The sequence below is a fragment of the Xenopus tropicalis genome, chromosome 8 (assembly GCF_000004195.4).
Source record: "Xenopus tropicalis strain Nigerian chromosome 8, UCB_Xtro_10.0, whole genome shotgun sequence".
In the NCBI taxonomy this organism is placed as follows: Eukaryota; Metazoa; Chordata; class Amphibia; order Anura; family Pipidae; genus Xenopus; species Xenopus tropicalis.
This window is the reverse complement of record NC_030684.2, coordinates 35,774,276-35,846,364: the sequence shown is the minus strand read 5'-3', so window position 1 is coordinate 35,846,364 and position 72,089 is coordinate 35,774,276. Positions and strand designations below refer to the sequence as shown.

At 40.2% G+C, this 72,089-nt stretch overlaps 1 protein-coding gene and 1 long non-coding RNA gene across 3 annotated transcripts; one reads left to right on the top strand and one right to left on the bottom strand.

Moving 5' to 3' along the window:
• The first annotated feature begins 22,380 nt into the window (after positions 1–22,380).
• On the top strand, positions 22,381–30,941 carry LOC116406685 (fructose-1,6-bisphosphatase 1-like). The gene is made up of 7 exons (XM_031891322.1): positions 22,381–22,651; positions 25,728–25,890; positions 26,433–26,525; positions 27,211–27,351; positions 28,527–28,664; positions 29,600–29,719; positions 30,512–30,941. Exons 1-7 carry the CDS (start codon positions 22,482–22,484, stop codon positions 30,701–30,703), a joined length of 1,017 nt encoding a protein of 338 aa, XP_031747182.1. The 5' UTR covers positions 22,381–22,481; the 3' UTR covers positions 30,704–30,941.
• A 1,238-nt stretch (positions 30,942–32,179) lies between these two features.
• LOC116406916 lies at positions 32,180–52,068 on the bottom strand. Of its 2 annotated transcripts, XR_004219878.1 has the most exons (3): positions 51,852–52,068; positions 50,532–50,590; positions 32,180–32,650 (listed from the first exon to the last, which is right to left on the bottom strand). It is a non-coding gene; the product is annotated as an uncharacterized LOC116406916 (long non-coding RNA). The 2 variants fall into 2 exon arrangements; XR_004219879.1 differs by lacking the exon at positions 50,532–50,590 and having other exon boundaries at positions 51,852–52,061.
• Positions 52,069–72,089: the final 20,021 nt, after the last annotated feature.

Below are 72,089 nucleotides of genomic sequence, written 5' to 3'. Positions count from 1 at the left end.
TTTAAAAATAATCTATTCCTTCACCCTTTAAATGGCCATGTCCACAGAAATCCATGGCTGGGTATTTTCTATTTACATAGCACCTGGAAACATATAATCAGGGGTTATGGCAACTCTTTTGTGCTGGTAGATTCTGCATCAATGGCAGTTAAGGGATGAATTTTTTGTTACAGGCACAAGCAGCAAGTCTTTCTAGACATATGGGATTAAGAGAGTTTGGTGAGTACATGTTGGCTCAGTAGGTAGCACTGCTGACCTTGCTACACGTGTGGATCTGGCCATTTATGGCCCCCCTTTACAGTTTTAATGCAAGGACTATAACATTCCAGTATACAATTTTCCTGTTTTTTAAACCTTATCTAATGAGCATGCCTTTTTAAAATATAATCATCAGAGGTCTGGCAATGCAGCTATAAAAACAAATGTTACCCTTATGATTGGCTTGTGGCCCATACTATACACTAGCATGGATAGCTTTTAATTGTTCTATATATTTGCACTCTCTGCAGGCAACAACCCCCCAAATTCCTTCATATACACTTACAATCACAGTACTAGTGGCAGAGACCACAGAAGAAAGCTTTTTTTATGAGTCAACTAGTTAAAATGCTGTACAGGTATGGGACCCATTATCCATAATGCTGGGGTTTTCCGGATAAGGGGTCTTTCCATAATTGGGATCTCCTACCTAAAGTCTGCTAAAAACATTATTTAAACAGTAATTGATAATTAAATATCTTAGTTTGGATCAAGTACAAGATACTGTTTTATTATTAGAGAGAAAAAGGAAATCATTTTTAAAAAATGTGAATTTTTTGATTAAAATGGAGTCTATATGAGATGGCCTTTCCGTAATTTGGAACTTTCTGGATAGTGGGGTGGATCAGGGCATGCCAGGGTATGTAAGAATAAATAACATTGCAGCGAAGTCTCATTGTGCAGGACATACACTATACATGTTTACCAAAAAAAAAAAGGATCCAAAGTGAGAAATATAAATGGGTTAATCTCAGAGGGTGCCAATTTGTCAGCACTACTCTCTGGCCTATATGACACATTCATTAAATTGCAGGTACACTTTCATATATTAATAACAAACCCCTACAGGTATTATGCTAAACTAAGATTTATGGGAACTCGAGATTTTTGTATACATGTACAGTTCTGAAATCTATTTAAATGCAATGACTGCAGAAGTGGGACATGGAAGGTTCTAAACCAAAGCTTAGGAACAAGGGTGTAGCAGCCATAGACACAGCAGAATTAGCAGAATGAGGCCTGGGTACCACTCTTAGGGGCTGATTTACTAATCCACAAATTCGAATCCGAATGGGAAAAATTTGGATTGGAAACGAACATTTTGCGACTTTTTCGTAGCCGTTACGAATTGCTTGTATATTGTCGCGACTTTTGCGTATTGAGCGCTCGTAAACGGCGGCCAAAACTTTCAGACTTTGCATGATTTTGGAAGCCTCCCATAGGACTCAATGGCACTCTGTAGCTCCAACCTGGCCCAAGGAAAGTCTCCCATAGGGCTCAATGGCACTCTGTAGCTCCAACCTGGCCCAAGAAAAGTCACGATACTGAAGCTTGAATGAATCCGAAACTTTCGTACTCGGCGCGAAGGCTACGAAAAAGTCGCGACAATTCGCGCAAGTCAAAACACTACGGAAAAGTCGCGACAATTTGCGAAAAAATCGCAAAATACCGATCATTATGAAAAAAACGCATTCGGACGCCTTCGGACCGTTCGTGGATTAGAAAATCAGCCCCATAGTCTTGCACAGTTTCAGTATATGAGTGTGGGACAGCTAATTCACAAATTGCTGATTTTTTGCTGCAAGATCCTTGGGTGGTTTTATTAGGACCTCTTTCCTATTCTATATTAATCAGATTAAATCAGTTATGGAACCAGAAACTTTACTGGTTCTATTGGCCATTAAAGGCTTTTTCACCCCAGCATGGGCACATACTAGTGCAGGGATCCCCAACCTTTCATATTTTAAATGTGTTGGGGAGACACAAGCATGGACAACGTTCCTGGGGGTGCAAATAAGAGCTAGAATTGGCTATATGGTAGCCCCTATGCGGACTGGCAGCCTATAGAAGGCTCTGTTTGGCTTTTATGCAATCAGCACCTACTTTAAGGCCACTGGGAGCAACATCCAAGGGGTTGGGGAGCAACATGTTACTCACGAAGCACTGGGTGGGGATCACTGTACTAGTGCAACAACTTATCAATTCCAGCTCCCTACAGCCCCCATATGTCAATCTGTTGGAGGATGTTGAGATTTCAAGGCCTGAAAATGCTTTTTCATTCATTTCTGTCTGTCACTCCTTTACAAATGTTGTAACACAGTGTTTCTTCTTTAAGAACCCTACAGCAGCCACAGGTTGCTGATAATCTGGTGGTTACTCCCTTGTCTCCTTACAAGTCTAAGAATTCTCTAATGGGCAAGAAATAGTTGGGGGACGGAGGACTAATTCTAAGCATCTTGATTTAAAAAAAAAAAAAAAACAAGTTAGATACTAAGGAGAAGCTCCTATTTTACTTTGCCTGCACTAATCCATGTATCAGATTCGAGCAGAGTAAGTGGACGAAGCCTGAAAGAAGCAGGTGATATGAAGGGATATTCATAGTTCAATATCAGTTATGGCTTCCAACATAGGATCCCCACTGAAATAAGTCAAGTCACACTAACTATATTGAAATGAAATTTTAAAAGTCTAACATATAAATTCATACATACGTATTAACTTTTTTTCCCTACATATTAAAAGATCAGATCGAGCTTTGTCATTGTGCCTTTATATGGTCCCCCAACTCCACTTTGACATCTATGTTTATATTGTACAGTGGGGAGTATGGGATTCCCCATAAACATTATTACTACTTGTACAAATACATTTCTGATGATGATATGGCTTGCAATCCATCAACAGCTAGAGGCAAAGGGGCGAGAAATCCCTGATACCTCTTATATATATTATATGTATCTGAACGCTGGAGAACAGTGGTTACAAACTTCTCTTTGCAAAGGCACATAAAGCCTTAATGTAATAATTACCTGAACATATTAGTAATTATATGGTTGCTATATCTACAAATCAGTACACAGTAGTACTTACTGGGTACAGGAATTTGGTGCATTTTCATTCCATGGAGTTGCTTTACAGGTGAACAAATAGATCTGTAAGACAAAACATAAAACAACTTAGTAAGCACTGAGCTGTTGTACCCGTGAATCAGTGCAAAACCCGTTTATTATTACTGAAACCTTCACACTATGTTTGATGAAGGCTTTAGCTACCCTTTTATATACTTATATTAGAACTTTGCAATCATTTTCCCAATAACCCCCATCAAATAAACTAGTAGAAAATGAAGAGATTCCAAGAGAAGGGATTATATCACCATTACTTATGTTTTTTCTTGGTTACTTGGGATGCACCAAATGCCGTATTGTGAGATGCGGCCGACTTCCAACTTCCGTGTTTATGTGACAAAAAGTCACGTGAATTTAAGGATTTGAATTCAGTTTGGCCAGGCACATGGATTGGACCAGATCCAAATCCTGCTGAAAAAGGACAAATCTTGGCCGAATCCCAAACCAAATTCTGGATTCAGTGCATCCGTATTTGTTACAAAAGCCTGCATGGCTTACTTGAGAAGATCGTTTGAAAATGTGCTTCTAAACCAAGAGACTCAGGATCCTGCAGAACTACAAATTATAGAAACACCAGACTAATGCAAGTGTAAGTCACTCACAGTCTCACTGTGTAATCGTAACCCACCTCCTCGTGCCTTTTCAATCATTTCTAAAGAAGACTCAATTCTGTTTAGTTAAAAGACATACTTGAATACACTTGAAATTCATAGGAAACTATTTTGCGCTGGAAGATTTAAGAAGTTTCTTTAAAAAGCCAGATCCCCGAAGAGATCAGACCATGATTTACCCATAACTTTCGACCATACCAAAACACAAGCTCCCAGGATGCCAATTCATTTTCATTGAGGATTGCGGAAAATAGTATATACTGTAAGTTTTATAGTTAATTACTCAAGGAAGAATACAATGACAACGACCCACTGATAAATGCCTGTCTTATTAACAGTGAAAGCTCCCTTAGGGCTCTGGCACACGCGGGCGACTAATCTCCCCGTGTGCCAGAGCCCTTACTCCAAAATCAAGACAATGTTATATTTCAATTGGCCCACTACATATAATAGGTTGGACAGTACTAGTATAGAGAGAATCAAACAGAAACCAGTGAAGCAAGGCTCACCATAAGATTGCTAAGTATGTAAGCATTCCAGAAGATTAGGAGACTAGAAGTTGTCACTACCATTGCAACCACTCTACCAAGTATTCAAACCAGTGCCAGTACCATGAGAACATGAATAGGAGGCAAAGCAATCAACCCCGTGTGCCACTAATGAAAACCCCATCAATTCTGGAAATAAACTGTCTGTGTAAAATAAAGAAGATCTGCAGTGCTATATGACTGTATTTGTATCACATTTATGTTTATATTAGTTTACATTTGCTAAATATGAAAATGACTTAGTTTTGTCAGTTGATAAGTGTAAAGAATAGCATAAGTTAAAATATAAGAGCCACCTCTGGGCCCAGGACAACACTTTGCCCAACAAGGGGAAATAAGCGTAGTTGTAAGGGGAGCATCAAAATGATGGTGCAGTTGTGTGAGCAGCTGCTGGCTAAACTTGATGGGCAATGTTAGGGAACAACAGCTGGTTAGCTGCAGGTTGTCTAACACTCTGCGTATGTTTTTGGCAGAGAACACATCATCATATTGCCTATGATGGAGTCTCTCACCAACTCATTTTTGGGTGCCGGTTTATTTCTCAGAGATGTTTCTGCCTCCCAGCTCTAGATGGCTCTCACTAGACCATGCAGACAGAATATACAACTTGACTCATTCTCAGCTCTGCCACACACCGAGTGGTACAAACATTAGAACTCGTAACATGGGCAAAGGGAAACTCACCATAACACTCCGCCCTGACAACCAACTTGCTTGCTGCATAAGCAACCTAGCTGATTCTACAGCTATATATATATATTTTTTTTATATTTTTTATTTTGAAAATAACGGTGTACAAAAGGGCGCCTTTTGGGTTATCCCAAGGTGCCAGGCAGGTATGTAACAAGATCATAAACATTGGGAAAAAGGAGGGGAGGGGTGGGGGGGAATGGAGAGGGAGGGAAAGATAGAGGATAAAAAGAATAGGTACAGTCAGTAATATGAGGTGGGGAGATAGTCAATCAAATTGGGGAGAAAGATCTCGTGGGTATATATTTGCCGGACATCAGTCTTGTAGGTAGGTAATCAGGTCTTGTCTTTTAGTGTTTCGGTACTCTTATGAGAGGTATCTTTTCCAGGTTGATGTGGTTGATCTTATAGGTGTATTGAGATATTTCTGTAAGTCATCCAGGGGGCCCAGATTTTGTTGTGGGTTTTTAATTGGCCTAATGAAATGCTGGTCAGCCTTTCCATAATTAGCATATTATCAAGTCTTGTTTTAACAAGGTTTATATCCAGTGTTGCAGATTTCCAGGCTTTAGCTATTGTTTGTTTCGCCGCTGAGAAAATGTGAGTGATTAATTTCCTCAGATATTTATTGCCGCCGGGGATATTTTTGTTAAGTAAGGCTTCTGCTGGGCTCTTTCTTAGCGAGAGGCCTGTTACTGCCGTTATTAAAGTATAAGTTCTGATCCAGTAGCGTACTGCGACTGGGCAATCCCACCAAGTATGCATAAATGTGCCTTGTTGGTTGCATGCTCGGAAGCATAGTGCGGATGCCGAGGGATACCACTTAGAGATTCTGGTTGGTACCAAGTACCATTGATGTAGAATCTTTTGTGAGGTTTCCTGAGTCAGCACATTTATAGAGCATGTTACTGTATTTTTAAAGATGTCCCGCCAGGTGGCCTCGTCAAAGCATAGGTGTAGTGTGCTTTCCCAGGTTTGTACAAATTTTAATTCCTTGATTGGAGTTAGGTGGGTTACTGTATCATATAGATAGGATAGTGCCCCTTTGAGTGTAGTGAGTTGCAAACATAATCTCTCAAAAGCTGTGGGTAGAGGGAATTGTTTGCCTTTATATTGAGCTCTAATGTAACTTACTATTTGATGGTAATGGAGCCATTCCTGTTGTGGGATTTTGTAATTTTCCCGGAGTCTTGGCCATGGCAGAAGTGTATTAGAGCTGGTTAATGAGTATATAGTGTCCAGGTTGAATTGTTTCCACCAGTGGAGAGCTTCTGGTGATTGGCCTGGATCAAAGTCAACATTATTGATGAAGCTTGTGACTGGCTTGTGTAGAGAGCAGAGTTTGTAGGGTTCCTTTGATCTGTCCCAGAGCCTGACGAGGTGAGTTACTATGGGGTTTGTTTGTATTTGAGATGTGGAGTGGGTTGTCCATAATATATTCCTTAGGGGTATATTTGGCAGAGAGTCTTGTTCGATTGTTACCCATAGTGGTTTATCCTCAGGTAGGTACCATGGTATCATTTGGGATAATTGTGCTGCGGTATAATATCCTTTCAGATTAGGGATGCCTAGGCCGCCCTTGTGTCGGTTACGGCAAGCTGTAGTGCGATTAATTCGTGGCCTTTTCCCGTTCCAGACAAATTTTGTAAAAGTCTTTTGCATTTTCTCTGTGTAATCTTTAGGGGGGGAGGTTGGTAGCGTACGGAACAGGTACAACAGCAGGGGAAGGGCGGACATTTTCAGTGCGGTTACTCTCCCGAGCCAAGACAGTTTAAGTCTTTCCCATATTTAAAATCTTATGTTCTATTTTGGGATAATTATCCTTGGCTAAGGATCTGTAATCGGCTGATATCAGTACTCCTAGGTATCTTATGGTTTTAGTTTGCCATTTAAGTTCAAAATTGATTTCTAGAAGTTTTTTTAGATGGGGCTGAAGGTTTATGCTTAAGGCTTCTGACTTAGAGGGATTGATTTTGAGTCCCGAAATTTTAGTAAAGTTGGAGAGAGTCTCGTATAAATATGGGAGGGAAGTCATGGGATTAGACATTGACATTATTATATCATCAGCATACATTGTTTTCGTTTGGATCCCAGAGAGTCTCGTCATATAATTTATCGGGAGGAATCATGGGATTAGACATTGACATTATTTATATCATCAGCCAGAGCATCAGGCCGGGGTGTACAAACAGAATAGTAGTCAAAATACAGGCAAGGGTCGGTTCAGGCAGCAGTACAGGAAGGTCAAGGACAGGCAGAGGTCAAAACAGAACAGAACAGATCAGCAGAACAGGAATAACACACCCAGGAACTCACAGGAGGAAAACCTACGTTGGGCAATGATTTTGCTCTGAGAACCGCTTTAAATATTCAAATCTCGCGCCAAAATGACGTCATCCGCAGCGCAACGAGGAAGAAGGAAAGTGCGCATGCGCGCGCAGCACAGGGGAGAAGGCGCATGCGCAGATGCGAGCGCACGTCAAAAGGTGATGGACGTGCGCGCGCCACTAAGAACCGGAGAGCGGGCGTCCCCGCACAGGCAGCGGCGGGCGTCCCCGCCGAGCCCCTAGACCACCAGGTAACCTCACATTACCCCCCCCTCCAGAGGGGGCCACCGGACCCCTAGGTTTATCAGGAAACTTGGTATGAAACAGTCGTACAAGACGATCTGCCCGAACATCAGGTGCTGGAATCCAAGACCTTTCCTCCGGGCCATACCCTTTCCAATGCACCAGATATTGAAGTTTACCCCTGGAGAGGCGAGAGTCCACTATCCTTTGCACTACATACTCGGACTGACCTTCCACAGATATTGGAGGAGGAGGAGTCCTCTGCCGAACTACTCTAGCGGGCTTTAACAAAGAAACATGAAAAGAGTTAGAAATTTTGAGTTCGGGAGGAAGCTCTAAACGGACAGTGTTGGGGTTTATAACTTCGGACACTGAAAAAGGACCAATAAATTTGGGCCCAAATTTAGTGGATGGAACTTTTAAGGGAACATTTTTAGAGGAAAGCCACACTCTATCACCGACCTGATATTCAGGTGATGCTTTATGATGCTTGTCAAAGGCTTTCTTTTGAGCAGCTATTGCGGTGGATAATGATTTTTGAACCTTTTGCCAAATGTTGGAGAACTGACCGGCTAAAGAATTAACCGCAGGCACATCCGAAGATGCGGTAGAAAAAGAGAATACCCTGGGATGATACCCAAAAACAATAAAAAATGGGGATTCCCCAGTGGAAGAGTGAGTGGAATTATTGAATGCAAACTCAGCCCATGGAAGGAAATCTGCCCAAAGGGATTGGTTACTGGAAACATAACATCTGAGATACTGTTCCAGAGACTGATTTGTCCTTTCTGTCTGCCCATTAGTCTGTGGATGATAGGCTGAGGAGAAGGACAATTCTGTACCCATCAAAGAGCAGAAGGCTCGCCAAAACCTGGAAACAAACTGAACCCCCCTATCAGAGACAATGTTCAGCGGGGCACCATGGAGCCTAAAAATATCGGACAAGAACCGTTCAGCAAGGGACTTGGCAGATGGGAGGGCTGGGAGGGGAATAAAATGCGACATTTTACTAAAGCGGTCCACTACCACCCATATGACCGTATTCCCATTGGAAGGAGGTAAATCTACAATAAAATCCATGGAGATGTGAGTCCATGGCTTTTCAGGAACAGGAAGTGGCTGTAGCAGACCCTGGGGCAAAGACCTGGATGGTTTGGAGCGTTGACAGACCGGACAGGAGTCAACGTAATTACCAACGTCTTGTTTCAAAGTAGGCCACCAGAGGATACGGGATAGGAGAGAACAGGTTTTGTTGCGCCCCGGGTGCCCGGCCACCCTAGAGTCATGGGTTTCCAACAAAACCGCCTCACGAAGGTTTTCAGGAACAAATAATTTTCCTGGAGGTAAATTAGGAGGTGGATTACCCTGGGCTTTGGACAAGGAGGAATGTAAATCCGGACTCAGGCCTGCAATAATCACAGTTTTAGAGATAATGGGACCAGGGTTCCCCTCTTCCCGTGGGTTGGAATCAAAACTCCTGGACAGGGCATCTGCTTTGACATTTTTGTCCCCTGGTCTATAAGTTATGATAAAATTAAAACGAGAAAAGAATAGAGCCCATCTGGCTTGTCTAGGATTTAGGCGCTTAGCAGACTCAATATACAAGAGATTCTTATGATCTGTAAACACCGTAACCACATGTTTAGCCCCCTCCAGAAGGTGTCTCCACTCTTCAAATGCCAACTTTATGGCCAATAACTCCCTATTACCAATGTCATAATTCATCTCAGTAGGAGAGAATTTTTTGGAAAAGTACCCGCAGGGGTGGACCTTATTGGTGACTGGATGACGCTGAGACAGAACTGCTCCTGCCCCAATCTCAGAAGCATCCACCTCTACCAAAAATGGGAGAGTAGTATCTGGATGCTGCAGTACAGGAGCAGAAACGAAAGCTTCCTTTAGTTTTTTGAAGGCAAGCAGGGCTTCCTCAGGCCACATAGTAGGATCAGCACCTCTCTTAGTAAGGGCAGTAATTGGAGCCATGAGGGAGGAATAGTTCTTAATAAATTGTCTGTAGTAATTAGCAAAACCCAAAAATCTTTGAATGGCACGCAAAGACAACGGTTGTACCCACTCTAGAATAGCCTGAACCTTGGCAGGATCCATTTCCAGACCCCTTTTGGAAATAATATACCCCAGAAAATGAACTGACGAGACCTCAAAAACACATTTTTCAATTTTAGCATACAGATGATTTTGTCTCAATCTTAATAAAACTTCCTGGACGTGGGCACGATGATCAGACAAATTGTTAGAATAAATCAGAATATCGTCCAAGTAAACTACCACAGTTCGGCCTAAGAGATCACGGAAAATGTCATTTACTAATTCCTGGAAAACTGCAGGAGCGTTACATAAACCAAAGGGCATTACAAGATATTCGTAGTGCCCATCACGGGTATTAAAGGCCGTTTTCCACTCGTCCCCCTCCCGAATTCGTATTAAGTTGTAAGCTCCTCTAAGATCAAGTTTAGAGAAGATAGTGGCTCCCTTCACCCTGTCAAAGAGTTCTGAAATCAAAGGAAGGGGATAACGATTTTTGACTGTGATTTTATTTAGACCCCTATAGTCGATGCATGGCCTGAGCCCCCCATCTTTCTTCTCCACGAAGAAGAAGCCTGCGCCAGCAGGAGAAGAGGAGGGTCTTATGAATCCTCTTTCTAAGTTTTCTCTAATGTACTCTTCCATAGCCTGCGTCTCGGGAAGAGATAAGGGGTAGGTTCTACCTCTAGGGGGAGTAGAACCAGGAACCAGATCTATGGCACAATCGTAAGGTCTATGAGGGGGAAGGGTTTCGGCTGCCTTTTTAGAGAAGACGTCCGAAAAAGGGGAGTAATGAGCAGGTAACCCCTCAATAGAGGTAGTAGCAAGCATTTGAGAAGGCTGGGTACAAAAATACTGGCATTTATCTCCCCATTGGAGTATCTTATTAGTGGGCCAATCGATTTGCGGATTATGCTTACGTAACCAGGGGAGACCTAAAATCACGGGGGTAATGGGACAATTAATGATGAAAAAAGAGATTGACTCTGCATGGCAAGGGTTCAAAGACATAGAACATTCTACTGATTTGGAGGAAATAAAACCGGAGCCTATGGAAGTTCCGTCAATAGCAAGCACCTTAACAGAAGGGAAAAAAGGAACCGTGGGTATACTGCACTTATGAGCAAAATCATCATCCAGAAAGTTCCCTTCTGCCCCAGAATCAATGAAAGCTAGGGTTTCCACAGAGCGCGTACCCCATCCCAAAAGGACCGGAACCATGACTTTAGAAGAACATTGTTGGGGAGTAGAAATGACATTGCCCAAGCAGAACTCCCCAGACCTGCTTAGGCTCTGTCGTTTCCCGGCCTTTTGGGACAGGTACCACGGAAGTGACCCCTATCCCCACAGTAAAGACACAACCCATTAGACCGCCTGCGAGCTTTTTCCTCAGAAGATAAACGGGTTGAACCCAACTGCATAGGTTCTTCAGAGGACCTAGAGAAAACCGCTTCAGGTTTGGGCATATACTCTGCAGGAATGGTGTGGGGAGTGACTACTGGGACCCTCTCTTGACGTCTCTCCCTATGTCTCCTATCGATCTGAATGACAAGATGCATCAGGGAGTCTAAAGAGGGTTGAGCAGGAAAATTTACCAGACTATCTTTTACAGCATCAGATAGCCCAATCCTAAACTGACTACGTAAGGCAGTATCGTTCCAGCCCGTTTCAACCGCCCAGCGGCGGAACTCAGAACAATAATCCTCAACCCGTCGTTTGCCTTGCCTGAGGTTACGAATAGCCGAATCAGCAGAGGCAGTACGATCGGGATCATCATAAATTATTGCCATGGCCTTAAAAAAGGAGTCTAGGGATGTACGGGCTGGATCAGAAGGGGATAAGGAGAATGCCCATAATTGAGGATCCCCAATAAGAAGAGTCATGACAAAGCTAACTTTAAGCTCCTCAGTGGGAAAAGAGCGAGGGAGGAACCCAAAATACAATTTACAAGCCTCCTGGAAGGCAAAAAATTTACTTCGCTCCCCGGAAAACTTTTCGGGGAACGGTACCTTTGGCTCCACTACTTGCATCCCTGGAGTGGGAGATGGGGATCGGCTTTCAGGAAGAGCAGGAGTAGCAGCGGACGGCTGTTGCTGGAGCTCATCTAACCTCGCAGAGAGTCTCTGAAGGCATTGGATGATTTGATCCTGTTGAATCTCTTGTTGCCCAATACGCTGAAGGAGGCTCGCCCGAAATGCCTTGGAGGAAGTAGGAGACCCAGCAGGCCCTTCAGCATCCATATCGGGCCCAACGTAATGTCACGGTCGGTATCCCAAAACTCAGAACAGTTTCCAAGGGCTTGGTCTCGGCTCACGCTTCTGCCTATAACCGCCGCCTTTCACGTCGGGAGGAGCCCTTCGCTACTCGGATGCCGCCAGGTCTTACAGTGAGAAGCCCAAGGAAAGAGTTCTGAGCAGGCAAGGGAACCCGAACCGTTCTAAAAGGGAAATGGGCACAAGAAAACACAGTCGGAGATCAGGCCAGGGTCAGCAACGTTCAGAGAGTAAAGTACCAAATCAGAGTCCAAAAGGGTAGTCAGAGGTCAGGCCGGGGTCAACAACGAAAAGGCAGCACGGTACCAAACAGAATCCGGAAGAGTAGTCAAAATACAGGCAAGGGTCGGTTCAGGCAGCAGTACAGGAAGGTCAAGGACAGGCAGAGGTCAAAACAGAACAGAACAGATCAGCAGAACAGGAATAACACACCCAGGAACTCACAGGAGGAAAACCTACGTTGGGCAATGATTTTGCTCTGAGAACCGCTTTAAATATTCAAATCTCGCGCCAAAATGACGTCATCCGCAGCGCAACGAGGAAGAAGGAAAGTGCGCATGCGCGCGCAGCACAGGGGAGAAGGCGCATGCGCAGATGCGAGCGCACGTCAAAAGGTGATGGACGTGCGCGCGCCACTAAGAACCGGAGAGCGGGCGTCCCCGCACAGGCAGCGGCGGGCGTCCCCGCCGAGCCCCTAGACCACCAGGTAACCTCACACCCCTACAGTTATACCCGAAATCTTTTTGTTTAGCCTTAGATGTTGGGCTAAGGGTTCGAGTGCTAAGGCAAAAAGTAGAGGGGACAGGGGGCATCCCTGCCTGGTCCCTCTACTTATGTTGAATGCGTCTGATTGAAACCCCATGTGGCTAACTTTAGCTATAGGGGAGTTGTAGAGGGCCTTAACCACGGAGAGGAAGGGGATAGGAAAATTATAGGCAGATAACACTTGATACAGATGCCAGGAAACAGAATCAAATGCTTTTTCTAGGTCTAGTGATAGGAGCATGGAGGGAACATCTTTTATTTTTGCTATGTGTATGAGATTTATGATCTTGCGGATATTGTCAGTGACCTGTCGTTTTGGGATAAATCCTGACTGGTCTTTGTGGATGAGTTGTCCTAGAAACTGGTTAAGTCTTGAGGCTATAATTTTGGCCAGCAATTTGATATCTAGGTTTAATATTGATATGGGGCGAAAATTTTTACAGTTAGTGTGATCCTTCTCTGGTTTAGGTATCACAGCTATTTGTGCTTGTAGATCATCTCTGCTGAAGTTGCCTTTATTAGTCATTATATCATTAAATAATAGGTGTAACCATGGGATCAGTTTAGGGGCAAACAGTTTATAGTATTTCCCTGTGAACCCATCAGGGCCTGGGGATTTGTTTACCTTTAGTTGCTTTATAGCTACCTTAATTTCTTCTATTGAGATTGGTTCTGACATTAATGTTTTCTGTTGGGGTGTTAGTGAAGGTAAGTTTGCTTGGTTTAGAAACTGCTGTAATAGGGTTGGGTTTGGGTCTTTGTGTTTTTGATATAATGGGCCCGATTCACTAAAGTCCGAAATAAGGAGTGCTATTTATAGCATGCGTTAAAAATCTTATCACTTCTTATTTTTCGCTCGATTCACTAAAAGGACACTTGTCATAATTAAGAAGCGATGTTCTTGGCGTTATTTATCTTGCTACGACATATTTTCAAGCAACGTGCTGCGTAATATGTTGTGCGCTGCGTAATATATTGCTTGAAAATATGTCATCGCAAGATAAATAACGCCAAGAACATCGCTTCTTAATTATGACAAGTGTCCTTTTAGTGAATCGAACGGAAAATAAGAAGTGATAAGATTTTTAACGCATGCTATAAATAGCACTCCTTATTTCGGACTTTAGTGAATCGGGCCCAATGTGTGGTAATACGTGGCAAATTCCTGGGTGATACGTTCCGGGTTTGCTGTCAGGGATCCATCTTTTAATCTGATTTGGGTGAAGGGGGACTTATTAAATTTATTTGATAACTGGCGTGCCATCATTGTGTCGGCCTTATTAGCCTTTCTATAGAATTTTTGTTTTGTCCACTGTAATTTTGTGATTTCTTTCTCTGTCAGGAGTAGATTAAGTTCTGTTTTAGTTTTTTCAAGCTCCTGTTTGGATTTAGTGTCATTAGGGTTGGTTTTAAGCTGATCTTCTAGTTGTTGCATTTTGATGCCTAACTGATTAGTAGCTTTGGTCCTTTCTTTTCTAGCTTTAGTTTTAAGTTGGATTAGGATCCCTCTAATATAGGCTTTATGTGCTGCCCATAAGGTTGGGCTAGCAATATCTGGGGTATTGTTGTGGGTGAAATATGATTCCAATTCAGATTGTATTGTTTGTTGATGTTGTGGGTTAGATAGAAGGGAGTCATCTAGTCGCCAAATATTATTTAAGGGCTTGTGTGCTAGACTAGTGAGTGTTAGAGTGATTATAGAATGGTCTGACCAAGGGCAGGAAAGTATTTTTGTCTGGGATATGTTGGGAGAAATTTGCTTATGAATTAGGAACATATCAATTCTAGAGTGGGAATTATGCGGAACGGAAAAAAACGTAAAATCTTTCTTAAACGGGTGTTGTTCCCTCCATGCGTCCACCAAAAGATATTTGTCTATTAGCTTTGCGAAATAGTGTTTGTTGTTTTGATTACGTATGGATACAGGGCTAGGTTGTCAGTCTATATTTGGGTGGGATACCTCATTAAAGTCACCGGCCAATATTAAAGGAACAGTAACACCAAAAAATGAAAGAGCTTTAAAGTAATAAAAATATAGTGCACTGTTGCCCTGCACTGGTAAAACTGGTGCGTTTGCTACAGTAACACTACTATAATTTATATAATAAGCTGCTGTGTAGCCATGGGGGCAGCCATTCAAGCTGGAAAAAAGGAGAAAAGGCACAGGTTACATAGCAGATAACAGATAAGTTCTGTAGAATACAATAGTGTTTTATCTGTTATCTGCTATGTGCCTGTGCCTTTTCTCCTTTGAATGGCTGCCTCCATGGCTACATAGCATCTTATTTATATAAATTATAGTAGACTTTCTGAAGCAAACACACAACTTTTACCAGTGCAGGGCAGCAGCACATTATATTTTAGTTACTTTTATACAGTTTCATTTTTTGGTGTTACTGTTCCTTTAAGGGGCCTCTGCACCTTTCCTCCAGGATAGAGAAAAATTCTCTATAATATGTTTGTTGACATTCGTTAGGGCCGTAAACCGTTGCTAGGGTTATTGGGGTATCTTGTATTTGTCCCACCAGGATCAGGAATCTGCCTTCCGGGTCTGATTTTATGGTGGTGGGTTGGAAATTTAGTTTTTTGTGAATTCCTATAGCTACTCCTCTATGTTTTTTTTTCTGCACAGGCAGTATAAACAAGTTGATATGAGTAATGGAAATATTTAGGTACGGAGGTGTTAGAAAAATGAGTCTCCTGGAGGAAAAGAATGTCAGCCCCTAGTTTGTTGTAGTGCCGAAATGCCAGTGACCATTTCGTGGGGGAGTTCAGGCCTTTGGCGTTATGGGATATACATTTTAAAGACATAACATTTGAGGCAGTGAAGCTTAATAGATAGGCTCGTAGGATACCAAATAAAGAGACCATTAATTATACCCACAAGAATAGTAGCATAGAATAGACAAGGGAAAAACTTCTATAACTAGAAAACATTGTTCAAACAGATAATATAAACTTATCAGGATCCTGCAAGGATTTCGGAAGGTCGGTCGTTGACCTCGGTTGGGGGGGGATTCCTCCCGGAGGACTCCTTCTTATAGAGTAGTGGAGTGAGGCATGATTAATGTTTCGGGGCCCGCTGTTGCATTGGGTTTTTACGCCAGAGTGGTGAAATGGACCTCTCGCTTGAGCCTTTCCTAGGAGTAGTATTGGGAGTAGTTGGAGTTGGTTGTTGTAGCTTTAGTCGGGTCAGGAGTTCCAGGCCTTCTGGTAATGTCGTCGCTGAGTACGGGTGGTTCTGGTACATGAACGTTAGCTTGAATGGGTATCCCCACCTGTAGCGGACCCGATGCGAAGTCAGGATGGTGAGTACTGGTTTCATGAGCTTGCGTTTTTGGATTGTCAATGCGGCTAGATCGGCGTAGATGGAGTATTGGTGGCTTTTATATTCCAAATGGAGAGCGGCCCGGGAGGCAGACATTATAGCTTCCTTCGTTGAGTAGTAATGGAGCCGAGCAATTATGTCTTTCGGTGGGGCTCCCTCCCGTCTGGGGCCGAGAGCCCTGTGGACTCTGTCCATAAGTAGTAGAGAGTCCGTTATGTCCTATAGACTTTAGAAGCAGCGGCACTTCCTCCTGTAGATTTTGTATTGCGTCGGGGAGACCCGGATCCTAATATTATTTCTGCGCGTCCGATTTTCCTGGTCTTCCAGATTATCTTGCATGTCGGTAAGTTGTCTTTTTAGTTGCGCAAGTTGGATTTCGTGCTCAGCGGTCTTGTTGACCAGATCGTCAACTTTATCCTCGATTGCTGCTGTGCGTTGGCCTAGGTCCCGTAGTTCTTGAGTGACGTGATCAGTGATTTTTGCAGCTACCGCGTTAAGTTCCGTCTGGAGTAGGCGTTTGAATTTGCCAATTAAGATTGAGTCTCCCGAGTATTGCAGCTGGGTTTCTGGATCAGAGTCTTCTGGTGGGGAGTCTCGATCAGATTGTGGCGATGTCGTAGGAGTTGAATTGGCGCCATCCGCCATGCTGTCGTCGTCAAACGAGGTAGGCCGCCTATGCGGAGTTCCAGGTGGCTTACCCTGAGGTTGGGCTTTCTTGGCTTTATTGCCTCGGGTCATGATTACTAGCTCAAATGGTTGTACTTTGCTGTTATAAGCTTGTTGTTTCAGTGAGCTTAGTGGCTTAATGAGTCCTCCGGTAACGGAGCGATGGAAACGTGCGTCTGTTTAGAACAGCAGCATAGCCACGCCCCCTACAGATATATATTTTAAGGTACAAGTGATAAACAATATAATCTGATTGACCACAATACTATCAGCAGTTGTTCTGATTATTCTGGGTAAAACTAATAAAAAAGGCAGATTTAAGTGGCTAATTCAGACCCAGTCGGCAGCTTATCTGCCTGTGTATGGGCCCTTCCTGACTAGCTCCCCGAGTAATAAAAACTCTGTTTGCTGCATTGAGGTGGTCCTTATGATACACCGGTCTCTGTTATGATCCCATCACTGGCCCAATTTGCCTCACCATGTATGTGACCAAACCATACATAGATCCAGTGGAGTAACAACTGAAGAAGCAGATTCCATGGTCGCAAGATTTTAGTCATCAGTATTATAAAAATGGCAGCCACTTCAAGAAGTCTTATTACATATAATTAAATGAAGAAACCGTGCATAGAATTGGATTGATAGAACTGATCAGTGTAGGAATAACCAGGCTCTACCAATCACTTAACATGTTTTCGTTTAGGCAGACTAGAACTAGAATGAATTTACAATACTGAATTTTACTGAATGAATTTAAAATACTTTTGAGACAAATACAACAAAAAAAAGTCTCAACACTACAAGTACATGAAGCATGTGATATAACCACACACCCCCTGTCTCACAAGTACACTGAATAATCAATACCACACACGGTTTAGACTTTCTCATGGATTTAACCCTTTAAGTGCCAGCAGAATTTGACATTTCGGTTCCCCTCAGTGCCAGATGTTTTGTAAACATTCTGTGGTCTCTCAATTTTTTTTACTGGGGGAAGGGTTAAGTTTAGGTAGGCAAACTATATATTATTTTTTACAGGAGAACCTGAACTTTCTGGACCTGAACCTGAACTTTTCACTTCTGGAACAAGATTTAGAGCTTGAAATACAAAAAAAAGAAAAAATGCTATGGGCCTGATTCACTAAAGGGCGATAAAACGTGCGCTATTCTTATTGTGCGCTAAAATTTTTACCGCCGCTTAATTTTGGTGATTTTTCGCACGATTCACTATAAGCATACTCGCGCATTTTTACGCGCGATATTGCAAGCGTTATTTAACTCGCGAAAGACTATTTCAATGCGGTATTTGCCTGTACATGCGCTAAATTACGCGAATAATCGCCGAATATGAATGGTAGCATAGAAATAGTGTATAAAAATTGTCGAAGCATATAAATGGTGTATATAAATATTAGCCACATATAAATAGTAGATGCTTATAAATAGTAGCCACTAGTGATGAGCAAATGTGTTCTGGTTTCTTTAGTGAAAAATTAGCAAATCTTTCGAAAGATCCCCGAAACGGCAAAAATGTTGTGCGGGCAAAAAAATTGTTGCCCGTGACTATTATTTTTTGACACTTGTATCAATTTTTGGATGTGCGGTGAATTTTTGCGTGGCGATTTTTTTCATGCGTCTTGCCATTGGCGGATTGTTTTGCGAAACGCATGAAAAAATCCGCCACGAAAAAATTCAACGCACGTCCAAAAATTCGCTGCGAATCCATGCCTGGCGAAACATTTCATCACTTGTAGCCAAATAGAAATAGTTGCGCAAATGAACGCACGCCATGTTAGCCATACACGCCAATACTTGCGGAAAATTACTGTATTAAAAATGAACATTTCGCTGCAAACTGGCGGCTGCGTCACTCTGGGGGAAACACAGACTTGAATAAATAACACTGTAAGTCCATATTTTATTGCAAAAAATCATTTACTGTACTTTTGTATAATTTTTCGCCTGCCTGTAGGTGTTAATTTTCGTATAGCCGAATGCGATATTTAGCGCGCAAAAGTTATAGTGAATCATGCGATCGTATTCTTTTCAGCGCGGAAATTAACGCAAAGCGGTAAAACTAGTGCGAGAAATACCCCATGCGAAAATGGCGATTTTTCGCACGCGATAATACTATGGTGAATCGCGCGCAAGTTATTTTGCGTTTTTTAACGCGAAAAAGCGTGCGATAATTTTTATCGCCCTTTAGTGAATCAGGCCCTATTTTTAAAGATATAGGGATTTATACCAGAAACATATTTTATTTTATGGACAAAAATTCAACTGATTTGGAAAGCCTCATGTCTCCCGAACGTGCCAATACCTGATATGTATAGTTTTATGGAGATTTCTGACTTCTATAGATCAGAAACTCCCAACAGTAAATTACCAAATTTTCAAAGCATTACAGCAGAATACGGCATACTTTAGATTCCAAAGCCAAAAATCCTAAAACATTAGGTTTACCCCAGGAAATCATACATTTTTGAAAAGTACACATTCTGATGAATCCGAAATGGGTAACTATGTCTTCCAAGTCCTAAGTACCAAACGGCAATGCTTTACTTAATTTAGAAGATTCTATAAGAAAATTATGAAAATTCTAAAAAATCACCTCAAATCTTCCACTTTCAAGCATCATATCTCCCACATAACATTAGGTACCAAGAAAATACATCCTAAGTATGAAAGCCAAGGGTTAGCAGAACAGTTTGATGCCCATTGTGCATAGGATCACCAATGTATCTGGCATTTAGAGACCCCAAAGGAAAGTTAGTACATACAAATTGCTCCGGAGATCTCTTTAGCTACTGAAAATTCAACACGTTTACTGCATTTTCTGTGGGGTAAAAACACAAAAAAATACATTGACCCCCCAAAAACCATATATTTTTGGAAAGTACACATTCGGGCGAATTCAAAATTGGTACCCATGTCCTTCTACTCCAAACTACAGAGTTGCAATGCTTTTCCAAAATTGCCGGTTTTGATGCAATACCTGAAAATCACATCAAATCTTCCACTTTCAAACAACTTATCTACCACATAACATTAGGTACCAAGAAAATACATCCTAAGTATGAAAGCCAAGGGTCCACTGAACAGTTTGATGCCCATTGTGCATAGGATCACCAATGTATCTGGCATTTAGAGACCCCAAAGGAAAGTTAGTACATACAAATTGCCCCGGAGATCTCTTTAGCTACTGAAAATTCAACACGTTTACTGCATTTTCTGTGGGGTAAAAACACAAAAAATTACATTGACCCCCCCCAAAACCATATATTTTTGGAAAGTACATATTCGGGCGAATTCAAAATTGGTACCCATGTCTTTCTACTCCAAACTACAGAGTCGCAATGCTTTTCCAAAATTGCCGGTTTTGATGGAATACCTGAAAATCACATCAAATCTTCCACTTTCAAGCACCTTATCTCCCACATAACATTAGGTACCAAGAAAACACACCCTAAATATGAAAGCCAAGGGTCCACTGAACAGTTTGATACCCACTATGCATAGGATCACCAATGTATCTGGCATTTAGAGACCCCATAAGGAAGTTAGTGCATACAAAGCAATATAAGCTACCGGCATGTATATTATGTGCCATAAGATCCCTTAACAGTATGGAAACCCTAGAAAACTATACATTTTCTGAAAGTACACATTCTGACAAAACAAAAATGGGTAAATACAACTTTCTACTGCAAGCTACCAAACTACAAAGCTATACTAAACAGAACGGTTTTTGTGACATTTCTGAAAATCGTCACAAAGCTTGCATGTTGCCCCATTATGTACCCCACATTTAGTAACGTACCAACATAAAACACTCTAAGTATGAACGCCAGGGGTCTACTGAACAGTTTAATGCCCAATATGCATAGATTTACCAAACTATGTGGGGTACAGAGGATGCCAAATTGAAATACAGCAGACAAAATGTCCATGTGCAAAGACAAGTAACAAAGAACAATGTAAAATGCAATAAAATTTATAAAAATAAAAAAGAAAATCACTAAAATCATTTTTTTTTTTGCCTAATAATATCTCAGGTCTGAATTACAGTTTGAGTATTTTGGCTTGGGCAAATAAGTTTTACAGACAAAGTCAAGCGAACAACAACTATGCATAACTGAAAATGCAATAAAATAGCTAAAAATGCAATAAAATACCCAAAAATGCACCAAAATCACTGAAAATGCAGTAAAAACACCAAAATAATACACAAAAGGTATTTTTTTCAGGCAAGAATAAAAACGATGCGATCAAAAAAAATGAATATAGTGCATATAGATTTTTCTCTCCTGTCAAATCAGTTTCTGTAGAAAGAGCCCCATGGCTCCATATCATGTCATAAGACCCCCTAACGGTCCTGAGAACCCCAGAAAACCTTATATTTTTTGAAAGTACAAATTCTGACAAATCCAACATGGGCAAAGAAGTCTTTATACACCAAACTACCAAACTCTTAAAAGCTTTGCTAAATTTAGCGGTTTTTATAACTTTTCAGAAAATCACCTAAAATTGTTGCAATTTGTCGCATTTATCTTGCAGAATTTTACAATGACACATCACCCTAAATATGAACGCCAGAGGTCTACTAAAAAGTTTGATGCCCAAAATGTATAGATATATAAAATAGTGCATTTTATTTTTACTAGTTTTTGGTTTATTTGCCTTTCCCTTCTGCCTCTTTCCAGATTTCAAATAGGAGTCACTAACCCCAGCAGCCAAAAACTATTGCTCCGAGACTACAATTCTATTGTTACTGTTACTTTTTATTATTTGTCATCTTTCTTAGCAGGCTCTCCCCTATTCATATTCCCATCTCTCATTTAAACTACGGCCTAGTTTCTAGGGTAGATAAGACCCTAGCAACCAGATAGCAGCTGAAAAACCAAACTGGAGAGCTGCTAAATTAGAGTGACCAGGTCTCTGAATTTTTCAAATTATCTGGCTAAATAACTGGAAAAAAACACACACAAAAAAAAAATTAAAAAATTAAGACCAACTCCAAACTGTGCAATAATATCAATATCATACCAAAAGATAATGTAGCGTAAGCTGAAAAAAGACACCTTTTATGTCTATATTAGGGGGACCAAATCATTAAAAAAATTCAGGGACACGTCTAATAACTAGACTAACCTATACGTATGTCCAGCCTTAATAGCCAATAAAGATGCTGGGTATTTACAAACTGTGTGCATAGATTGGACACTCACAGGACTTAGCAAATATATATTATATATATATTTTAGCAAATACATATTATATATATTTTATTCAGTAAATATCTCAACAGCAAACAGATCATGTTAAATTAACAACATGAGCAATCATTTTATGGTATTCACAGCAGGCAGAGGTAGATACATGTAGTTATAGACATATATAACAAATACAATCAGTAAAGACTTTACACACGATGAATCCCTCTATCACATTCTATAGCTCAAGAGATATATATATATATATATAGATATATATATAGATATATATATAGATATATATAGATATATATATAGATATATATATATATAAAACACGTGTAGCAGCACAATCATTACTATACTATACCTATTAGATGTCTGTACATCCCAGCGAATTAGTGTAGCACCTCCCACGACCAGGCGGCGATCAGCGCAGTAATAAAAAGTTCCTCGAAAGTCTCTCCCTTCTTCTTATTGGTTAAACGTCGCCTCTTTCTTCTCCTAAGTCGCAGTTCCTGATTGGCTCACTATAGGGTTGGGGGCGTGTCCATTTGTGTGCCGTCTCAGTGCGGTCCCTCAGCCAAGGAATCCCAGTGCAGTCAGCATGAGCGACCAGTCTCCGTTCAACACCGATGTCATTACCCTGACTCGCTTCGTGATGGAAGAGGGCAGGAAAGCCAAGGGTACAGGGGAGCTAACCCAACTACTTAACTCAATCTGCACCGCTGTAAAAGCTATTTCTTCCGCCGTGCGCAAAGCTGGGCTGGCCAACCTGTGAGTACAATGCCCCCCCCAACCAGAATTGGTTTTGCCCATTGGTACCCACTATAATATTGTCATGCCCCCCCCCAACCAGAATTGTTTTTGTCCATTTGTACTATCATTTTGTGCCCACTATAATACCGTCATGCCCCCCCAACCAGAATTGTTTTTGCCCATTTGTACCCACTATCATTTTGTACCCACTATAATACCGTCATGCCCCCCCAACCAGAATTGTTTTTGCCCATTTGTACCCACTATCATTTTGTACCCACTATAATACCGTCATGCCCCCCAACCAGAATTGTTTTTGCCCATTTGTACCCACTATCATTTTGCACCCACTATAATACCGTCATGCCCCCCCAACCAGAATTGTTTTTGCCCATTTGTACCCACTATCATTTTGCACCCACTATAATACCGTCATGCCCCCCCCAACCAGAATTGGTTTTGCCCATTGGTACCCACTATAATACTTTCATGCCCCCCCAACCAGAATTGTTTTTGCCCATTTGTACCCACTATCATTTTGTACCCACTATAATACCGTCATGCCCCCCCAACCAGAATTGTTTTTGCCCATTTGTACCCACTATCATTTTGTACCCACTATAATACCGTCATTCCCCCCCCAACCAGAATTGTTTTTGCCCATTGGTACCCACTATAATACTGCCATGCCATGAGGGTAATAATTGCACTGCCAGCTGACCCTAGAAGAATGCCATGGCTGTTCTCTATTGAACAAGTATTCGCTAAGCCTGCAGCCATTTAGCAGTTCTTAATTGGCTTTCATAGCTCTAAAGCTGCGCATACACATAAGGATTTGGCAACAGTGGGTTTAGTGGTGCTAAATTGAACCAGTGCAATTTTCAATAGCAACTAATCAGCCATTTGTATTCAGCAATCTATTACAAATGCTAAATTAAAAACAAATATCTGACTGGTTGCTGGGCAAATGTACTGGTGCAATTTAGCATCTAGAGCTGGCCATACACCCTGCTGATTCAACCCCTCTACACTGAGTAGGCAGCTAATTTACCTGTGTATAGGCCCTCACCGCTGGCCTCCCTGGTATGTGAATGAATACTGGCCGATATCTATTAAAGGAGAAGGAAAGGCACCCCCTATACCTTATACCCCGTGCTGCTCCTGTAAGAGGAAAACAGCACCAAGCCGGGGTACCTGCAGCGAGCGTCTGTTCTTACTACTTCTGTCTTTGCAAGCTTGTGCATGCGCGGAAGAGTGAAAAGCCAGAGTTTACTGCATTCAGAAGACAGATGATAGAGGAAACAGCAGCTACCCTGTCTGGTGCGGTTTTCTCCTAACAGGGGCACCAGCCCGGGGTAAAAGGTAAGCGGTTAAAGTCACTGGGGGGTGCCTAACATTTGATTCCCCAAAGTGATTTTTACCGTTCCTTCTCCTATAAGCAGGTTTGAAAATCCCACTGGGCAGGGACCACATCTGCACGTTGATGCAGTCATCATTTGGACCAGCCTAATTTAGCCCAAAATGGAAGTGGCCAAATCAGACTAATCACTGTAGTGACCTCACCAAATGAGTGGATCTTAATATGTATTGCCAGCTTAAGGTGGCAAATCAACCCTAATGGGCAAAGTGGTTGTAATTATGTAAAGGAGCTTATCCCTAAACTCGGCATAAAGCAGCAATATAAATGTTGCTCCACTGAAACATATTGCTTTATAATCTTCCCTTTAAACTTACAAAGCAAGGCTTTGGCAAACAAACTGAAAAGGGCTCAGTAGCTGCTGCTGTTCCATAAACCTGTTTCAGCTGCAGTTATTTGTTACACAGCAACGATCAAATCAAAGGTAAGTCACCCCTAAAAATGTTACAAAGTGCTCTCAGTGGAGTAAGGCACATGTAAGACAGGAGCTTGAGATACCTGCTTGTCAGTTTCCTGGGCCCCCCTGCAAAAACATTTTGGAGCCCTCTCCCTCCTGCACTAAAAGCAAATAGATGTGACAGCAAGCTTGCAGGCAGGAGGGAGAGTGCTGAAAGTTTGCTGATAGGCAGTCTCTCCACTGCTCCGTGTTGCACAAAAGCTCCATCTGTTTAAAAGCAGAAAAGCCACATGGCTATTAGATGCTTGTATGTTTGTAACATAGGAAACCTCTGTCAGTATTAAAGGGGTGTTTCCCCTTTAAGTTAACTTTTAGTATGTTATGGAAAGGCCAATGCTAAGCAACTTTTCAATTTGTGGTAATTATTTGTTTTTCATAGCTTTTGAATTATTTGCCTTCTTCTTTAAACTCTTTGTAGCTTTCAAATGGGGGTTATTAATTATTTTTCACCTTCAGGCCCTCCCCTATTCATATATCAGACTTTCATTCAAACCATAACCTCGTTGCTAAGGCAATTAGGATCCTAGCATCAAATTAGATGCTGAAACTCCAAGCTGGAGAGCTGCTGAACAAAAACAGAAATAATTAAAAAAAACTACAAATAATAAAAAAAAACGAAGACCAATTGCAATTTTTCTCAAAATATTAATCTCTACAGCATGCAAAAAGTTAACTCAAAAGTGGACAACCCCTTAATGACATTGGTGTTAGTGAATGTGATTTTCTCATATGTGCAGGCTTTTTGGGTACATTTATACCCAAAACTATATACACATACGATATAGTTTTAAACTGATTAAGGGTGGTATCCCTGTCTAACTAGTTGCAGACACTAGTGCTTAAATCAGTGAAAGATGATTTTTCATCTCCTGTTTGGAACAGTATGAAGGCTATTAAACCCAGAATTGACTTTGGTTGCCACCTCCCCCAGTTTCAAATTAGAAATACCACATATTGCATGACTATTTAACAGTTTATGTAGATGAAGATTTAGGTGACTAGATCATTTTAAATAATCTGTGTTGCATTTAATGAATGCAACCTTCTGGGCTGCAGTGATTACATTACACATTTTGTGCAGCCCTTCTGCAATTATGTTTAGTTTGTCACAGTGGAATCTTTGTTTTTGAATCTAATGTGCCTATTATCAGGAATTTGACTTTTGCAGATATAAGGCTTACTACCTATTTATATTCAATTTGCTTTCCTGCTTTTTCTAGCTGTGGGATTGCTGGATCCACCAATGTGACGGGAGACCAAGTGAAAAAACTTGATGTCCTCTCCAATGACCTGGTTGTCAACATGTTGAAATCATCATACAGTACCTGTGTCCTTGTGTCTGAAGAGGACCAGCATGCCCTTATTGTGGAGCCTGAGAAACGGGTGTGTGCTTAAAGGAGAAGGAAAGTCATTTTGGCATTTTACTGCCAATAGATTTGCCACATTAGTGCTAGTTAGAGCCCCATATTTATTCTGCAGAATAAATGAGTAAAAAGCCCTAGAGACTCCCTCCGTTTCAGATAGCAGCTTCCATTTTAGCTTGGCCTTTGTAGCTTCCTGCTGCAGCTCTAGCCGTTTGTAGCTCAGATCATACATTCCTAAGGGAAGGGGGGAGTGAATTCATTTGCAATCTTATAGGAGGGAGAGCAGGAGAAGGGAGAGAGGAGAGAGCTGCGCAGACTCCGGCCCCAGGAATGAAGAATTTTCTGATATCGAAGTACATGTTTACAAAAAAAAGACAATAAATCCTGTGTTTTTTTTAATTGAGGATTCAGTGCTTATGGCTGTATTTACATAGACCTTTCTGATAAAGCTTACTTAGTTTTTACCTTTCCTTCTCCTTTAACATAGTGATTTAATCTTTGAATGGAAAGTAATTGAAGGAGTGATTTGGAAACACTAATTGTACTATATTACCTTGTTAGGGAAAATATGTGGTCTGTTTTGATCCTTTGGATGGCTCCTCAAACATTGAATGCCTTGCTTCTATTGGTAGCATTTTCGCTGTCTACAGAAAGGTAAGATACTTGTTTAATAATACCGGAAGTATGTGTTTTCTACAGCTACCTCACCTCATCCTCTTTATAGGGATGATGTATAGTGTGGCCCTCCGTTAGGCCAAGGAAATGTAATGAACTAGTGATTTCTCTGATAGCTCACTCATGCATTAGACTGACTAATTGCTTAAAGTATCCTTTGGTAAATATTGCAGACTGGGTCACTTCCAGTCACAGCATGCAGTTGTTATCTAGTACAATGTGAGCATCGCTTTGTAACTGATACTAAGCTAAGTCAATCCAATCACTGATATCATGGAGGTTTATAAACGCTAAATTATAGAATTACAGGGTGGCCTGCTTCCTGTAAAGGCAAGTCCAGATATCTCGTGATGTACTGTTGAATTCTGGTGAGGAAATCACAACTCCACCATTAATCTGTAGAAATAGTTACCCAGACACACAATCTTGCAGTTCTTGGAGAAATAAGCCAAACGTCGATGCGATTTAATGTTACACTCCAGTGACTACTTTAGAGCTGTTCATTAAACCCCATGATTTACACATAAGCATGCATGCTAGGGAGCAGCAACTGCATGCAGCGCAGAATTAGCCTATTTTAATTACATCTTGCTTTAAAGGAATGCAGCTTACTAAATGTCAATATATAACTGAAACAGGAATTAACAAGTTCTTTCTTTTCCAGGTATCTGAGGGAGAGCCTTCGGAAAAGGATGCCTTACAACCAGGGCGCAATATTGTTGCAGCGGGCTATGCTCTCTATGGTAGTGCCACCATGATGGTCCTTGCCACACAATATGGTGTGAACTGTTTCATGCTTGACCCTGTGAGTAACTATAAACTGTTTATGTTGTGTACCTGCTAGGTGTTGCTTACTTGAACTGTGCTTTGCTTCCCAAACCATTCCCTACACCGCCTATCAGCACCTAATTGTAATTGAATACATGCACAGCTCAAGCCAGTTGCACTATGGTATACCATAGTTAGTTTAGTGATCCCCAACCAGTGGCTCAGGTGCAACATGTTGCTCACCACCCCCTTTGATGTTGCTCCCAGTGGTCTCAAAGCAGGCTTCCATTTTTAAAACACAGTTTTACTTCAAGCAGAGCCTCCTGCAGGCCAGCAGTACACCTGGAGCTACATAGTAGCCTATCACAGCCTTTATTTGGCACCCCCCCAAAAATGTCATGCTTGTGTGGCTCCCCAACACTTTGTACATCTGACTGTGTCTTTCTCCTCTTTGTAGGGTCTGTAGTCTTTTGTTGTTGAGCTATCCACTAAAAAGTACTGACTTGCCTCAAAACGGAAATCCAAGTGAATTCCTTCCTGACCTCAAAATGCAATTTGATAGCTATTTCTGAAGCCCACTCTAAACATGATCATTTGGTCAAGGCTTACCTTTGGCTTATCCCATATTACACCCTTATTGACATTAAATCTAAGAATATCTAGCTGAAAAAAGTGACCTTATCCCCAAATATCACCCTAGTTGGCTTTAGACTGGGTTTTTTCCAACCAAGGCACTGGATCGCGTGGCACAGTTGGGGGACTGGTGCATTACTGTATATTTTTATGGTGATATCTCTAGATACATTGGCTCATTGTTTTCCTATTCCTAAACATCTCGGTTATTCTTTGTTTTTTTATTGATGGATGTTAAATTGTACCCTTTTGTCCAGACTAATCAATGATTTATACAGTAGAGGAATTCTATTTCAAGTTCTAGAACCATCTGTCATCCAGAGAACCTTATTTTGCGGTATGAGACTTTTTAAAAAAAAAAAAAAAAAACTGTATTCCATGGTGAGATGTGCCTGCTATATTTCCTAAATTCATCCACAGCCAATAGCTCATCTGCTGTTTCTTCTTCTACATTGTAATAAAGAGGAATATAAACACACTGGGTTTTTGGCATGCATTCATGAATCAAAGCCCTTCTTAAGCATTTTACATTACTTGTGATTTATGTCTAAAACTTCTGTGGCTTGTCTTTCCTTTTAGGCAATCGGAGAGTTCATTCTAGTTAACAAAGACGTGAAAATTAAAAAGAAAGGCAATATCTATAGTCTCAACGAGGGCTATGCCAAATACTGTGATCAGGCAGTTACTGAATATGTGCAGAGGAAGAAATTCCCAGAGGTTAGTGCTTGATTCTGTTTAAAGACTTCTGCAAATGTTTAAAGTTTTCTGCAAATGTTTTATATAAAAAAAATACCATAAACTAGAAAATTCAATAGAGTGCCTGCAAAGTGGCTTTGGAAGCTTGCATAAATGAGAGTGAGCAGTTGCTTTGAAACCCAGTAAGAGTGCGTGTATTTATGTTGTGTGGGTGTGTCAGTCAGCTAGTTACTATAATGGTTAGACATGTATGATTAAGTACCTCCTGGTCAGATTGTAGAGACAGTACAAGGTATAGGTTTTATGCATTCAGTATCTGTTGACACACAGTTTCTTAATATATGATGGTGTGCAGTACCTCCAAGAGTGAGGGTCTTTGATATGGTGTGATGGAAGGAGTCCCACTTTCTTGAATGTGACGCTCAGCTGGTGGACCGCCTGGTATTTTTTAGACAGTACTCCAACTACTGTTCATTTGGTCTAGGTCAGAAAGTGAGCACCTAAAAAAAAAAAAAAAAAAAAAAACAACCTGGCTCCGTTTCTGCACTGTCCTGCAAATCTTCTCCGGGCTCTGCAGAAATCAGCTGTGCTCTGATTGGATCTTTCTTCTTGTGGATTCTCCAATCAGAGCACAGCTTTCTTGACGGGCAGTAAAATTGACCAATCAAGGCGCAGATGCAGACAGGGATCGGGAGATTTTGCAAACTGGAGCCAGTGCAGAATTGAAGACTAAAAAAAAAGAAGAATCTGCAGGCTGTAAACTTTACCCAAAAACCAACTTTGAACTTTTGCTGCAGTTTTCATCCCACAGGTACTATACACAGGTACTATACTGTATATGTTCTAAAGACTGACCCACTAGCTGAAATTAAATTTTTTTTTTTGTCACCTGACCTCACTTATATACATAGAAATGCTATATATAGTTTTTAGCTGTGCTTTTTTTCCTTTACTAGGATGGGAGCTCACCATACGGTGCAAGATACGTTGGATCAATGGTGGCAGATGTTCATCGAACTTTAGTATATGGCGGAATTTTTTTGTATCCTGCTAATACAAAGAGCCCAAAAGGAAAGGTAATACTCATACTTATTAAGGATTATTTCACAAATAATATATATATATATACAGTATATATGTACATTATATAATGTATATATATATCCAGAAAACAGGAAGTCCGTTAAGCTGCACAAATCCATAGTTGTTGCAATACAATCCTACAGGGTTTAGTTTTTAGATTATTTTTTAGCATTAATTTTTGGTGGTCTAAATTATAGAAAAACTATGTATGTATTTCTTTTATCTAGACATAAAGTCATCCAGCCTATTTTAACTTTACTAGGTGTTTGAGATGGATAGAATTCTGATTTTAAATTTGATTTAAATGTGGGGAGGGGATGAAAAAATTGGTGACCATTGTAGTGCTTTATAAGCAGGGGCAGTAATGCAGGTATGGGATCTGTTATTCTTATAGTGTGGGGTTTTTCAGATAAGGACTCTTTCTGGAAGTTCAAATCAACCAAAATCTATTGAACATAGGTTAATTGCTATTAATTCATTAATATAGTTTTAGGGGGAGGGTGTATGCAGACTGACCTGGACTGGCCCAAGTGGTTATTGTGACACTAAGCAAATAGCATTAAGCTGTTCATTGGACAATACCTTTAGTGGAATAATGGATTTGTTACTGCATCATGGGATGGTACAGGGCGGCATGTTTCCCTAAACTATATTTAATACGTGTTAAACTGTGTTCTCTGCTCTGTAATCTGTTGGTCTGTAAAGGAGCAAAAGCTGCAATTGATGGCATGACTGTTATAAATAGAATGAACTCCTCTCATAAAGTTCTTCCTTTCCTTTTGTAGCTGAGGCTTCTGTATGAGTGTAACCCTATGGCTTATATCATGGAGAAGGCTGGGGGAATGGCTACTAATGGACTTGAACCAGTGCTGGATGTAGTTCCTGAGAGCATCCACCAGAGAATGCCAATAGTTCTGGGCTCCTCAGATGATGTGCAGGAATATATGGATCTTTACAAGAAATATGCGGGCAAGTAGGGAGCAGATGGATAGATTTCCTGCCATGGGACCAAAGAATATACTTAATGCTCCATATAATGTGCCAACATGCAGAAACATATTTTCCACACCATTGCACTAATGAACTTCTTTATATAGAGCAGATTGATTTTGTTAAATCTGTCCCTAATGGAAATATGGGCATGCAGACATACACATGAGCAGTTCATATGTAAAACCCTGATTCATCTAAATAAACTATTTTCATAAAAATGTACTTTTTTAGTAGTATTTGCTATTGGGTAATCCTAAATAGAAAATTGTCATTTTAAGAATTAATTGCCGCCTCCTGGAATCATAGGATTCACAGTGCTCACAAACAAGCCAAGGCACACATACAGTACATGCTAGGCCTCATTAGCCAATGAATGGACAGAGTTCTGTATTTTGCTTCCACACTACTTCCTGCTCCTTCTAAATTACACTGTTTACATGGCAAATAATTTGCTCTACCATTAAAATTTTTATTCTTGAACCAACAAATGTATGAAATATAAAAAAAAAATCAGTGTTTTTGAAAAACAGATTTCAATGCAGGATTCTGCTGGAGACCTCTATTAACTGATGTGTTTTGAAATAAACATGTACTCCCATGACAGTATTCCTTTTAAATAATTAATTTTAGCTTGAAAATTAATAAATTCATTAATTAGAGCTTCTAATGCCCCAGTTGTCAGCCAATGTTTGAGTTCATTTTAAGTTGGAAGGCTAATAGTGATGGTCAGATATTCAGCAGCTGTTTAATCCTGGTATAAAAATGGGCTGAAAGGAAAAGGTGGTTAGGGTGGCCATTAATGCCCAGTTTAGCTGATTTCAGTCGGTTTTAGACCACACTGCAGTCCTGTGAGGTTTCAGATCGTGGTGGCAGAGATTGTACTGAGCTGCATAAACCCTGGACTGGGCTGGCCACAAGCAGTGTAGTTATGCTACTAGTTCCCCTACTGAGGGTAAAGTATCTTATTGGTCATGGGACTGTTATACCTCTGAACGAGAACCACCATTAGAGCTAGAGCAACCTTGTCGTACAAAAACATAGTAATTGAAGGCATTAATTTTGCTCAGTTGTAGTAAATCATTGCAACATATTTGCTTGTTAAAGTGCTACGTCCAGATTGGTTGCTATGGTTTATTGTACCTATGCGACCTGAAGCTGGCTATACACGCACCGATGATATCGTACGAAACCTCGCTTCGTACGTTATTTGGTGCATTTATGGTGGCTCGACGAGGCGATCGATGCCGCAAAAGGCTAAGGATAACTGTCGACTCGTCGAAATTGCTATGTGTATGGCCACCTTTAGTGTTGTTATTGCACGACCCCACTTGAGTCCAACAGTCCTGTGCCACAAGCTCCATAGTTTGGATGCAGCAGACATATAATAAAGTAGCACAGATTGGGGCTACCACTCTGAGGCCATTACGTAACCTTCAATGGCAGAAAAGAATCTGTTCATGTAGTTTGTTGACTGAATACATTCGTTTTAGTCAAGAATTCTTTATTTGTTTATTCTTTGCATGAAAGGTAAAATGCTGCAGAAATGACAGATCAGGTTATTTTCCGACAGCCTCATCCCCCTGTGACGGAAGTTTATAAAGCTGTCACCATTCGTCACTGCCTGTCATTGCTCTACAGACTTCAATATATTCTGCTGATATATGAACTAAGTAAATTTGGGCATTTCTCCGAATCTTACTAATATGGTCATTTGTAATGTTTTGATGTTTTTGCTAAACTAAATTTGTTTTCAGGTGTATTGAGACACAAGTGTTCTTCTTTTCTCCTGTGATAGTAACATTGGGCATTGTATATCATTAGCTCCCAGGCAAGTGCCTGGCTTTACATTCGTCAGCCCCCAGATACGCATTGTGGGGCATCTTTCTTGGCAGTCTCCATTTTCATTGGTTCATCTCCTTTTGGCATCACATCTAGAAAAGATTAAAACAACAGGCATTACATTAGATGTTATGTATAGCTTTAACCATTCTCTAAAGGTGGGGATTATATCATCCATATCAATGCAATTCCAACTAATTCAGCATACCCAAGTTAAATCATCACTTGAATAAGTGACAAATACAGTTATAGCAATGCACAACCAATGTACTGTAAATAGTGCACCCCCTGGTATACTCTATAAGTATATTAGGTCAGAGAGGAGTTCTAAGGGACAAGGCCACAATAGGGAGTTACCCCTGAATAATGTATTCCCACAATTTTGCCACAGCATCAATCACTCTGCAATTTAAAATAACATTGTATTTCATGAACTGATTAGTAATTTCCCAAATTGGCCAATCACTATGAGGGGTGGCATCCCAAGGGAAGAAACACAACCTGAAAGTGGGTGGTAAGGTTGCCAAGAGAGTGAATCTTTTACCAATATGCATGCCTTCAGGATGAGGACCACCTCTATGTGGAGATAGATAGAAGTTTTAGTTCATGATTTTTCCATTTTTGATTTGATTTTTTTTTATTTGATTTTTGATAAATATGCCTCCATGTGTTGATGCCCAGAAGCTTCTTCCTGTGAAGTCTAATTGCTGGAATTGGGGAGTATTTCTATAACCTGTAAATGTTATTCTGGGCACTGACTGCATTACCAGGTGTAGAACTGCAGGTTTCTGCTGCCCTCTGGAGGCCGTTTGTGGTCTGTGCAGCTAGACAATTAAAGCTGATGCTACAAATTGTTAGATGATAAAGTTTATAAAACTTATAAAAAAGTGGTTTGTAATACACATTTTTTTATCGAGTTATGATAAGTGACCCCACTAAAGACTAATTATATGGATATATTTTACAAGATAATTATAGCTCTTTTGTATTATATTGATATAATTTGCCAAATATAAAACCTCTGAAAAGCAGCACATAATCTGCCTGTTTTTGAAACTGAAAGGAAGGATTGCAGAATAATGTCTCAGTAAGGGGAAGGGACAGTCCTCTAATGATGATCAATTAAGCAACCCCGTCAGTGTGGGAATGCCGAAAGGGCCAAGATCAGTACTAAACTCAAGCAATGTTTCATGAAGAGAAATGGATCTAGCCTGTTACAGCCGTATGCTATAAAAATGGAAGAATAATATAAAAAAAAAATTGTTGGGAGGCATCTCTTCTGCTAATCTGTAAAGGCAGTGCCTTGGAAGGAGATTGCTTGCAATCTATGTATTTGTATCTGATTTGTATCCTAATGCTAATGTCTAATGGAGCAATTTAGCCGGCTGTGATGGATCTCTGTTACTGTGGGCGACTAAATGCTCCGAAATGCATCTCTTTGGCTTTCCAAAGTTGCGCAAAGTTCTCCTGCACCACTTCGGAAAGCCATAACGATGTATAGGCCTTTCCACCGGCGACCCCTATTGTTGCTGGTGGAAAGGCATTTCGGAGAGGTTAATCGGCTGCGGTAGCAGAGATCTATCGTCAGCGACTAACTCACCATACACTATTACTATGGTACATAGAAGGTACTAGAATAGTATGTGCATATCAAGTATTCAGTTGCATTTCCATTACACTGCAAATGTTAATTACACATAATACAAGATTTAAAGACATGCTTGAAGGTATTTTTTGGGGGTAAATTGCAACATTGCACTGTGGGTTAACAGTAGGCATATTTATCCATATTGTTTTTTATTACAAACCCTCAAAAATGGGCAAGATATTTATTTGAATAGTAGTCATTTGGAGAAGTAATTTAAGAAGAAGTACAGTTAAAATCACTGGGGGGTACCAAATATTAAACTCTACCCCCCAGTGATTATAATAGCATACCTGATACCATGTGCTCATTAGCAGAAAACTGCTCTGGCTTGGGGTACTTTTGTGTGAGAACCACAGAGCGATCATCTTTTTCTGCTTCTTTATTATTTGATGGCCCGGGGCTGACACATGCACAGTAGAGAGAAAAATGCAGCTTTTTTGCTTAAAGTTCAGCTTTACATTCTACTCCACATACACACCCAGCACAAAGTAAAAAGAGAAGAAGGTTGCTCCATGGTGCTTATACAGAAATACCATGGCCAGTGCAGCTTTCTGCTAACAGGAACTCCTGCCCAGGGTATCAGGTAAGTGATTATAATGACCAAAGGGTGCCCAACATATGGTACCCCCCGTGATTGTTACTTTCCTGCCCAAGGATCACATACACTTCTGTCTAGAGACTGCTCACGCTGCCCAAGGATCACATACACTGCTGTCTAGAGACTGATCACGCTGCCCAAGGATCACATTCACTGCTGTCTAGAGACTGCTCACACTGCCCCAGGATCACATACACTTCTGTCTAGAGACTGCTCACGCTGCCCAAGGATCACATACACTGCTGTCTAGAGACTGCTCACGCTGCCCAAGGATCACATACACTGCTGCCTAGAGACTGCTCACGCTGCCCAAGGATCACATACACTGCTATCTAGAGACTGCTCACGCTGCCCAAGGATCACATACACTGCTGTCTAGAGACTGCTCACCCTGCCCAAGGATCACATACACTGCTGTCTAGAGACTGCTCACCCTGCCCAAGGATCACATACACTGCTGTCTAGAGACTGCTCACACTGCCCAAGGATCACATATAAAGCTGTCTAGAGACTGCTCACGCTGCCCAAGGATCACATACACTGCTGTCCAGAGACTGCTCACGCTGCCCAAGGATCACATACGCTGCCCAAGGATCACATTCACTGCTGTCTAGAGACTGCTCATCAGCACTGCTCGCTAACTGTCCTATCTGGCAGGTATTCCTTAGGGACTCATAGCAGGTTAGTATCTCATTATTTAGCCCTGTATATTATCTGAAAGGAATTAACTCCCCAGCCTATTTGTGTAAATTGGGTGAAAACACAACACATAGAAACCTATAAAAGTGTTTAGGCCAGAACTACATGGCACTACATAAGCAGAGAACATTTAGGTTACTGCTATGTAGAAACCCATACAGAACTGAAAACATTGTCCTGTTTCAGTGATCATTAGACAAATACAAACTAATATTATTTAGAAAAAACAAGGAAAAGCCCCTAAACGGATTATCTTAGAACGAAAAAATACAATTTAATCCAATGAAAGAAAACTTAATTCTGAGTGATGCAATATACATTCATTAAAACTGTCAGTGGTTTTGAAGTCATTTGTGGTTATCATTGATGAAGCAGTGTCTGCCTCTCCCTTGCTACTCTCTGCACTGCTGGTTCTCACTATGAAAACATTGTAGCAGAAGGTGGCTGAATAACATACCTGTGATAAAGCATGCAGGACTTTGTGGGAAATGGAGGTGAGATAAAATCTGACTTTTTCACTTTTTTAAGAGTAAAACTTCAGACAAATAGTGCTGTCAGCTGCAGTTATATTTATAAAGAACTTCAAAACCACTAAAAAGTTTTAATTGACATCTCTGTAGGAAAGTTGCTTGAAATTAAGTTTTCTTTCAATAGACAGAATGTTATCTTTGGATTTACGGCACCTATTAAGGATCTCTGAACCAGACCATTGCTGAGAGATTGACCCGTAACCTTATTATTTAGTTACCCTTTTTTTTTTATTATGCATTTGGAATGACCACAGTTAGTACTCATGGTGGCAAATGTACCATTAGTACAGGTAAGGGATCCATTATACGGAAACCTGTTATCCAGAAAGCTCCAAATTACGGAAAGCCCATCTCCCATAGACTCCATTTTAATCAAATAATGTCGAATTTTAAAATTGATTTCCTATTTCACTGTATTAATAAAACAGTACCTTATATTTGATCCCAACTAAGATATAATTAATCCTTATTGGCAGAAAAACTATCCTATTGGGTTTAATGAATGTTTTAGTGATTCTAGGGGTTTAGTTTTCCTTTAAGTAGTTAGATTTGGTTCGACTAAGAACAGAGAATTCTGCCACATCCTGCAAAACTGTACTGGGATTTAGCCAAATTTCACATCCCATTCCATCCCATCATTGCTTTCTATTTCACACAGTTTCAAGGGGAAGTTAATCCCATCATTGTTTTCACATAGTTCTAAGTGAAACTTAAACACATTATTGTTTTCCAAGAATGAGTGCCAATGGTCCTAAAATGGCCGCTGGAACACTTTATGTTTGGGAACAATAAAGATGAATTTTTTGGCTCGAAAGATAGTGATTTTTGGACAATAAACTCATATTTTCATTCGTCATTCTAGCTTTAGTAAATCTGCCCCTTAGTGAAGAAGGTTATGGCTGCAGCTATATGTCTTCACCTTTACAAAGCACCAGTAAGGGGCTAAAGGGTATGGAGATTCTCAGTTTTGAACTAAGGCTGGCCAAGCAGGAATTTTACACTGCAGAAGAGGGTCTTAAGGGGGGATATGATAACTATGTATAAATATATAAGGGGATCATATAGAAATGCTTTACTCACCAGTTGGTGCTTGCAGCAGACATGAGAACAATATAAGTATATTAGGTCAGAGAGGAGTTCTAAGGGACAAGGCCACAATAGGGAGTTACCCCTGAATAATGTATTCCCACAATTTTGCCACAGCATCAATCACTCTGCAATTTAAAATAACATTGTATTTCATGAACTGATTAGTAATTTCCCAAATTGGCCAATCACTATGAGGGGTGGCATCCCAAGGGAAGAAACACAACCTGAAAGTGGGTGGTAAGGTTGCCAAGAGAGTGAATCTTTTACCAATATGCATGCCTTCAGGATGAGGACCACCTCTATGTGGAGATAGATAGAAGTTTTAGTTCATGATTTTTCCATTTTTGATTTGATTTTTTTTTATTTGATTTTTGATAAATATGCCTCCATGTGTTGATGCCCAGAAGCTTCTTCCTGTGAAGTCTAATTGCTGGAATTGGGGAGTATTTCTATAACCTGTAAATGTTATTCTGGGCACTGACTGCATTACCAGGTGTAGAACTGCAGGTTTCTGCTGCCCTCTGGAGGCCGTTTGTGGTCTGTGCAGCTAGACAATTAAAGCTGATGCTACAAATTGTTAGATGATAAAGTTTATAAAACTTATAAAAAAGTGGTTTGTAATACACATTTTTTTATCGAGTTATGATAAGTGACCCCACTAAAGACTAATTATATGGATATATTTTACAAGATAATTATAGCTCTTTTGTATTATATTGATATAATTTGCCAAATATAAAACCTCTGAAAAGCAGCACATAATCTGCCTGTTTTTGAAACTGAAAGGAAGGATTGCAGAATAATGTCTCAGTAAGGGGAAGGGACAGTCCTCTAATGATGATCAATTAAGCAACCCCGTCAGTGTGGGAATGCCGAAAGGGCCAAGATCAGTACTAAACTCAAGCAATGTTTCATGAAGAGAAATGGATCTAGCCTGTTACAGCCGTATGCTATAAAAATGGAAGAATAATATAAAAAAAAAATTGTTGGGAGGCATCTCTTCTGCTAATCTGTAAAGGCAGTGCCTTGGAAGGAGATTGCTTGCAATCTATGTATTTGTATCTGATTTGTATCCTAATGCTAATGTCTAATGGAGCAATTTAGCCGGCTGTGATGGATCTCTGTTACTGTGGGCGACTAAATGCTCCGAAATGCATCTCTTTGGCTTTCCAAAGTTGCGCAAAGTTCTCCTGCACCACTTCGGAAAGCCATAACGATGTATAGGCCTTTCCACCGGCGACCCCTATTGTTGCTGGTGGAAAGGCATTTCGGAGAGGTTAATCGGCTGCGGTAGCAGAGATCTATCGTCAGCGACTAACTCACCATACACTATTACTATGGTACATAGAAGGTACTAGAATAGTATGTGCATATCAAGTATTCAGTTGCATTTCCATTACACTGCAAATGTTAATTACACATAATACAAGATTTAAAGACATGCTTGAAGGTATTTTTGGGGGGTAAATTGCAACATTGCACTGTGGGTTAACAGTAGGCATATTTATCCATATTGTTTTTTATTACAAACCCTCAAAAATGGGCAAGATATTTATTTGAATAGTAGTCATTTGGAGAAGTAATTTAAGAAGAAGTACAGTTAAAATCACTGGGGGGTACCAAATATTAAACTCTACCCCCCAGTGATTATAATAGCATACCTGATACCATGTGCTCATTAGCAGAAAACTGCTCTGGCTTGGGGTACTTTTGTGTGAGAACCACAGAGCGATCATCTTTTTCTGCTTCTTTATTATTTGATGGCCCGGGGCTGACACATGCACAGTAGAGAGAAAAATGCAGCTTTTTTGCTTAAAGTTCAGCTTTACATTCTACTCCACATACACACCCAGCACAAAGTAAAAAGAGAAGAAGGTTGCTCCATGGTGCTTATACAGAAATACCATGGCCAGTGCAGCTTTCTGCTAACAGGAACTCCTGCCCAGGGTATCAGGTAAGTGATTATAATGACCAAAGGGTGCCCAACATATGGTACCCCCGTGATTGTTACTTTCCTGCCCAAGGATCACATACACTTCTGTCTAGAGACTGCTCACGCTGCCCAAGGATCACATACACTGCTGTCTAGAGACTGATCACGCTGCCCAAGGATCACATTCACTGCTGTCTAGAGACTGCTCACACTGCCCCAGGATCACATACACTTCTGTCTAGAGACTGCTCACGCTGCCCAAGGATCACATACACTGCTGTCTAGAGACTGCTCACGCTGCCCAAGGATCACATACACTGCTGTCTAGAGACTGCTCATGCTGCCCAAGGATCACATACACTGCTGCCTAGAGACTGCTCACGCTGCCCAAGGATCACATACACTGCTGTCTAGAGACTGCTCACGCTGCCCAAGGATCACATACACTGCTGCCTAGAGACTGCTCACGCTGCCCAAGGATCACATACACTGCTATCTAGAGACTGCTCACGCTGCCCAAGGATCACATACACTGCTGTCTAGAGACTGCTCACCCTGCCCAAGGATCACATACACTGCTGTCTAGAGACTGCTCACCCTGCCCAAGGATCACATACACTGCTGTCTAGAGACTGCTCACACTGCCCAAGGATCACATATAAAGCTGTCTAGAGACTGCTCACGCTGCCCAAGGATCACATACACTGCTGTCCAGAGACTGCTCACGCTGCCCAAGGATCACATACGCTGCCCAAGGATCACATTCACTGCTGTCTAGAGACTGCTCATCAGCACTGCTCGCTAACTGTCCTATCTGGCAGGTATTCCTTAGGGACTCATAGCAGGTTAGTATCTCATTATTTAGCCCTGTATATTATCTGAAAGGAATTAACTCCCCAGCCTATTTGTGTAAATTGGGTGAAAACACAACACATAGAAACCTATAAAAGTGTTTAGGCCAGAACTACATGGCACTACATAAGCAGAGAACATTTAGGTTACTGCTATGTAGAAACCCATACAGAACTGAAAACATTGTCCTGTTTCAGTGATCATTAGACAAATACAAACTAATATTATTTAGAAAAAACAAGGAAAAGCCCCTAAACGGATTATCTTAGAACGAAAAAATACAATTTAATCCAATGAAAGAAAACTTAATTCTGAGTGATGCAATATACATTCATTAAAACTGTCAGTGGTTTTGAAGTCATTTGTGGTTATCATTGATGAAGCAGTGTCTGCCTCTCCCTTGCTACTCTCTGCACTGCTGGTTCTCACTATGAAAACATTGTAACAGAAGGTGGCTGAATAACATACCTGTGATAAAGCATGCAGGACTTTGTGGGAAATGGAGGTGAGATAAAATCTGACTTTTTCACTTTTTTAAGAGTAAAACTTCAGACAAATAGTGCTGTCAGCTGCAGTTATATTTATAAAGAACTTCAAAACCACTAAAAAGTTTTAATTGACATCTCTGTAGGAAAGTTGCTTGAAATTAAGTTTTCTTTCAATAGACAGAATGTTATCTTTGGATTTACGGCACCTATTAAGGATCTCTGAACCAGACCATTGCTGAGAGATTGACCCGTAACCTTATTATTTAGTTACCCTTTTTTTTTTATTATGCATTTGGAATGACCACAGTTAGTACTCATGGTGGCAAATGTACCATTAGTACAGGTAAGGGATCCATTATACGGAAACCTGTTATCCAGAAAGCTCCAAATTACGGAAAGCCCATCTCCCATAGACTCCATTTTAATCAAATAATGTCGAATTTTAAAATTGATTTCCTATTTCACTGTATTAATAAAACAGTACCTTATATTTGATCCCAACTAAGATATAATTAATCCTTATTGGCAGAAAAACTATCCTATTGGGTTTAATGAATGTTTTAGTGATTCTAGGGGTTTAGTTTTCCTTTAAGTAGTTAGATTTGGTTCGACTAAGAACAGAGAATTCTGCCACATCCTGCAAAACTGTACTGGGATTTAGCCAAATTTCACATCCCATTCCATCCCATCATTGCTTTCTATTTCACACAGTTTCAAGGGGAAGTTAATCCCATCATTGTTTTCACATAGTTCTAAGTGAAACTTAAACACATTATTGTTTTCCAAGAATGAGTGCCAATGGTCCTAAAATGGCCGCTGGAACACTTTATGTTTGGGAACAATAAAGATGAATTTTTTGGCTCGAAAGATAGTGATTTTTGGACAATAAACTCATATTTTCATTCGTCATTCTAGCTTTAGTAAATCTGCCCCTTAGTGAAGAATGTTATGGCTGCAGCTATATGTCTTCACCTTTACAAAGCACCAGTAAGGGGCTAAAGGGTATGGAGATTCTCAGTTTTGAACTAAGGCTGGCCAAGCAGGAATTTTACACTGCAGAAGAGGGTCTTAAGGGGGGATATGATAACTATGTATAAATATATAAGGGGATCATATAGAAATGCTTTACTCACCAGTTGGTGCTTGCAGCAGACATGAGAACAATAATTCTGATTTGAAAAAAGGAGGTATAAGGCATAAAAAGTGAGAGTTGTGACATGTCACATAGCACATGAGAAAATACAGGGATACAGGAATAATCCCTAAAATAATAAAGATGATCTAGAGCAGTGATCCCCAACCAGTTCCTCAGGAACAACACGTTGCTCCCCAACCCCTTGGATGTTGCTCCCAGTGGCCTCAAAGTAGGGGCTTATTTTTGAATTCCTGGCTTTTGGGCAAGTTTTGGCTGCCAAACAGAGCCTTCTATAGGCTGTCAGTCCATATAGGGGGCTACCAAATAGCCAATCACAGCCCTTATTTGGCACCCTTATGAACATTTTTCATGCTTGTGTTGCTCCCCAACTCTTTTTACATTTGGCTCACAGGTAAAAAAGGTTGGGGATCCCTGATCTAGAGACTTGGTCAAGTCACTGTTGGGAAGGATTTTTTTTTTCCCTTAGGAAACCTGGAGAGACTTTAGAGATATTTTTGATTTTGTCTTTCTCTGAATCAGCTAGCAGTTAGGCAGGTTTAATTTAAAAAGAAAAGGTTGAACTTGATGGATATCTTTTTTTTTTTCAACCTCAGTTATTATCTATGTGTGAGTATTACCGTGATACAGCAATTTAGGGATCTCTGGCACACGTCTAGTTAAGACTGGAATGTAGAATGCTTGTTTTAGTAATCTAATTGTGTTTATTATTAACTCAGGGAGTTGTCTAAATTTCATCCAATTTTATCATTAAGTCACATAGGTAGTTATTTACTAGACAGCCAGATCAATCACATCGTTCATGAAAATAACAGAGATATTGAGGTGAACTTGAAATCTACTCACCTACTTAGTATTATGACACGAATACACTCTCTTTATAGGGGTCGTAAAACTTTATAATATTGATTAGAGTGAACACCAACAGCAGGATATATTACATAAACTCTAGCTCTATATATGCTTTTATATCTGATGGGGCAAGAGCCATTCATTACTTGGCACAGAACCCTAATTGGCAGATTTACAGGTTCAAGTCTGGAAATTCTGTCAGGAAAAGTCCAAATTGAATTTTCCCAAATATTTTTTCTCTGATTACAATGAAATCTTTGTGAAGTGATTCAATTAACTACAATGTTTTTGAGGAAAGTCTCAAGACAATTAACGCTGTGAATTTATATCCATTATAGTCATTGGGGAAACACCTCATAAATGAAATGCAATTATCATCCAAAATATGCTTGGGCTTGGGTACTTTCATTTTGAGAACAAGTAGAAAACATTCCACAGCAATTCCATTCACTTTTATTACTGCCAAATATTTCCTGGAAGGTAGACAATCAAAATAAGAATGATTTTTATCTTCATAAGATAAAAGCATGTTTATGCTATAAAAAGAAAACTTATCTACTATCTACTGAATGGTAGTGTGTTAGGGGGTATCCTTAATGGAGAAGGATCTAGGGGTTTTTGTTGATAACAAGTTGTCTAATTCCGGGCAGTGTCATTCTGTGGCTACTAAAGCAAATAAAGTGCTGTCTTGTATAAAAAAGGGCATTGACTCAAGGGATGAGAACATAATTTTGCCCCTTTATAGGTCCCTGGTAAGGCCTCACCTTGAGTATGCAGTGCAGTTTTGGCTCCAGTCCTTAAGAAGGATATTAATGAGCTGGAGAGAGTGCAGACACTGCAACTAAACTGGTAAGGGCTCTGGCACACGGGGGAGATTAGTCGCCCGCGAACAGGGAGTTTTGTCGCGGGCGACTAATCTCCCCCGTGTGCCAGAGCCCTAAAGGGGATGGAAGAGTTAAACTATGAGGTTAGACTGTCAAGGTTGAGGATGTTTTCTCTGGTGCTTGCGAGGGGACATGATTACTCTGTACAAGTACATTAGAGGGGATTATAGGCAGATGGGGGATGTTCTTTTTTCCCATAAAAACAATCAACGCACCAGAGGCCACCCCTTTAGATTAGAGGAACTGAGCTTCCATTTGAAGCAGCGTAGGTGTTTTTTTCACGGTGAGGGCAGTGAGGTTGTGGAATGCCCTTCCTAGAGATGTGGTAATGGCAGATTCTGTTAATGCCTTTAAGAGGGCCTGGATGAGTTCTTGTGTGAGTGTATAGATTGGTAGGTGGGGGTTAGGTGTGCTGGGTTTACTCGGAAGGGTTGAACTTGATGGACACTGGTCTTTTTTCAACCCTATGTAACTATGTAACTATATGTAACTATAAATTGTCAATCAATATGGGGGATGGGTGCACCAGATTTAGGTTGCCATTTGGTGTTTCAGGGTGAGGAAGGATTTATCCTTCAACTACAGGTATGGAACCTGTTATCCAAAATGCTCGAGACCTGGGGTTTTCCGCATAAGGGATCTTTCCGTAATTTGGATCTCCATAAAAATAATTTAAATATTAAATAAACCCAATAGGCTTGTTTTGCCTCCAATAAGGATTAATTATATCTTAGTTGGGATCAAGTACAAGGTTCTGTTTTATTATTACAGAGAAAAAGGAAATCATTTTTAAAAATTTGAATTATTTGCTTATAATGGAGTCTATGGGACATGGCCTTTCCGTAATTCGGAACTTTCTGGATAACGGGTTTCCGGTTAAGGGATCCCATACCTGTACTAAGTATCTTAATAAAAAATTCGGCCCGCGAATTACCCTGTGTTTTAGATTTCAGCCCCCTTATGTGATTGAGTTTGATATCCCTGCAGTAGAGGTTAAGATTCCATACATGTATTTTTTTATACTAATGGACATATAGTATTTCTCAACAGGAATATTTCAGCCAGTGGTGAAATGCCCCATATACATTTCCTGTCAATGAAAACTACCAGTCATTACTCGTGAATTAAAAATATTTTCATTTTCCAATGACAAGAGACACTGTGGAATATTACCAATTTCTCCACTTGCTGAAATGCTGCACTCGCCATTAGCTTTGGGTACATATTGTGCTTTCTCTACTGAAGCAAAAAATCTAGCAAACACCTGTACTGCTCAGTTCTAAAGCCATTGGTTTCAATGCCTCTCATTACACACTAGTAGTTCATTTTAACCTGTAAACAATCAAGTATGAATTTTTCAGCCCAAAATGCACTCTCTGTGCACAGTGACAGGTAAATGCCATTCAGTTGAATGGTATTAGACATACAGTAAGCAGAATTGGCATTTGATTAATTGCCTGAGGTAGAACAAACACGCTACTGCTGCTGCTCTATGCTATGTGTGACATTAGCATTAAAGTTCAGTGGTTTCTTTGGCTAATGTTTAATCTCTCCAGTGTAGAAAATGTAGTCACTATAAATGTACTGTAATTAAACTGATTGTGATCTAGAATGTTCTGTGCCATAAAATAAGAGAAAATTAAAATGCTGAGGGTGATAATAAATTGTGGCAGAAAAATACACTAGAGAAAATCCCAAAGCTTGGCTACAAGATATTGTTTCATTTAATATTTTAAAAAACAATCCTTTTGCTTAAAAAGGGGCAGCAAGGTGGCTCAGTGGGTAGCACCTCTGCCTTGCAGCACTGGGATGCTATCTGCAAGGAGTTTGTTTGTTTTTCCCATATCTGTATGTTTTTCCTCTGGGTACTCCAGTTTCCTTACACACTCTAAAAACATAGAAGCAGGTCAATTGCCTTCTGAGTAAATTGACCATAGTGTGCAGGAATGTAATGTGACCCTAGATTGTAAGCTTCTCTGGACAGGGAATGATGAATAATCTGTGTAAAGCCCTGTGGAAATGTGTCAGTGCTATATAAATAAGGGGAAATAAATGAATAAGTAAAATGGGGTCTATTGTAGACGGCCTTACTAGAATTCAAAGTATTCTGGATACTGGGTTTCCACAAAAGATATCCCATATACAGTATGTACATGCAAAGAGCATTTTCACAGTGCAATGGCTTTATAGCTATCAGGTAGATGGCAGCATAGTGTCACAATTTAGACACATTTCAACAGTTAACAAAAAAGAACCTTAGTTAAAGGTGCATTTACGTACCAGGTACAGTCAGCACAGTGTATTTTCAGACACAATTAACTATGGTTTTTTTTCTCTGTCGTACAAGCAGCCTACTAGCTTTGCTTTTTTGTAACTGTGTATAACATGTGTATACATGCATAATGACTAATACAATAAATATCAAATAGCACATAAACAGACCCGTCCTCCTTGATGGCTGGGCCTGGAACAAAATACTGGTATGGGATCCCTTATCCGTAAACCTGTTATCCAGAAAGCTCCGAATTACGGAAAGCCCGTCTCCCATAGACACCATTTTAATCAAATAATTCAGAATTGTAAAACTGATTTCCTTTTTCTCTGTAGTAATAAAACAGTACCTTGTAATTGATCACAGCTATCCTATTGGGTTTAATTAATGTTTTATTGATTTATGGAGATACAAATTACAGAAAGACCCCTAATCCGGAATACCCTTGGTCCTGAGTGTTCTGGAACTTTCGGATCGTACCACGATATTTTCGTACAACCACGATGCGATCCAAAATTTTTGTATCTAATACAATTTTTTCCCACTCATACTTCTTGAAGTCCGAAATTCAGACTTTGATAAAGAAGCCCCTATATGTCAATACTCTGATCTCACTAATTTATAAGTGATATTAATATTATTTATATTTTTTTTATTATTTATATATTTATACTTCACAAGTATTACAAGATACATATATATATATATATTTTTACACTTTGTGTCATTCCACTGACTGTGTTCAGCATTTGCCTGTGCCAAAATGAGTACAAACTAAATGAACTTACTGGGCTGCACTACTTGTAAGCTCAGGGGAACGTAGGCAAAAACATGTGTAAGGACCCTTAGCTATAGAAACCCTGACCAGCTTCGCCATGAAACTCAAGTATGGATTTTGCCTGCTTTAGATATCAGGTGTCCCATAAGCCGACTGACCAAAGGGAAGCCTGCTGTCCAATTATAACTAATTATTATTTTCTTGTTTTATTTTTTAGTAACTGGGTTCTTGAGTTAATAGAACTATTTTTTAAAAATCCTATTAAATCTGCATCCATTCAGTTTACAGTACAGGTATGGGATCTCTTATCCAGAAACCCATTATCCAGAAAGTTCCGAATTACAAAAAGCCCATCTCCCATAGACTCGATTATAAACTGATAATTTATATTTTTAAAAATGATTTCCTTTTTCTCTGTAATAATAAAACAGTACCTTATACTTGATGCCTAAGCCTATTGGGTTTATTCAATATTTAAATGATTTTTAGCAGACTTAAGTTATGGAGATCCAAATTACGGAAAGATCCCTTATCCGGAAAATCCCAGGTCTCAAGCATTCTGGATAACAGGTCTCATACCTGTATAACCTATAGGAGCTGCCAAACCACAAAAGACACTCTGTGGCATGAATGAAATAAAGTAAAAAAAAAAAGTTACTTAAAAAAATGAAGAAAATAATAATTGGTTATTCTTCTAACTCTTTGCAGCTTTCAAATGGGGGTCACTGACCCTGGTAGCCAAAAAAAACTATTGCTCTGTGAGGCTACAATTTTATTATTATTATTACATTTTATAACTTGTTTTTCTATTCATATCCTCTCCTATTAATTTACCATCCTCTCATTCAAACCGCTCCCTGGTTGCTAAGGTAATTTGGACCCTAGCAACCAAACATTGCTAAAATACCAAACTGCAGAGCTGCTGAACAAAAAGTGAAATAACTACAAATAATGAAAAATGAAGACCAATTGCAAACTGTCTCAGAATATTACTCTCTGCATCACACTAAAAGTTAACTCAAAGGTGAACAACCCCTTTAATATATGGATGATGTTGCTGCAATTAAGGAAGTCCTTTACTGGGTGAACAATATGAACATTTTCCTTAGGTTCTAAAATGGCTGAAGTCATAGCCTTAGAATACCTCTTGGAATTATAGGTATATTCCGATTCCTAATGAGAGGTAATTAAGTGTGGGATAGGAAATTACATAGTGAAGTCTACAAAAAAAATACAAGGAACTGTTGTGTAATTTGGCAGGTACCATTAGAAATATTATAATCATATACCAGGCCAAAAGCCTCATTAATTGCATTAGGAAGTGATTCAGCACAAGCATGCTCCAGGCCAGTTGCCTAAATCATTTCCATGTACTAAATAAATAACTCCATTGTGTGGAAAACATTGGCTACTTACTATAATTACAACATAGAAAGCTCTATTCTCACTGAGAAATATGTTGGTAGCACATGAGTTAGTGATTGTCATAAGTGACAGATATTTGTTAAACCCCCACCGCCAGATTATGTTTTTAATTCAAATTTTGTATTGACATTCTAAGTTTTATAACAAGGTATACAATATAATTGTAGGGACCCATGGGTTTAAGCTCCCTATGGCTTTAAATCCTACCTCTTCACATCTTTACTGTTATTGGGCAAAAGCCCTTGTACTCAGGTTACAGTTATGAAACTATACCTTATTGGTTTAGTCTGGTTGTCTACGCCCCCTGCAGACTGATACAGTGTCTAGCAAGGAGGTGTGACTTCCTGTTTGGCTGCCTCTTCTTCTCAGTGCAAGGGTCCACTGGGAGCAAAAACAGGCCCCAGTAAAGCCATTTTACCCCAGAGGACACCATCCCTGTGGAGAAGTTCGGGACAGGGCCCCGCGAACGAGGTTTTAGTAAGCACAGCAGATTTGTCATAGCACTTTCTAGGAAAGTGAAGTAGTCAGCACCTAGTAAGAAAGGGCCTATGATTAAGTGCCTCAATAGGGCACGAAACGCGTTAGGCGTTCATTGTTTTAAAAACATGAAGAAATAAATTTTGGATTTTAGCAGTCTTCACGTGTCCGGAGTGCTTTACGTTCCATATGCTAACTTTGGAGATTTTCCCCTTCAGCTGCGGGTCCGGGGCCTTGAGCACCCGGACCACCATCCGCATGTGGTGAGCTATTCTCTGATTCCTCAGTTTTTTATACGGTTTGAGCGACATATATTGTGTGATTTTCTGAACCATAGTGTCAGACCCGGGGTTTGAACACCCGGGTCCAACTTGATATTGGGTATTATTTGCTTATTTTACATAAATTTATTGTCTGGGAATCCTTTTGGGGTTTGCTTGCGTTGCATTCCTCTCTTTTTCAATAGTAAGAAAGGGCAGTCTAATAGCCCCATCAAAGGAGAGATTAGATCTGGGAGTATTGGGGACCGCATCGGCTTGTTGATGCGGCCCCCGAACCGACTGCCCCTTTGCCGCGTGTAGAATTCACCTACATGCCTCCCCAATATTGCCCACCCGTAGGTGGGGATATCAGGTGAAGATCTGCTTGCTTGGCGACATCGCCAAGCGAGCGGATCTGCCCGTGTATGGCCAGCTTTAGTGTAGGGCCACGGAGTAGAGATAGTGACAGGCCAGAATAAACCCTGATCCCTACTCACCTGGAGGACTCATATGCTAGAGGTTATCAACCTGAAGGAGCAGATATCTACCCAGACTACCTCCACAGGGGTATTGGCTGACAGGTGTATTTACCCTGCCCAGACTCTACCAAGAGGTGGGATAAACCGGTGTACATCCTCTCTTCTTGCTCAGAGTGTACTTTATTGTACCATCTACCTCTGATTGTGTGAGTGTATGATAACCCTGCTTTGCATTGTCTCTGACAATAAACTAGTTAAACTGCAAGAACCTCTCTGGCGTCCATATTTACTGCACCTGCATTACACAGCTACAGTAAGTTGTAGTTCAACTACACCCTCAGCTCCATTCAGGTCTCTTCCACCTAAGCGAAGGCCCATCCTAAGAAAGAGAGTCGCATGTAACACATGCTCTCATATCACTACTACCATCCCATAGCCAAACAATCATATGGGTGCAAAAAATGGGTGAAATTAGCAAAACCAATAAACTTCTTTACCACAATAAGGAACAGGCCATTAAAGAATAGTTCCATCATCCCCCTATCCATAGAAACCCCCTTTAGGCAAAATCTAAACACCCAAGAGTTAAATGTTAGATGTCTCAAAGGAACACTTTTTTCAATTTGGAGTATAAATGGTTCTGCCCAAGACAAGCAGTACTTCAACAGATACCTGTTCTTAACCGTTTTAAAAATTCAGCTCACTAACATCAATACATGGTCATGAGGAACCATCTTTCTTTTTAACAAATAAGACAGGGGCACCGGCCGGAGATGGGAAATGACACATAAACCCTTCTCAAGATTCTCTTTTAAGTAGTTCTTTGAGTTCAGGCTGTGAAAGGTTAAAAAAAACCCTCCCTTGGGGAATTTTAGCATTGGGAATCAGATCAATAGGGAAATCATAAGGACAAAGAGGGTGACGTGTATCAGCCTTTTTCTTATTAAATAGATCTGAAAAATCATAAGACGCAGGAAGCATAGTAAGTATAGGAACGGATACAGGAGGGGGCAGAATGTTATTTGGTTCACATGAATTATTATTTATGTTATGGGACTGGAAAAGATAGAGACCTCTCAACCAAGGTAATCTTGGGATTTTTGTTCAGTATCCAAGGAAACCCAAGGATAATGAAGAGACTGGAGAGAAGAGTCTTTAGCCACCTTGACGGATAAAGGATAAAGCATGGGATCAGTAGAAAAAGGTATTCTCTCAATCAGGGCTGTTCCCTCAACCCTGTGACTGCCATGGCATAATAAGATAGCTACAGTTAGATATTTCAGGTGTGGGAGAGGAAAGGTTGAACTACAACTCTTAAATAGCAGGGACTGACCCAAGGGAGGACTAGGAAGTATTTCTCAGCTTTTTAAAGCAGGCTGGGTTGACTAACATGTGCATGATCAAGTAGATGGAAGTGCATGTAAAACAAAAAACAAAATCTAGTGCAAAAATGTTTTTTTTTTATATATTAAATTGCTAAGTAGAACAAACACCCAATAGTGCTTAGTGGCTAAAAGGTGTGATAACAGCTCATATGATCCAATGTATATGCTCACCAGACAAAATTGAAATGAAGCAAAAGGATACCCAGGACAGGCTTTGATTGTAGTGGGAGCTGGATCCGCAATGTATATAAAAGCAGAATGGAGATCGAAAATAGTGTAAAAATGTTTAATAACAAATCCCCTGCTAAAATGCAGGCTACTTACAGTGTACAGAAGAATAAAAGCAATATCCAAATGCTGGAGGCACGCTTCCTCAGGAGAAATAAACAGTTTTTCCCCCATTTATTCTCTCTGTCTCTCAATAAGACATAAGGCAATTTTAATGCCAAGCTTGATAAATTCTTCAAAATTATCTGTGGGGTCTGTTCTAGCAAGCTCATTGTTAATATTAACTTCTAACCCATTTCTGAAAACAGATTTATGAGCCCATTCATTCCAAGTGGTGTCAGATCGACAGGAGCTTCTGTTGAATGGTGTCAGATCGACAAAATGCATTGTTGGAAATCAAATGTAGTTGCATGGATCAAAACATAATGGGACTGACGGAAAAATCTGATGTGTAAACTACATGAAAGAATTTCCCATCCAACATAACATGCTGATATACAGTCTGGTGGTAGGATACCACATAATCTTGTGGTTTTGCATAGTATTGCTCTCTGTAGCATGATTAGATCAGATAAAATCTCACCCACTAAATCTGATCAAAATCTCCCATGCAGTGTAGCCCTTAAAAATGGCGCATTTCGGCTACAGTATGTTGATCTTGCGACAGACTTAAGCAGATTCAACCATTTAAATAATCTAATTAAGGACTGTGATGCTCCAACAAAGGGGTTGCTCAAGCCATTGCCTCGCCCTGAACCAAATTCAAAATGACAAAATGAACCCCACTCTCATGGAATCATCTGGGTAACAAGTGCTTTTTAATTTATATTAAGCAATGACCCCTTGGGAATAGCCCAGTCAGACTTATCTGGAAGGTGCATCTTAGGCCCATAACAGGAGGCCTGCAGCACCCTAGGCTACTTGGCCCTGTAATTGCAGCATTTGAATCTGCAGGTTTTGCACAATTTTCTCCATTGCTACAACCTGCTAAGTTAGCCCATCAAGGGTTGCTCATTCCCAGTGGAATTCAGCGATTATTGGGCCTGAGCAAAATATTACGTACAAAAGTATTGTAAGCATTCAGATTTATAGGACCCCGGTGACTGGGAACCCAGTGCAAATTAAAGGCAAAAACATTCCTGGTTAGGTACACAAAGTATCTGCAGAACTAATACAATAAACAAAGGATATTTCTGGAAACGCTACCAGAATTAGTACCAGTTTTACACATGAAGGAGAGTGGCTGTGTGTAGCAAACCTCACCTGCGGGCCGGGTCCTTTACTAGAGGACAGAACCAGTAACCAGGCACGAGGCAGAGGCAAGGTCAGAGTATGGGCCAGATCATACACAGAAAGTTAACACAGTACCAAGGGAAATACAAGAGCAAGGCCAGATCGGCCAAGATTCAAACCCAATAGTTGATTAACTGGAACACCCTGACTCCCTACATCTGAATTTTCACTTAATCACACACAGAAACCTATTTGCTCAGGCAATGTGACTGAGTGGGCAGGATCTATAAAAGGCTTTCTCTGAATGCTGATTGGAGGTGGACAAGGAGCCATTAACCCTTACCCTTGCTGGACCAAATTTCTAACATGCAGGTCACTTGTGGTCTTTCCCATATTTCATCCTTTTCTCTCTGAACCCAGGGCTATAAGGGCTTATCTCCTCTCTTCCTTCACAACTATTTGACAATTTGTGATTTCTAAATTCTCCTTCACTGTGTGCACCTTTCTCTGTCCCTTCTTTATTCCACTGTCTTTTTGCCTCTCTCATCTGACACTTGCGGAAACTGAATTACTGTACATATTCCCCATGTGGTTACTGCTGTTCGACTGGCCAGTTTGTCAAACATGCAGTTATATAGGTTGCTCTAGAACTCTCTAACCTTTACCTATAGTTCTTGTATGCATTATTGTAAAATATTAATTAAATATAATGTATAAGTTGATCTATTATAATAAAGCAACATTTATAATTCACAAATAAAAAAGTAATATTTACGTCTGCATAATATATATATATATATATATATATCTATAGAAATATAGATTTGGGTAATTAAATACCATTAAATACCATTGTACCCTTTTTAATACAAGTTAATGTCTTACTGTCCTCTTATAATGTGATTTTTCTTCCTCTTATAATGTGATTTGGCTTAGCATATTATACTTTAGAAATGCTTTAAAATTAGGAAATACAGTGGCTTGCAAAAGTATTCGGCCCACTTTTCCATATTTTGTCACATTACAGCCACAAACATGAATCAATTTTATTGGAATTCCACGTGAAAGACCAATACAAAGTGGTGCAAAACATTTCTTACAAATAAAACATTTTTTACAAATAAATAACTGCAAAGTGGGGTGTGTGCGCAATTATTCAGCCCCCTGAGTCAATACTTTGTAGAACCACCTTTTGCTGCAATTACAGCTGCCAGGCTTTTAGGGTATGTCTCTACCAGCTTTGCACATCTACAGACTGAAATCCTTGCCCATTCTTCTTTGCAAAACAGCTCCAGCTCAGTCAGATTAGATGGACAGCGTTTGTGAACAGCAGTTTTCAGATCTTGCCACAGATTCTCCATTGGATTTAGATCTGGACTTTGACTGGGCCATTCTAACACATGGATATGTTTTGTTTTAAACCATTCCATTGTTGCCCTGGCTTTATGTTTAGGGTCGTTGTCCTGCTGGAAGGTGAACCTCCGCCCCAGTCTCAAGTCTTTTGCAGACTCCAAGAGGTTTTCTTCCAAGATTGCCCTGTATTTGGCTCCATCCATCTTCCCATCAACTCTGACCAGCTTCCCTGTCCCTGCTGAAGAGAAGCACCCCCAGAGCATGATGCTGCCACCACCATATTTGACAGTGGGGATGGTGTGTTCAGAGTGATGTGCAGTGTTAGTTTTCCGCCACACATAGCATTTTGCATTTTGGCCAAAAAGTTCCATTTTGGTCTCATCTGACCAGAGCACCTTCTTCCACATGTTTGCTGTGTCCCCCACATGGCTTGTGGCAAACTGGAAATGGGACTTCTTATGGTTTTCTGTTAACAATGGCTTTCTTCTTGCCACTCTTCCATAAAGTCCAACTTTGTGCAGTGCACGACTAATAGTTGCCCTATGGACAGATTCCCCCACCTGAGCTGTAGATCTCTGCAGCTCCCCCAGAGTCACCATGGGCCTCTTGGCTGCATTTCTGATCAGCGCTCTCCTTGTTCGGCCTGTGAGTTTAGGTGGACGGCCTTGTCTTGGTAGGGTTACAGTTGTGCCATACTCCTTCCATTTCTGAATGATCGGTGGAACAGTGCTCCGTGGGATGTTCAAGGCTTTGGAAATCTTTTTGTAGCCTAAGCCTGCTTTAAATTTCTCAATAACTTTATCCCTGACCTGTCTGGTGTGTTCTTTGGACTTCATGGTGTTGTTGCTCCCAATATTCTCTTAGACAACCTCTGAGGCCGTCACAGAGCAGCTATATTTGTACTGACATTAGATTACACACAGGTGCTCTCTAGTTAGTCATTAGCACTCATCAGGCAATGTCTATGGGCAACTGACTGCACTCAGACCAAAGGGGGCTGAATAATTACGCACACCCCACTTTGCAGTTATTTATTTGTAAAAAATGTTTGGAATCATGTATGATTTTCGTTCCACTTCTCACGTGTACACCACTTTGTATTGGTCTTTCACGTGGAATTCCAATAAAATTGATTCATGTTTGTGGCTGTAATGTGACAAAATGTGGAAAAGTTCAAGGGGGCCGAATAGTTTTGCAAGCCACTGTAGTACCCTCTCCTTCTGTGAATTTATAACCTTTTTAACGCTAGGTTATGTCTTGCATTAAAGAGGTTATAAAGTCACTTGTTGCTAATAAGAATGAATCTAAAATTGTTAACAGACACTTACAGTTATAGTAAACTGCATATTTTTAAATCCCAAGTGGATATAATTTATCATCATTGAATCTTGTTTCAAGCTCAAGATCCCCATTTGTCAGAAATAATCATAAAACCAAGTTTATTACCTACATATGGGGGCTGATTCATCAAGTACAAGTTCGAATCCCGAAATGGGAAAAATTCGGATTAAATACGATAATTTCTGATGATTGCAAATATCATGAAAATGCTTACGACAAAATCGTAATAGTCACGATAATATTGTATTGGCGATCCGAAAGTCACGAAATTTTTGTAAACGAAAAAGTTGCGCAAATATATGTCACAGAAAATACGCACAGTGCGAACAAATACAAATTTTTTGTATTTCGTACCTGTCGTACTTTAATAAATCAGCCCCATAGTGTAATTTTCAGAACATGTTTTATTATAAAGTGTTAACATATTCTGCAATGGTGTTTAAATATAAAGATACATACAGAAGGTATAGACTCTGGTTCCTGTCTGAAAGCCATTGTTTACATACCTGAAGGGTTATGAGCTATAAATAGGCAGTGGTAATAAGCAGTGTGATAAGATTGGGGAATCATAGCAAGGCAGTGAAAATAACTACAAAATAAAATGAGTATAAATAGCATTAAAAATGTAATTTTTGTAATGTTTTCCTCATCTACCCAGACAAATGCAGGCTTGTATAAAAATACATTTGCAAATTTCCCCTGAGTTGACAACACATGATATAGTTTTCACTTGCAATGACAGCATGGAAGAAGGACGTACTTCAATAAACGTGTTGATGTTAAACATTCCTAAAACCTGTATTACCTGTTTGTAATTATCACGAAAGAAGGAAAGTTTGACAGTAGCACGCATTCTAACGAAACACTAAATTGATCCCCACAAGTTTACGCAAAAGTAAATTACGGGACTTACTGACTCAATTGCGTACAGTGAAATGTTTTACGTCTACTTGGTCCCTTTATTGAGCCTTGAAATCTAATATTTCTCCAGTATTGTATAATGTAAATGAAATTAGGAGAATTACAGTTCCACATACAAGCTCAAGCTGTCACTTGACAAGTCGACTATAATGTAGAGTCTGTAATAGAGTCTGTAAATAACCAAACATCCGCAAGTCACATATCAGTTAAAAAAGTCAATATATATGACAAAAGCTGTTTAAAAAGATACACTCATAGTCGTGTTATACTGATTATCTTTTAGTCATTACTGATCCCCAGGGCATAAGTGCTAGAGAACTAGGGGGGAGCAATATCATGCCCCATAGTGCTCATCTAGCAGCGCTTGTGCTCCAGGCAAAGCTGCACTTTAATCTTGTGCCGGAAATCTGGTGCATTAAGCAGAGCAAAGCATCAGGAGGTGCAGGCTGGTTTAGGAATAGGGACAGGGCCCAATAGGAGCCTGAGTCTCCTGCTGCATTCAAACATGCATGTTAGGGGACCGCAGGGGGGACACCTTCACAGGGTCGGACTGTGGGGTTCAGAGACCATTGGGGCTTCTGCCTCAGGACCATTGGGGCTTCTGCCCCTGCACCCCCCCAATGGCCCCACCGCTTTCTCACCCCCACCCCCCACTGGAGACCCCAACACCTTCTGACCCTCTCCCCCGAGCGTGCCTAAATGAAACTCACCTGCATTGCGTCAGGGGAGGGAGACCAGCTAACCTGGGTGGTTCCGGTCTGGGGCATGGGGCCCACCGGGTTTTTCACCCAGTGCCCCAAAGGCCCAGTCCAATGCTGCACCTTCATGTCTCCGCAGTCCCCACTCCTGCTCCTCACGAGTAGCCGACCCAAAGCCAGTGCTGTATTAGCTGAGAAAATCATAGGTCTTGGAAATGGCCTGCAACAATTTGCACAGAGCAGAATGCAGAGTACAAAAAAGGGACAATTGCGTTTTTTTTTGCACTTAGCACACTGCATTCACCTTTGCAAAATGACCCCCTTTGTATGCTAAGGAATACATACCCTGGTTATGTATAAACATATCCAGGTACTCTCCAAACTATGCCCAATCTCTCATGTTTTGTTTAAATGATTTCCTATTCTGAAAATGCAATCTGGGCCAATAAACCTGCCACCAAAAGAACAGACTAGTTTGAGTGAGGTTTTATTTCTATTTATCGCTTTTTCTTTTACGCCCTTCCATTTTTATAAGTGTTAGACTTACTCTATGCTAGGGTATTTAACCCTTACAACCAAATACCAGCTTGAATTCCAAGTGTGAGAGCTGCAAAACAAAAAAGTAGATAAAAATAATGTGAAGACAAAATAAGTTACTAATCTTAGAATTCTGCTATCTACACCATGCTAGAAGTTACACTAGGGGGCACATTTACTAATCCACGAATGTCCGAAAAGCGTCCGAATGTACTTTTTTCGTAATAATCTTTTTTTGCGATTTTGTCGTAAATTGGCGCGAATTTTTGGTAGCGTTACGACTTGCGCGAATTGTCGCAACTTTTTCGTAGCCGTCGCACTGAGTACGAAAGTTTCGGATTCATTCAAGCTTCAGTATCGTAACTTTCCTTGGGCCAGGTTGGAGCTGCAGAGTGCCATTGAGCCCTATGGGAGACTTTCCTTGGGCCGGGTTGGAGCTGCAGAGTGCCATTGAGCCCTATGGGAGACTTTCCTTGGGCCGGGTTGGAGCTGCAGAGTGCCATTGAGCCCTATGGGAGACTTTCCTTGGGCCGGGTTGGAGCTGCAGAGTGCCATTGAGCCCTATGGGAGACTTTCCTTGGGCCAGGTTGGAGCTGCAGAGTGCCATTGAGCCCTATGGGAGACTTTCCTTGGGCCAGGTTGGAGCTGCAGAGTGCCATTGAGCCCTATGGGAGGCTTTCCTTGGGCCGGGTTGGAGCTGCAGAGTGCCATTGAGCCCTATGGGAGACTTTCCTTGGGCCGGGTTGGAGCTGCAGAGTGCCATTGAGCCCTATGGGAGACTTTCCTTGGGCCGGGTTGGAGCTGCACAGTGCCATTGAGCCCTATGGGAGACTTTCCTTGGGCCAGGTTGGAGCTGCAGAGTGCCATTGAGCCCTATGGGAGACTTTCCTTGGGCCGGGTTGGAGCTGCAGAGTGCCATTGAGCCCTATGGGAGACTTTCCTTGGGCCAGGTTGGAGCTGCAGAGTGCCATTGAGCCCTATGGGAGACTTTCCTTGGGCCAGGTTGGAGCTGCAGAGTGCCATTGAGCCCTATGGGAGACTTTCCTTGGGCCAGGTTGGAGCTGCAGGGTGCCATTGAGCCCTATGGGAGACTTTCCTTGGGCCGGGTTGGAGCTGCAGAGTGCCATTGAGCCCTATGGGAGACTTTCCTTGGGCCGGGTTGGAGCTGCAGAGTGCCATTGAGCCCTATGGGAGACTTTCCTTGGGCCAGCTTGGAGCTGCACAGTGCCATTGAGTCCTATGGGAGGCTTCCAAAATCATGAAAAGTTTGCCCGCCGTTTACGAGCGCTCAATATGAAAAAGTTGCGACAATATACGAGCAAATCGTAACGGCTACGAAAAAGTTGCGACAATTCGCGCAAGTCGTAACAGCTACGAAAAAGTCGCAACAATTTACGAAAAAGTCGTAACGGCGACGAAAAAAATCACAAAAAATACGAAAAAGTCGCAAAATGTTCGTTTCCAATCTGAATTTTTCCCATTCGGATTTGTGGATTAGTAAATGTGCCCCTAGAAGTTTTAGGTCAACAACCCCTTGGTTCCTCAGTATTATGTAGAAAATAGGGGAATCCATGGCACTTTCTGATGTACTTTTTCAGTGTTTCATCCATGTAAAACAGTACAAAGGAAATGCATATGTTTAAAAACCAACCAACCGACAGACCCAGTACAAATGTTCTGTATAAACACCAATGTTACAAATAAATTACTCAATGTGCGGTTCTGGATGTGTTCCTGATGTAGTAATAGTAAAAGGCTTTACATAACACATGATATTGAGAAACATGTTACAAAATATCTGATCCCCTTCAAACCAAAGCACAAAAATTCTGCGTTATTCACCAGTGTAAACAAAGCTATTTCCATTGCATAATGTTACCAACTGCATCAGATACTGCTCCTTCTGTCATCTGGAATGGAAATGCTGTTTTATATGTGCTCATAAATGATAGCTGATTTTTCATGACATGTCTTGCTGGTGGCAGAGCAATGACTGCTGAGAATTGTCAAGGTTCAACAGGTTAAACATACTGGTTTTAAACAGAATCTGACATCTTCAGAATCTGTCATTCAATAGGAAAAAAAAGAATAGGGTAGGTCTGACAATGCTCCTTGCCATTGTGTCATGTTTAGAACAGCACTACTATTTTGCATTTGTTTGTGATTTTCAGAGAAAGAATGACATATGGCAATACTGTACAATAGTGATAGGAGCCAGTTTACCCAGTTACCATCCAATCATTTCACATTATTGTAATCTTTAAGTCTAGTGGCGGCATGATGGGCCAGGGAGTAGCACTTCTGCCCTGCAGCCCTCTGCTCAATCTCAGCCAGTATCTGCAAGGGGTTTGTATGTTCTTCTCGTGCCTGAGTGGGTTTCCTCTGTGTACTCTGGTTTCCCCCCACACTCCAAAAATATACCGGCAGGTTAATTGACTTCTGATCAAACTGACCATAGTGTGTGAATATGATAGGGACCTTAGATTGTAATCTCCTCTGTGACTGTAAATGATAAATAATCTCTGTAAAGTGCTGTGGAAATGTGTCGGTGCTATATCAATAACAGGAAATAAATGAATAGTAAAAAAAGTCCCTTATACTATGTAACTGGCCAAAATCTAATTAAAAAAACATGTTTTCTTGAAGGTGCAATAAACTGAAATACAAACCTTTCCATTTAGATATAAAGCTCGCTAACAATGCCAGAATTCGAACAGATCCCACCTACAAATGTTTGTCTTGTTGTGTCCTGTCAGTATAGTGTAGAGTGTGTTATCAGCAAATGTGAACCAAGGGGTTGGTTCAACCCCAAACATGTTTATCTACCCCCTGAGATACTCATTTTAAGGGACAGTATACTCCCTTATTCATTAGTGCTTTGGAAACTTCCCATCCTTCATAAGGCCTTTCAATGATCTGTGTTACAAAAGAGTGAAAAGATAAAGAATATTTGGCAAGACCCAAACCTCTGTTGTCTAATGAACCTTTTGGGGGTTGCTTTCCATAAGACATTTGTTTGAGGTACTTCCCAACTGTTGGAAGGGGAGCTAAGTCCAAATGCCAGTTAGGGAAAGGTTTGGGGTGAATGCCTATAAGCTCTCTTCAATATACCTGAATAATGGCCCTGACCTGGTCTTCCAACAGTGGTTTAAACTGGATAAGTTCAATAACCACTGCCCTATTGAATAAGCAGGTAGCTAAATGGGATCTTAGGACGTTCAGCAGCATGCAACATATATTAAATAACAAAAAAAGTGTTGCTACCTGGTGCCCCTGGGGCATTTACTGAAGGCAAATAAAGAGAGAAAGTGGAACCTGCACCTACCACCCAATGAATATCACACATCAGGTGCCTGTCGAAACCTGAATAGCGTGCTGGTCACGTTAAAAAGTGAAAAAATACTAAAAGGTATATCCCTAAGGGGAAAAAAGTAGAGAAACGACTGCACTGCTTATACAGAATCCCTTATAATAATCAGGTTTATAACTGCGTTCATGTCAGATTTAAAGTGTGTATCTCTAATGAACTGTTGGTGTTATTAAAAATACAACTTTTATTGACGTTATAGATAAAAAAGATAAGAGAAATGCCTTTGTGTGCATGTCCCATGTGTCAATAAAGGTTACTTATTTTTTTTCAATGATTTTTATTGATTTTCATCTTAAACAGGATGGACAATGGTTTATATATAATATATATTGATGTACAATGTCCTTAGAGAAATAACCACGAGAAGGGAAAAAGGAGAGTTCAAAGACTCAAACCTTCTCTCAAGGAGGGGTTGAGTATGAAATGAGATAAGGGATGGGGGAAATCAATTGAAACAAATCATTTTATACAGAGATACTTTGTAATTCAAATTGTTACCTGCGTGGATGTTACCATTGAGGTCCCGTAATGCTGAAGAATAGTGAAGCAATCGGCCAAGGAGGGGAGTGACATGGGCAAATCTATTCATTTACCATATACGTTCTAATATTAGAATCCATGATCCTTACATGTATTCAAAGTGACAAACCCGTTATTGAAGTAACGATAAATGTGTGGAGTTTGGAAAATCATATGTATGCCAAGGTTCCCATATTTTAATAAATACACCATGTTTATCATTTAATATGCTTGTTATTCTTTCATTGACCTTTATTCATTTCATCTTATTTTTAAAATGAGAGATAGGTATAGGGATAGATTTCCAAAATCTGGCAATCATTATTTTAGCAGCTAAAAAAATAAAAGTTATCAATGTTCTGGTGGATCTATTAATATTTGGTACTTTTTTGTTCAATAAAGCTGTTTGGATATGCTTTCTTAAGTTTATTTGTGTGACATTATATATTCTTGTCCAAAATCGCTGTACCTTTGGGCATGTCAACTAGATATGTAGCATTTCCTGAAGCAGTCTTCGCTATATTGATTATTTATTTATGTAACCATGATGGAACCATGTACCAATGCATAAGAACCTTATAGGAAGTTTCCATAAGAGAAATATTTCTGGAACAGTGTGTGGTAGATTTCCTCTGTTATGTTAGTCTTTGTTCCATGCTATAGTATAAGAGAAGGGAGTTTTATTACCTATTTCAAGAAGTTGTTTGCATTGATAGTACCCCCTTTGAGAAAGGATATTTAATGCTAATTGATTCAAAATAAGTCAAAGTGAAAAATATTTCTATTTATAGATTGTAAAAAATGGGTCAGTTGTTGGAATATCAGAAGATTTCCTGATGTGGTGAGTTATGCTTTTCTTGAAACCAAGCCCAAGGTTTTAGGCCCGCTATGGAATAGAAATCGGGTCTGGGCCATCAGGGCCCACCGGGTTTTTTCCCGGTGTCCTGGCGGCCCAGTCTGACCCTGGTTGGCACGCTCATTAACTCAGCACATTGTTTACAGGTGATCTTTGACTCTTCTCTCCTTCTCTGACCTGACAGCTAGGATGCTTATGCATGCTCTTATTCTATCCTGATTAGACTACTGTAACCTGCTACTAGCTGGCCTCCCTAACTCCCATCTATGCCCCCCTAGAGTCTGTCTTCCATACTGCTGGGAGAATTCTCCTCCTCTGAGAGCTCAGGCCCTTCTGCTGCTAAAGTCCTTATCATGGCTTCCCATAAAAGCAAAAATAACTTAAAAAGTCCATCTCTTAACCTTCAAAGCCCTTCATTCTTCTGCTCTCACTACAACTACTACACTCCTCTTGTGGCTCCGTACGTTCCTGGCTGACTCCTCTGCTCCTCTTAGAGCAACCGCTTAGTTGAACCCCCCCACTACCCCTGCTGTTTCCTGTCTTAAAGGGGTTGTTCGCCTTTGAGTTAATTTTTAGTATGATGTTGAAAGTGCCATTCTGAGACAATTTGCAATTGGTCTTCATTTTTTATTAGTAGTAGTTTTTTAAGTATTTAACTTTTTTGTTATGCAGTTCTCCAATTTGGAATATCAGCAGTTATCTGGTTGCTAGGGTGCAATTTTCCTTTGTAACCAGGGAGTGGTTTGAGAGATGGGCTAATATATGAATAGCAGAGGGGCTGAATAGAAAGATAAGTAATAAAAAGTAACAATAACATTGTAAACTTACACAGCAATAGTTTTTAGCTGCTGGGGTCAGTGATCCCCATTTGAAAGCTGGAAGAGGCAGAAGAAGAAGGCAAAACATTAAAAAACCATACAAAAAAAAAAGTTCTTTAACCTGCAGCACTAAATACAATTTATTATTTATATTATTTATAAAAATACATACATACATAATGTATCACACTCCAAAAACATACAGTTAGGTTAACTGAACCTTGATATAATGTAAAAGGGACCCTAGAGTGTAAGCTCCTTTGGGCTGGGAATGATGTGAATGATTTATGGAGCACGGCAGATAACAGGGGGTCATTTAATAAATAATAATAGGGATGCACCCAATCCAGGATCGATTCAGCCTATTTCAGAAATCGCGTGACTTTTCATCCCATAAACATGAAAGTTGACAATTTTAAAGCGCTCGCTGCGTGCACATTTCTCTTTGACCCTTCCGTAGCCTAATTTGCACATCCAGTTCCGTGTTTGGCCGAATCTTTCAGACTCAAAAAAGTGCCTGGCTAAAGCTGTTTCTTTTTTCTCTTTCCCTTGTTCTTTAGCAAATTACTTGGGGGTTTATAATTCCGGATTGGAAATTTGTGCTCATTCCATCGCACACGCACTGCTCGGCACATTTTTATTCAGTTTTTGGATTTATTATTTAATGAATATGTTGTAATTGCTTGCAAGGGGACATGATTACTCTGTACAAGTACATTAGAGGGGATTATAGGCAGATGGGGGTTGTTCTTTTTTCCCATAAAAACAATCAACGCACCAGAGGCCCCCCTTTAGATTAAAGGAACGGAGCTTCCATTTGAAGCAGCGTAGGGGGTTTTTCACGGTGAGGGCAGTGAGGTTGGGGAATGCCCTTCCTAGAGATGTGGTAATGGCAGATTCTGTTAATGCCTATAAGAGGGGCCTGGATGAGTTCTTGATCAATCAGAATATCCAAGGCTATTGTGATACTAATATCTACAGTTAGTACTAGTGGTTGTATTTATAGTTTATGTATGTGAGTGTATAGATTGGTAGGTGTGGGTTGTGTGTGCTGGGTTTACTTAGATGGGTTGAACTTGATGGACACTGGTCTTTTTTCAACCCTATGTAACTATGTAACTTATGTTATGTAATTGGGTGACTATATAATTACCTACATTGCACTGGTTTGTATGCCTGACGAAGAGGTACACCCCCGAAATGTTGCTGCTACACTTTTAATAAACAAGCCACGCTTGCATTATATTGGTGGTGCCAGTCATCACCTTTCTTGTTCCTGTGAGGGTGCAGAGGAGGTATGCGTGTGCTGGTGAAACTTTACCTTAATCGGAGATCCCCAACCTTTTTTACTCGTGAGCCACACTCAGATATACAAAGTGTTGGGGAGTCACAAAAGCATGAATAAGTTCCTTAAGGATGCAAAATAAGGACTGTGATTGGCTATTTGGTAGCCCCATGTGGACTGCTAGCTTTAGGGAGGCTCTACTTGGAGTAAAACTGTGTCTCTGTGCTTCTAACACTTGTCTAGGAGCCAGCCAGAGATTTTTAAATAGGCACCTACTTCCAACATCAAAATGGCTGGTAAGCAACATGTTGCTCATGAGCCACTGGTCAACGATCACTGGTTGGGGGCACAGACAGCTCCCACTAACATGAAAATTTAATATATGTGTACTACCTCTTTAAATGATAGAAAAACGCATAGTAGTGGATTCAAAAAGCTAGCTAGGAAAATGAAGTGATATAAAAGCAAACAATTGGATTCAATCCAAGTTCCAAGGATTCAGAATCATGCACGAAACAGTCGGTCATCTGGCCAAATCTTTGACCAACTCGGATGTGAATCATAGTTATTAATGTGCAGAGTCAGAGCAATTTCTAGTAAAAGAAACCATATTTGTGAATGTCTACAAAACTTCTCCTTTTTTATGTTAATATAAAAAAGGAATAGGAAAGAGAAAAAGTATTTAATTTACCCTTTGCCCTGTATATTACTCAATGTTGCTGAGCAATGGGGATTACCAGAAATTCCCCTTCTTGCCTTTCTCTCACCCACTCACTTTCAGTCATGTGACAGCAAGTTTTGCAAAGGCAGATTTCAATGGCAGGTCCAATTCTCTGTCTTTATTCCAGTGGATGGTGTGGTTTCATGCCCTTTATGTTTCTTTTGTTCATTTCAATAACCTTTTTCGTATTTGTCCTCTTAAAATAGTGCAGTAAGGTTAGAACTGGAGTCCACCAGTGACCACTAGTGAACCTAACAATACTGGTATTCCATAGTGAAAGATGCAACCTTCATAGGTAACTGCATAGTGTAGCTATGAGCTTTTTTTGTTTTGATCAGTCTACTACCAATTAGAAGAGGCGCAGCTCCCACTAATATAAATGGATTGGACAAAACAGATATTTTTTTACAGAATAACCAATGTCAATATTTTTTTTTACAAACTTTAATTAGGTGATAGATAGACTGAGACTGAGACCACGAAGTACAAAGACAGACTCAGGACTAATCACAGCTTTATGTGGTTGCTTCTCCCTCTAAATTGTAAGCTCTTATGAGCAAGATGCTCCAATCCTATATTTATTCTATATCCTGCATTTGTTAAATTATTAACACTGTCACTGTGTAATTTGCTGGCTTTATATACTGTAAATAGATGATGATGATGATGATGATTATGATGATGAAATGTGTACACAGTACAGATTTGGTGCAGTACTTTCGGTGCAAGCTATTGCTCCTACCTACACTCGACTGTTGAAATCCCAAAAATTGCGACAGGCATGGACTGGGATTCAGAATAGACCCTGGCACTTCAACTACACAGAGGCCCAAACAGTGTCCCATCGGCCACTCAATAGTGACTGTCTATGGCATCTTACATCAGCCCCTCTGGCATTTGCCAGAATCCACAGATTGCCAGTCTGTGCCTGATTGCCACCATGTTTAGGCTTGCAGTAGCTCCAGGGTTCCACACCAACCACAGACATGCTTGAATGTTATTCAGCAGAAGAGGCAAGACGGACACAATGGCACTTGGTGCACCTATGCATAAAGGGGCCCCGGAATTAAACGAGGCAGGAGTTAGGGCACGGGGCCATGATAAGGCTAGGAAAAGGCCCAGGGAGATATGTGTTTAAGGGGCAAAGCATTGTGGGAATTGTAGTCCCCAAGTGGATGAGAGGCGGAAGGAAGAGGCAAAAAGGGGTCTGCGCAAGCCGAAGGAACCATTTTGGTGTTAGCAGCTCCCACCCTCCCTCCCTTAGTTAAAAAGGGGGATAAGGGTTATAGGGAATAGACGCCTAGAAGGGTCTTAGTCACAGCCGGGGTGGACTTAGCTCAAGGTTCAGGGCGGAAGGTTAGACGGAGGCTAGGGAGTACAGCCATAGGTTGGTGGGAAATGGGGGCTGTGGTGGCTAGAGAAAGGGGGTTCCTAACCTCAGGAAAATGATTACGGTGGGGGGGCAGAGACAGCTTCCACAAAGCAGCCTTCAATGAGACTGTTTTGTTATGTTATTTATTTACATTAATATGTTATTGTTTAACAAATTTATAATGTTGTAAATAAACAGGCTGCGGCCTTTTCTATCCACAAGAGGTTGTCGTGTGTATATTTTGTTAGGGGGGCGAGGTAAGCGAGAGGGTGAGGGGTAGTTTGGGAGGGCCACAAAATAGACGCTGCACTTATCAGTGCAAGGAGCAAGGTTGGTGCAAGAACCTTTACTGAATAATGTCAAGTGCAAAGGTTTTGTCCATCTGTTATCCCCATATTTTGCAACAGTGGGTACATTAGTTATTATAATACACAATTTTCATTGAGTCATGTGGCACAAACAACATCACTTTATACTGATATATAAAAGTCACAATACAAGTAATGAATTCACATGCAGTGTCACTCGCACACCTTTGAAGGCATGGATTATTTCTATTTCATAAACATTCTGAAACTTTAGCCTTATGCAGTGATTTCAATATATAAAATATGGCTTTTCTACCAATGTTTGTTTTTACGGTTCTCCTTTAAGGCATTACTAGAATGTCATCACCTGGCAGGGCATTCCCCAACTCACCACCTAACCATGAAAAATCACCTTCACTGCTTCATTTGAAAAGTCAGTTTTGCAAGTCTAAAGCCGTCTTTTCCTGGAGCCGCGAACTAACTAACTTTCTTTCGTAAAATGCAAAGGTTATAGCAATACCTGAGAATTCCACACTTTTTTTTTATTTTGGAAAAAAATTGCAATATTGTTGGGGATAAACCAAAACAAAAGGTAGAAACTGGAAAGAACAGGAAAGAGTTAATGCTGTGTGCTTCAGGAAAAGGCAAGGGCCCAACCAGACTAGAGGTGGCCATACACGTAGCAATTCTGATCTTTTGTGCGACTATTGGTTGCACAAAAGGTCTGAATCATCAGATATGGATGTAAAAACAATAAAAATTCTACCTTCTTCTGCCGATTTAGCCCTGAACGTAGATTTTGCTCGGGCGCCTTCACTGTGGGATATGACTTGAGGGAAGTTCAGGATATGTTGGAAAAGTGTGAAATTTTGCACCTGTTTTTTGCTGTGTACCTCATGCTCTGCATTAGACTTAGGGAATCAGATGATAAAAAATGATCATATGTTCTAAAAAGTTAGAGAAACTCCATGCAGGCTTGGAATGTAGATTGGTATCTGGTTGTGAAGGTTTTATTATCCTAGCAGGCAGGATACAGTTTTGAAATCTAAAAATGGAAGATATATAGCAGAGGACCAAAAAAAGAAAAACAAACAATAAAAAACACAAATAATAAAAGCAAAACCTGTTTTCCAATTGCTGCGGTCAGTGAACTGTGTCAATGACAACCAGGGGATGTACTGTGTATATATATATATATATATATATATATATATATATATATACACACACATGCACATTTATAAACGGCACTCACGTCATAAAGTCCATCCATGAAACCTTTATTGATACTCCACATAGATATGGAGTTTCAATAAAGGTTTCATGGATGGACTTTATGCCGTGAGTGCCGTTTATAAATGTGCATATGAGAATTGATGTGCACCCGGCTTTAAATTTGTGCTTTGGTGAGTGCTGATAACTGGACTTTATCTATCTATCTATCTATCTATATATATATATATATATATATATACACAGGTATAAGATCTTTTATCTGGAAACCCAGCATCCAGAAAGCTCAAAATTATGGAAAGGTTGTCTCCCATAGACTCCATTATAATCAAATAATTCACATTTTTAACAAAAATTATCGCCTTTATCTCTGTAATAATAAAACAGTACTTAATCTAAGATATAATTAATCCTTATTGAAGGCAAAACAATTGGGTTTATTTAATGTTTAAATTATTTTTTAGTGGACAATGTATGGTGATGCAAATTACAGAATAATCCCCCTTATCCAGAAAACCCCCAGGTCCCAAGCATTATGGATAACAGGTCCCATACCTATATATATATATAGACAAATACTCCATTGAGGATGAAATCACACTTTTCATGGGTCTTTTAAGATTTATTTTGTATGATAATTATTTCCAATTATTTCCAATTTTCAGATAACTATTATATACAGTTGCAGGGTACCGCTATGGGCTCCAAATTTTGCGCCCTCTTATGTGAATGCATATATGTGTTTGAGGACAGACACGTTTATCCTAATGTACTTTTCACCAGACATTGTTTGGCCTGGTGGAGGTACATCGATGACTTGTTTGTCCTATGGGTGGGTGGGGGGGGAGCGACATGGAGTCCTTGTTACAAATAGTTCACACTCTTAATGAGTGCAATAAGCTCATAAAGTTTACTTTACAAGCTTGTCAGAGTGAAGTGACATTCCTGGATGTCCTTGTAATTAACGATAATGGGAGACTAACGACTGACATTTATATGAAAGAAACTGATCGTAATTTGTTACTACTTTTCTCTAGTTACCATCCTGAGCATGTTAAGAAATCTATTCCACGCAGTCAGTTTGCACGCGTTGGTAGGATTGTCTGTGATGGTGGCTTACAGGAAAGGAGATGTAACGAATTCCAAAAACGATTGGAATTGGGGGGTTACCCGTCTAAATTGTGCACTGATGAAAAAGGGAAAATACTTGAGAGACAAAAAGGTCACACTACAATATATAATAAGAAATGTATTGATGCTAGACTGGCCTATGTTTCTAATTACAACGGAGCTAGTCAGGTTATAGTTCGATCTATTAGGAAACATTGGCATTTAATCAAGAGGGCATATCCACAAATTCCTGAATTCCAATCCATTCCATTTGTTTCATATAAAAGACCTTGCACATTAAGAAATAAATTGTTGCGAGCGGCTGTTCCACCATCTAAACAAGTGAGGTTCGCATTGTTGTTACCCCCGAAACTGGGCATGTCCAAATGTGGATCCTGTACCCAATGTAAATTTGTAAAAGTGTCAAACATTGTAGTTAACGAAGTTAATGTCGATTTACGTAGACATTTCACATGCAACATGGACTTTTGTGTTTATCTCCTACAGTGCCCTTGTGGCTTTTGGTATATGGGGGAGAGAACACAAAAAGTCAGTGATCGCATTTCACAACACAGATCCAATATATAATGTAAATACACCACTTTACCAGTACCAAGACATTATTCCGAGTGTAGACACAATGATGTACGATTTGTAGTTTTGGAACAGGTGAGGAATTCGGCTTTGGGGGAGATTGTGTTAATAGACTTAAAAGTAGGGAAGTATGCTGGATTCAAAAATTGAGGACTTTGCAATCTATTGGACTTAACAAAGATCATGATTTATTTGTGTTCCTTTGATTTGCTTTGCTTTAAAATTTGTTTTTTTTTAATTTATTTTTTGATATATGGAATTCTAAATAGGTGCAATATGTATTTTTCAACTACACTGTGATTTTCGACGTACCGTGTATGTGCTAGGAAGGTCCTCACAAATGTGTCTTGTTCCATAGACCGTAATGGTTTTAATTTTTCTGCCTTATTAGATAGGGTTTGTGACGAGATCATGTGATCTATGATGTTCTATTAAAACCCAGGTGGGTTATTTAGGGACTTTATGCTTGACAAAGGGAGTGGGTGCTGTTTGTGATAACCATCTGGGAGCTGTATGTCACATTAAAGAGCAATGCAAAGGGCAATGGGAGTACTATGTTCAGTCAACTGCATATATATATATAGATATATATATCTTGCATCAGGAGAGAGCCGGCACTCACGTCAATCGGGTCACAATAGCCTTGGTGCAGGTCCAAGTGAAGAATTAGATACAGCAGTGAAGAGATCCGCACTCACAGGTCTTATAGAATGAATCTGGTGTTTATTGAGAAGACTACTCTAGAAGAAGACTAGTCTTCTCAAAAAACACCAGATTTATTCTATAAGACCTGTGAGTGCGGATCTCTTCCCTGCTGTATATATATATCTTTATATTTTTTACCCACAGGCTGCTGCTGCACAATGCAGGCTGCATTACTCATACACTGTTTAGTAGAAGAGGGGATGGACGAGGAGGAGAAATGTAAACACTCATACATCCCTATCACTTATTCTGCATCCAGAACCTCTGAATGAATAGCACATATACAGCCTCACAATTTGGAGCCATAGATCTGAACTTACAATTTAATATATAAAATGAGGGCTCCATTCCCATCTGATGGAAAACATCTAGTCCCCCAACCATGGGATCATGCATGGATGGCATCTCCAATAATACCAGACTGGATTCGGCACACTTCTGCAGAACAGTGAGTACAAACTAATAGAAAAGACTGGGCTGGGTTATCTCATGCATTTTCTGGAGATGGAGCACACAAAAGATCCACCACACGAGGGAACACATGAGCTAAGAGTTGTGAGTAACAGCATTTGCTCCTGCTTACTCTTTTGTTTTATCTTTCCTATTTTTTTTTCTCAAAGTTTTTTTATTTTCCAAAGAAAAGGCAAACATAAAATTGCTAATGTTACACTGATTGTGACAATAGATAACTACTTTAAAGGGGTAGATTGTCTTCCAATTAACTTAGTATGTAATAGAATAAGCAATTCTTAGCAACTTTTCAATTGGTCTTATAGGTATTTGTCTTCCTCTTCCAGCTTTTAAATGACTATTGCTCTGTGAGCCTACAATTGTATTATTTTCTACTACTTATCATTCTATTCGTATCCCAATGTCTCACTTATACCACTGCTTGGTTGCTAGGGTAATTTGAATCCTAGCAACTAGATAGCTGCTAAAATTCCAACTGGAGAGCTGTTAAAAAGATAAATAGTTCAAAAACCATAAATAATAGACATTTAAGAGCAATAGAAAATTGTCTCAGAATAACTCTCTATCTACATCATACTAAACCTTTGTATATTATATTGAAGGTGAAAAACCCCCTTAAGGCAGAAATGTGTTTCCTAACATTCTCTTAATATTTTCAGGTCAGTGTGTGTGTGTTTTGGCAATACTAGCACTGCTGTACACAATTAATCTGTGTGGGATGTGTGACAGCTGAAAGTTTATATTTACATTAAGTTTTATAAATTTCTTCATTAATGGAACAAAAGCTGGTTTTCCCCTATCTTTAAGCCGTTTTGTTTGTACTGTGGGATTTGCGATCTGAAGGCGAAAGGGCTAGTCTCTACAAGTCTGTATGCAATTTCAAAAACAGTAACAAAAAAGGGCCCTAAGACCTAGGGGTTCCTATAGGCACCAGAAATATTAACAGACTTAAAAAGATGTGAAGGTGACAATAGCAAAGGCAGATGATTAGAGAAACCCTGTCTTTGGGATTGAAATATGTAAAGATCCTTCTACCAGTTTTTCGCCTGCGCCCATGGCATTACATGTCAAACTGACAGTAAAGCAAATACCCGTGACTCAGCAAAGCAAAAACCTGTGGCACAGCCAATACAATGTAATGGTAACCTTGTTGGAATTTGGATTAAATGTGAGACCTTCTCCATGGACAGGAAATCCCTTCGTACGCTTGAAGGAAACACCCATAATCCTTGGCACCATGAATTGATGTTAGATATTTAAACAATGGCTTATTTGCACAGGGAAAATATGAGGAATTATGAAACACATGGATAGATGAAGATAGGTGACATTCGTCAAAAAGTAAAAAGAACATTCTGCAAAGAATACTAAAATCAATGCACTGGTAGATGTTTATGGCCAGCCCTTGTGAAAAGACAACAATATTCAGGACCACAGGGGCACAGATCCGTAGGGGAAGAGAAAAACAACCCTACTTTAAACAAGTAAACATGGATTTGTGCATATATATATATGGCGGATTGATTGAATTTCTCTCTGATGAAATTAGGGACTGATACCCAAAGACTCCAACATGTCTGCCCCAGCCGACTGTAAACAATAGGCAGATAATCCAGTTACCCTGGCACCTATACGTGTTCCCACCCCTGCATAATAACAATAGGGACTTGCTGAGAGGCTGGGCCAACAGGGACTGTGTATAGACTTTTGTGGGACTTCAGAACTATGTTTTGTTATCCATAGAGGGATTTGTCGTTGGTTTGTACAAAATAAAAGGTAAACTACCACGTGATTTTCTCTTCAGTATTCGGCCATGCTTTTGTTACAACAGCCCCAGCGCTGTTCTTCTGTATTGTTTATGTTGTTTCTTAGCTCAGTCCAATGGGTAAAACAACTGTTTATGGTGGGCACCTTATGTCTCTCTCTCTCGCTCTCTCTCTCTATTTATATATACACTGTATATAAAATAGGTAAATTTACTTTACACAGTACAGTGAGTTATTGCCACTTTAAGCTATATAAATGCAACCCTGGGTTTGATTTGGGTTGTTGATTG

Bases quoted from the DNA above. Each gene is read 5' to 3' on its own strand.
- LOC116406685 (XM_031891322.1), top strand. From the start codon at position 22,482: ATGAGCGACCAGTCTCCGTTCAACACCGATGTCATTACCCTGACTCGC. The intron at 25,891-26,432 runs GTGTGTGCTTAA...TTACCTTGTTAG, and splicing joins TTGTGGAGCCTGAGAAACGG to GGAAAATATGTGGTCTGTTT. The intron at 27,352-28,526 runs GTGAGTAACTAT...CTTTCCTTTTAG, and splicing joins ACTGTTTCATGCTTGACCCT to GCAATCGGAGAGTTCATTCT.